Here is a 72,089-nt window from a genome sequence, read left to right as displayed (position 1 = left end):
CCTTTTTGAGGTTGCAAATGGCGATTTTCTCCTTTTGAGACCGCAAAAAGGCATTGTGCATCGGGCTCTAACTCTTGGAAAGATGAGTCATGTCCTTTATAGGCTTGTGGTCCAGGATTCTTGCTAATTTAAAAATCGAGCCACAAACTATCCCCATTTTCTGAGTTCTTTGATTTATTAATCTACCCTAGGTCAAATCAGCATCAAATAAATTACTTAGGTATTTAAAATAGGAGATCTTGGCAATTGGAGTTTCCCCAATTAAAGATCTTTTTGAATCTGTATTTTTAGGACCACTAGTTAAAAGGAAAGATTTTTGATGATTCACTTCAAGATTCAAAGTAGTCATAAGTATAAAAAACATTTAAAAGCTTTTGCAAACCATTAACTTTTTTTGCAATTAAAACCACGTCATCCACACAAAGCATAACTGGGACTGGATTAGAGCCGAATCTAGGGGGTTAATTTCCACAAGAGCCCAGGGCTGTAACCAAAAAATTAATATAAAATAAAAACAAAAATGGGGCTAAAATACAGCACTGCCTTACCCCTCTTGCCACCATTGTCGGACATGTATGCCGTCCATGCTGTGTGTAGCGAACACTGGCAGTTATACCCAAGTACAGGCTCCTAATAAGGTTCAACAAGGGTACCTAATAAGGTTCAACTCCTGTAAGTTCCATCAATTCATATAGTTTTCTCCTATCTGCCAAGTGAAAGGCACAGGAGATTTCCATAAAAGCCACGTGGAGGGCACCTCTCCTGACCTTTCATACTTTACAATGATGAGGGATACGTTTAATGCTTGCTAGGTATTGTGTGATGGCATGCCAGGTGGTTCCTGTCCCCTTTTTAGTGCATCAGTATTGTATTGTATTGTAATAGTATTTATATAGCGCTGACGAGGCGTCAAAGCGCTTTTCGGCGAGTAGCGCGCTACTCCGGAGCCCAACAAGAATTAGTGATGGATTAGTATAGGGAAATATGAGTACAGTTTTAATATTATTATGAGTTAATTCGAGCCGCGGATATGAGAGTTTGTTAGTTAGATTGACTGGAGTAATGGAGGGGTGGAGGAGGAAAGAATCCAGAAGTGTTAATTGGGAGTATATGGTAATAGGATTTAGGCTTGGGATGAGCAAAGGAGGATGGAGGGGGGAAGAGTCTGTGGAAGGGGTTAGGGAGATCATAGTAGCAGGGTGAGATAAATGAGGGTGAATTTAGTAGGGTTGTTTGGGAGGTCATGGTAGTAAAGTGAGGTTTGGTGAGTTAGATGTGGAAGTGGAGGGAAGAGCTTAGGCAGAGTTATTTAGGAGATGAAAGTAGTAGAATGGATTTGGGATGAGTCAGAGTGGGAATGGAGGATAGATTGATAGAGACAACACATATGTTGATGGGTAGAAAAGGGTGATATAAGATGAGAGCAGGGATTCATAGATATCTAGTATAACAACCCACCCAGGAGTCATGCAATGATCCACGAACATGCCAAGCACAACATATACACATACATACATATACATATACACCACACACACACACACATGAATACACACAGATATGCACACATATATGTACATACATATACATATTTAAAACCATGAGTAAATATACTTAGTTAAACAGCTGTAAAGAGTGTGTATGTAGTTTATTGTTATGACATAGTAGCAATACATATTTTCTAAAGAACTATGCATAACCAGAATATACACATAATCAGAAAACATATTTATCAACATAGGAATATGCAGTCCATAGTTGTTTGAATATGGTCAGTACTATAAAGGATCCTCGCCACAAATCAATCAGAGCTTCCCTGATGATTGCTCTAAGTACATTTGTGTCTAGTGGCATCCAGAGTTCTAAATTACACTTAAATATGTCTATTGCTACTCTATCATGGCCAGGAGCCTCTCCTGGTGTCGCACTCGGAATAGTCTTTGCAACTGCTAGTTTATTAATAAAATCATTAAGCCAGTTCTTATTAAAGAAGAGTGAGTTGATTGCTAGTTCTCCAGAGGGTTCAGCCACCAAATTACAGAGGTTAAAATGTCAGTAAAATGACAGATCCAGTCTTGTTCTTAATGTGGCAATCTATGCCACTGGCTGGGCCATCTGAGAAAAAGGGACAGTTTATAACTTCCAAAAACAACCTGTTATCTTTCAGGTTGGCTGCATTATGAAGATCATCCTAGGCTTCAACTCTGATTTCTCTTTTCATTGTTTCTATTGCCTGTTTATAGATTTTCCTTGCTGACCTAATGTCCTCTACATTTTGTGGGGTGTTATTAGTGGTCTTCTTGAGAGATCTGAGCTCTAATGTATATTCTGCATGAAATCAGGAATGTGATAAGAGTATGTTCAATGGCTTATTGCTTGTTAGCAAATGGGCAGCAATGTCACAGATGGCAATAAAGCTTCCTCAAATTACACTAGACTTACCAATGGGAGAGAACTAGCAGAAAACATCCAGACCAGCTTCAGGAATGAGATCTTTTTGAAAAATGTGTGGATCAATACAATCCCACTTTATTCGGGCAGCCACATTTGCCCAAAAACTTACAGGGAGATTAGCCGAGCTACAAGGGCCAGTGTTCAGTGATATATCAAAACCTATGATTTTTGGATTGTGGTCACTATGTGGGGAGGGGCCTGACCTTATAATGAGCTAGTCTCTGGGCCAAATCCTCAGAGACTAACATGAAGTCTGTCGTGCTGTCCTTACCTCTTCCCATAAAGGTGGGTGGGTTAAAAGAGCTTGGAACTGAAATAGATGAAAAAAACAAGTTATTATAAAGTAGAATTTTGTTTAGGACTTCCCCATATGCAGAGTGTAAAAAGTGGCTAGCATTCTCACACTCCCCAGCTGAGACCCCGGCATATAAGATTACCACTGTATAGAAATTGCTCTATATTAAAATAACCAGCTCACATAATAGATACATAACTCCCCTTACAATTTAAGGAATTCATTAACAAATCCCCCTGTTCTTCCTTTATGCCCACTGGTTGTGCTGAAAAGGAATAAAAAATATAAATTAACCAATATAATGTTAGACAGTTCTGGCAGAGAGAGCGTTAAAATCTAAAGACATGATTTAGATTCTATTACTTTTATCAACACATTCCTAATGTTGACAGATACAAAAACGGCTCAACCACTCTTTCCCCTCTCTGCCGGGGACAGATTTGCAGGTGAACAAAATACTTAAAGCCATCAATGTGAATAGGATCCATGGACCAGGTTTCCTGGCAACATATTACGTCAAAGGTCCGGATAAAAGATAGCCAGTCTTCATTGACCAGTTTCTGGCAAATCCCTGCGATATTCCAGGATAACTGTCTAAGATTTTTTAGTTGTTTACATTTGGAGCCATATTTAAGCTTAAAGTAGGCTGGGCACTGGGGAGTTTGGCATATTGGCATTCAAATGGTTGGTTTCACAATTGTGACCAATTTCATTGGGTTGTCAATAATTTTTTGTGAGATTAGAAAGTGGTAGGAGGACCAAGAACTTCTGACGTAAGGTGTCACTGTGGTTTAAAAAAAGTTGGGCACTGGTGTCTTTTATAATATGTCGGCAGTAGAAAAAGCCTAAAGGACGAGCCCGAATTTGTGCATGTGTGTTAGAAGAGCATGCAAGCAGGACGACAAAAATCGAACACAACCCAGATCTCTGACGTTCATGATAACAGTCAACCCTTGAACATTTTGTCCCTGGACCTACCCAACTGACCCTGTGGGCCATAATGATTTTGCTTACCAGTGAAAAGGGACACCCTGCATACTTCCTGCGCCAGTATGCTACTTATTTATAAAACGTTGGTAATCCTCGTGCGCTTCATCTTCTAAGGGGGTAACTCTTTCTAGAATGACTGTATAAGGTGCACTTTCTGGTGGTTGATTGAGGGTTTCCAATCAACCGCTTTGAAATAGGAACGGTGCTTACTAGGAAGAAACCAGTGTGGGTTTGATAAAGGGGGTACACATAGCACAGTACCCTGGTCGGGAGCTAGATGTCCCATGGTAGCAATCTCCTCCTGAGGGGGCTGCCCGTTATTGATGGATTCTTTGGCAGGCTCGGTAATAGATTAGGATTTTAAGGGATCAACGTTCTGAGCCCCTTTGAGTGAAACTATTGCGCCTCAGCGAGTGAAGAGCATAACTTATTTGACAAATGTTCCACCTGGCCTCGTCATTTCATCTCGAAAAGAGGTTAAGAAGAACTCCATTGTACTAATGGCGGATTGGCAACAGTTTGGCGAGGCTCTGTTCGCAAGATCCGAAGGTTGGGCACTCAAAAGGTTTAATCAGAACAAATGCCAAGCATCACCCCTGCAAGAATGAAGTAATAAGTCCTGTAAAATCTCTCTTAGGCACTTCCTAAAATATGTGGGTCTGGTTTTCCTGGGGGCCGATCGCAGACCCCAGGGAAACCACATATGTATTGACAAAAGTGATATATATATATATATATATATATATATATATATATATATATATATATATAGATCCGTCCCTATATCTATCTATCTATCTATCTATCTATCTATCTATCTATCTATCTATCTATCTATCTATATATATATATATATATAGATCTATCTATACATATATGCATGTAGATATATCTACATAGATATATCTATACATATAGATCTATATATATATATATATATATAGATCTATATTTTTTCTAGTAGTTGTATGGTTTCCTTGGGGGCCAAAATGGCCCCCAGGGAAACCCTACCACTACAACAAAAAAAAAAAATCCCCCCACAGGGGGTCGCCCTGTCCACGGGCGACCCCCCTGTCCGTTTCTTTTTTCTTTTTCTTTTTTTTATAATTTTTCTTTTTTTTAAATGAAATTTAGCCCCTGGGGGGGCGCGATCGAGAGAGATCGTGCCCCCCAGGGGGCACCTACCTTTTTAAAAAAAAATATGCCCCCGGTGGGGGCGGCGGCCCGTTTTCTGAGGGGGCCGACCCCCCCAAGTGAAGTCCCTGGTGTCTAGTGGTGTTTCCTGGCCCCCGATCGCAGCTGTGGCTCTATTGGTGAATGTGGGTGTGGTGTCTGCAGGTGTGTCAGGTGTAGTGTATGTGAAGGTGGGGTGGCAGGGGAGTCTATGCAGGTAGTGGCTGTTGGTGTGTCTGCAGGTGAGTGTTGCTTGTGTGCATGCTGGTGGTGGGTCTTTTGGTGCTTGTGTTTGTCTGCGGAACCCTTGGATGTTGAGGTGGATGCATGCTTGTCTGTCTGTTTGCTCTGGCTGGGACAGGGAAGAAGGGTGTGGGATTGCGAAGAGGAAGGTGAAGGAGGGATGGAAGACAAAGGGGTGACTGGCTGCCTTCAGTGTAGAGGCCAGCGCTTGAAAGGATCTCTGTAGGCCAGCAAGTGCACTGTGAATGCCCTCCAGGAACGCACTGCTCTGTTGTACCTGAGTTGCCAGTCCCTGGATGGCATTCACGATGGTGGACTGACCCACAGAGATCAACCTCAGGAGGTCAACATCCTCCTCACTGAGGGCAGCAGGGCTGACCGGGGCAGGGGCAGAGGCACCTGTAACGAAGGAGACACCCATCCTCCTGGGAGAGTGTGCATGGACAACTGGGTGGGGAGCTACAGGCAGGGCGGTGGTAGTAAGGGGGGTGGCGGACAAAGATGGTGCTGGGGTGGTCCCAGATGGGTCCGCCATCGCCAGAAAGTGTCCACTGGAGGAGGATTCCAAAGATGGTGATGCGGAAGAGCCGGTATTCCCTGTGGCACTCCCCTCACCCCCAGGGCCACTGGGTCCCTCGCTGTGGCTTGTTGAAGCACTCCGGATCCGGTGGCCTGCAGCATCCCTACTCACCTGTGCCCCATCTCCTTAGCCTGTTGATGCTGATGCACACAAATAGAGAGAGAGGGAGGGAGAGACAGAGAGGGAGAGAAAGGGTTATCAAATTCCTTACATACACACATTTATACATGCACAACTGTAGGGAAACAGTTCAAGGCTAGGCAATCTCTGTTGGCATTACACATATCCTACCTCATGTCACAAGTTACAATATTCATCCCTTAATGTCAACCCTCACACCCACATCTGATTCCAAGTAAGTTTGCATGACTGGAGTAATTCTATTAAACACCTGTAAAACCGTGCCAGCATGCTACTAATGCCCTGCCACATGCAGGAACATCACCCAGATTCCAGATCATATCTCTCCATTCTCCTATCACCTATTGGAAGAGCAGGTGACTGGTCATAAGACATCATGCATGTCCTGAGATAACACCTGACCAGTCCTTCTCAATTAGCAATGTCCCCTGATAGTGTTGACTACCCTATTCACAGACCACATAGCATCTGCCATACATATCACTGGGCTGGCTGACCCCTATACATATATGGCAACATGAGAACCTGAGCTGATGAAGCTAGAACAAGTGGGACTCCCATACAGGTGACAAATGATAAGCAGAATACAAGTCTGGAGTACAGGCATGGCATGACATTCACACATTCACATAAAAATGCATGTGCAGCTACAATGGCCTACAAATCACACATGATACATCCATAGGCAATTACTGAGTGCTGTCTCACAACAACTACACTTCAGACAGCCACAATTTACATCATAGGCCAACTACCATTCTACCTGACATGCAGTTACAGTTCCAGGACTTCACAACATGAGTAAACCAACATCAAGCACACCATAACTGACTAGTGAGTCCATGTACCTAACTCCAGACTACACATATTGCACAGTGAAATGACATGTACACATGATGTACACATGGACCTACACAACTGCCAGTGCATATACACATTTCCCATTACAACAAATACCTGCTAAAAAAAAAAGTGGTTCATTAATACCATTACATCATGATCACAAATGTGATACTATACATAATCCTCACTAGACTGGACACATCAGCTAGGTAAAGGGTAGCAAAGATTGTCCCACTTCATATGTTGTTTCCCCAAGTAATCATTGAGACATAATGTCAGCAGCATTCCGCCTATGTTGCTAAGGAATTGGTAGGGCATTGCCATAGATAGCATTGACATGGCATATTATAAAAGGCAAACTCTGTCAAGGAACTCACCTCCTCTAGAACCAGCCCATTGGGACAGAGAATAAATGCCCACATATCATCACTTTGAAGAGCATGATGAGTCTAAATACACAAATCAGACACCCAAATTAGAATGTCCTATTGTTGCAACCTTCACATACACCACTGAATGGAGATGAACTGACAATGGGTGTACAGCAACAAACACAGATATGTACTGTCCTACACAGGGCAAAAAAGTGTTGTAATTGAGATGGCAGCCTCACATGTAGTCCTTACCTGAAACAGTACTAGTTATGTATTGACCCTGTACCAAATAAGTGAGTCAACCAGTTGAAACTACAGGTGATCAGCCCAGCTGGGAGTGGTCAGACACCTTGGAGCCACTAACACTCATATGTAGATGGATGGACCAGATTAGAGTCAATGGGTATGGTGAAACACCAGCTCACATCCATAGGATTGGCAGGATGGGGTAACACATGTGGCATTGACATTTGAGCATCTCCACATGCAGTCAGAATGATGTCTTGATACAGAAGTCCAAAACTTGCACATAGCTAACCATGATGCCAGATCCACATCTCCTACATTGGCAAGGTGGTACCAACTGATTCCCTCTAGTTAACAAGCATTCATCACCTACTACAATGTAACAGAAGTTACTTTGAGACAGCAAACAAGATACAATCAGAGCCAAGCACGAGGAAAGTCAGTACCTACCCCCTTGTGGCTGCCCTGCTGGCCTCAAATGCCCACCAACCTCAGGATAGACCACCACCAAAATGCGGCCATTAGTGGGGGCTCAGGATCCGACAGGCACCCCTCCCTCATTGTGAGGACATCCCCAGCTGGGCCTCCGGGCCCAGCGTCTCAGGTCCTCCCACCGCTTATGACAATGGGTGCTCCGCGGGCTGTGGAACCCCAGGGTCTGCACTTGCTTGGTGATGGCACACCAGATCCTTTTCTCCTGATGGGTGTTCATCTGCATGGATGACACAGACAAAAGGAGAATGTCATGTACACATGTCCCATACCAACAGGAGTTGACACTACACAACTGTAACAGCAAGTGAGCACACATACCTTTCCTCTCAGCACACACACCTGTACGGTATGCCACATGCATGCATCTACTCCAACAACAGTTCACATAGCCAACTCACAGTCACACACATCACCAATCACACATGGCAGGAGCATTGGACTCACCTGTTCCTACAGGGGTAGGACCTCCTTCACCAGCTTCTCCAGCTCTTCCTGTGTGAAGGCAGGGGCCCTATCACCTGCAGGACTTGGCATGATGGCTCCCAGAGGCAGTACACAGCAGCTCACATAGTGGAGGTCTTGCTAGCAACAGTGTCAGGAGTCAAGTGAACAAGACTGCAGAAAATGACGGTTACGGCCGACACGTACAGGACTGTCACTGCCGGCGGTCATCGCCATTGGCCACAGTCTGCCAAAGGCAGCAATTTTAACCTATGACAAGTTGGACGGCAGTTGCGACCTCCTACTGCAATGACAACCACCACCGGAGGACTTAAGTCACTTCCAACTGTCCAGAAAAGTAGATCAGGCACCTGTCATTTTGGGCAAATGATTTTGAAGCATGTGCTTAAATAAGTGCATCAGGCACCTTATTGGCCTAGTTATCTGTGTCACCCAATGTTACAACTTGTGCTACAGAATTGGGCAATCATAAGAATATGACGTGTTGAGCATAAATATATGTGGATAATTCTGTGTAGCTACTCTGAGGTACATAGGCATCAGATAACCATGCATTAATTTAATTACATATACGTGATCAGTACAGGACTGCACAGTCACCCACACTTTTCCTGATTCATATGTGTCATATGTCTAATCTGACTCACATTTCTGCCCATGTGCTGCAATGATGGTGTATGATGTGGATTTCTGTGGTCTGTATTGTTTGTGTCAGCACTGCTACGCATCCCCTACACATGTTAGGTGTCTCTTACTATTCCATGTGCTACCGACGTGTGCCTACTGCATGACTCATTGTACGTTCTCTCCTTTATACATAGGTATCCTGCCATGAGGGAAATGAGACAACCACCAGTGTACCATCCACTGGTAGAACTGTCAATCATGGAGGACAAGCATGTCATCCAGACCTACTATCTGAATCGCCAGACCATCATGGATCAATGTAAACAGTTGGAGCCAGAACTGATGGCAGGCAATCGCAGTCCCTATTGCATACCTCCCATCATTCAAGTATTGTCAGTGCTACACTTCCTGACCACAGGGTCATTCCAGAATACTGTCACCTCAACAGCAGGGATATCTCAACCCATATTTAGTCTGGTGTTGAGGGAGGTACTGTGTTCTCTTTTGAAACACCTGGACAACTACATCAGATTTCCCCAAAGAGCGGATATGGCCTATGTGAAGGCAGACTATTATTAGATGGGACAGATTCCTCATGTGGTAGGAGCCATTGATGGCACCCATGTATCCCTGGTCCCTCCCAATGGCAATGAAGAGGTGTAAAGGAACAGGAAGAACTACCACTCTATCAACATGCAGGTGGTGTGTCTGGCAAACCAGTATATCTCCCAAGTGACAACCAAGTTTCCGGGTTCGGTGCATGACTCCTACATTATGTGGAACAGCAATTTCCCACACATGATGATACGACTAAACACAGAGAGGGCCTGGCTGGTTGAAAACTAAGCATTGTAATTTGTTATTATTTAATGTGACCTGTCATCACTATATGCCCACTCGCTGAACCTTCAATTTGATTAGTTCTACCATTGTGTTCACAGGTGAGTCTGGCTATCCAAACCTTCCTTGGCTGTTGACACCTGTGAGGTACCCAGCCATGCAAGGGGAACTCCATTTCAGTGAGGCCCACTGGAGGACGAGGCATATCATGGAACAAACCTTCGGCCTCCTGAAGGCAAGATTCAGGTGCCTTGACCTACCTGGAGGTGTCCTCCTCTACTCGCCCCACAAGGTTTGCAAAATTATCATAGCCTGCTGCATTAGAGTTCTGTCTCAGTCCAGTCTACAGGGTGTCTCAGTGTCACACAAGGGTGACAAATCAGGAGAAGTTCACTTCCTGGAAGTGGATTTGGTCTTCGCATTTGCTCCCGCCAGATATCTGCACGGGCATCCATGTTTGTGGGGGGTTCTTCAGCTACAGATGGATGGGTGTCTGAGGCTTGGGGTTCCCCTGGCAAGGCATTAATTGCACTGGCTGCTGCTGATGTTGAGGGGGCAGATGTCACGTTGCTAGTGAAAGGGGCCTGAGTGTGGGTTGCTAAACCACACAGGGTGCTGGTCATGTCCCTCAGCACCCCTGCAGCATTGTGTGCCAGTATTAGGGGATCAGGGGGGACTTGCAGGCCATTAACACCACCCTGGTCTCCATAGCAGGGGTGCTGGCAGACATGGCCAACATCATGAGGGAATCAGTGTCACACCAGCAGGCCCCTACCACTAGCCAGTCATCTGAACAGCACCCCACTTCCGCTTCCGCTAGTGGCCAGGAGGCCCCGCCATAGGACCAACAGGCCACCAGCACCCCTCCCCCTGCAGAAGATGAACCACCCTGCATACGTTCCCTGCAATCCAGACAGAAGCCAGAGACACTTGCCAAGACCACCGCCAGGAAATGAGACTCTCCTGATTGTCCCCCTTGTGTCCCACTCAGTCACATTGTCCACCTTGAACTGCCATTGCTCCCCTTCCTATGTCCCCATGGACAATGCCCTTGTGCTACAAACAGAGTGGAACAAGACCCAGAACTTTCCTCCATCATCACCCCATTCCATTGCATTTTGCCCTCTATATTTTAGCACTACAATAAACACCCTTGGACAGAACTCGACTACTAATATTTCATGTATTGTAAATCTGTATTGATTGAAACAGCTACAACCATTGCAAATGAACTGTACATAGAATGCGCATAGAATTAATGACCTGTAGCTGGCTGTTGTGATCACACCAGGACAATGTGTCATATCACCAACATCTGCAAAATGAATATCCAGAGGTAACAGTAAGAAGTGCAAAGATGAGGGTAATGCCAGCATGGCAATGCCACACCGAATACCAAAAATAGTTATAGAAGTGTAAAGTTGCACTGTCTCACCTGTGTGTCATTGGAAGTACTGACGTATCACAGATGTTCTGTTGTCCACAACCTAATCCTCTACTTCCTCATCCTCACTGTCCTCATGGTCCACTGCTGCCACAGGAGCATCTCCAGTTTCCTCCTCCTACAGAAAAGATACAAGGTGTCTGAGGGCCAAGTTCTGCAACATGCAGCATGCCACTACTATCTGGCAGACCTCCTTCGATGAGTAGCACAGGGATCCACCCATTAGATGGAGGCACCTGAACTTGGCCTTCAGGAGGCCAAAGGTCCTTTCAATGATCCTTCTGGTTCGCCCATGTGCCTCATAATAACATTCTTCTGCCCTTGCCTGGCATTCCTCACAGGGGTCAGCAGCTATGATAGGTTTGGGTAACCAGAGTCACCTGCAAATATTGAGGGACAACATTTAGCCACACACTATCCTATATGGCCAACACCATAGGCATACACCAACATATACTGGTTGGGAACCAGTCTCACCTATTAGCCACACCCTGTGCCTCTGTAGTTGGGGCATCACATTTGGGATGCTGCTATTCCTCAGGACAAAGGCATCATGCACCGACCCAGGATACTTAGCACTGACGTGGGAGATGTACTGGTCCGCCAAGCACACCATCTGCATATTCATGGAGTGGAAACTCTTACGATTCCTGAACACCTGTTCATTCTGGCGGGGGGGGCACAAATGAAATATGTGTTCCGTCAATTGCACCTATTACATTGGGGATATATACCATTGCATAGAATCCGGCTTTCACAGTGGCCAAATGTTCCACCTGGGGGAAACCAATGTAGCTGCACATGTATTTTAACAGGACGGACATGACTCTTGCCAGCACTATTGAGAACATTGGCTGTGACATTCCTGCTGCCAAGCCCACTGTCACTTGGAAAGAACCAGTTGCCAGGAAATGAAGCTCTGACAGCACAAGCACAAGAGGGGGGATTCCAGTGGGATGACGGATAGCTGATATCAGGTCAGGCTCCAATTGGGCACACAGCTCTGTGATTGTGGCCCTGTCCAGTCTATAGGTGAGTATTATGTGCCTGTCCTCCAGTGTAGCCAACTCCACCAGGGGTCTGTACACAGGGGTATGTCTCCATCTCCTGTTCATCCGCAGTGTTAGGTATCTAAGGGACACAAGAGTGAGTAGGCTGTCACAAACTGAACAATGGAGCCATAACAGCAGTCCGCAATGTGCAAACATGTTATGGGACAGTGTAATTAGTGAATTATGTGCCTATTTATCCAGTGACGAAGCAATGATCAATAGGCCTGCCCCCCCCCGAAATGGCGATAGCCTGTCCTGGGTGTAGGGACAGGTGGAAGTGAGGTAATGCCGCTGACATTGTACGCTGTGGCGGTAGGCAGTCGTGAAGTGCTGTGAAATTCATCATTGGTTAATATTGGGCCCTATGGGGTACAGTGGCCAATGATGATCTACGCCGGCGGTGACGGTATGCACCGAGGCGGACATCACCGCCATTTTCTAACTAAATCCTCACTTGTTTCCTGACCTTCCATAGGAGAGGACCTACACTGCATATGCTGCTGTGACCTGTGTCTGAAACCTACCATGGCCCATGTTACGATGAATATTATGTGATTCAGTTTTAGCTAGCCAGGTGCTATGCACTACCTAATCATACTCGTCAGTGCTCGCTGAGGGTAATTATTTACGAAGCCATGCTGACTCCTCTGTCCTGTCATTAATATAGTGGTAGTAATAGTAATATCAGTGAGTTAGCATTCTCTGTGACTTTATGTAGCTCACACTGTTCCAATCACAATCTCCCAGTGCTGTACATTATGTATCCACGCATTGAAAAGGGAGACTGAGTTGGCCCATTAAAGATGGTTGAGAAGCAACGATCACTCAGTGCAATGCATTAGTAATTCCAAATGTAGTGTAGGAAATTTGAAATAGGGTTCAGATTTTGGAAATTAATAGGTCAACTCAATACTACTACTATTGGCGATCTGATTTAGAAAAGTACAATTTTACTGCGTTTGCCTTTGCCTGTCAAAATAGTTTTTGGTAGATTAGATTAACTGTACCATTAATCAATTGTTCATCTTCTTTATTTCTTACCTCAGCACCCGAAGGCAAGAAGAAGGCTTTGGAGGGTGGGTAGAGAGACCGAAACGCCACTGACAGTGCTGCAGCTGGCGGATCTGCTGGCCCCAGTAAGTCCTTCTGTTATATTAATGTTAACTTCTGAACTTTTACCTCTCCCCATTTAGAAGATTTTTTTTAACTGTGCATGTCTCCTTTATTGTCCTACTCATCTTTGCTCTAGCTACGGTTTGTTAAATTCTTGTTATCCCTGCTTTATCCTGCTTTTTTCTATAGTTCATGTTTCTGTACCTGACTTCCTTCTGTCTTTACTAGTCTGTAGCTGTCTTCTGCTTTGTTAGTAAGCTTTCCCTCTCAATTATATATCTTGTGGACTGGTGTGGACTGGTAAGACTGTCTAAGAGACCAGATTTTAGGACAGCTACTCTATTGTGAAGATTGCATGCCCAAGTAAGCTTTTCCAAGCATGTTTATTGAGAAGGCTTTCTCTATCTTGCTCATGCTAAACAGTAAAATGAGAGAGTGGCCATGGTCATTGTGGACTCCCCCCCGTTGTGTTGCATGTAGTATTCATTTATACTGTAATATGTTATACCAGCAGTTTCAATGACAGTGCAGCATAGCTGGAAAGTAGTATGAGGCCAGACTCATTGCATTTGCCAACTAAGACCTCACCATATGTCCTTCATTGACCAATTATAGCACCCCTTCATTGCGCTTCAGTGACTTAGCTCTGCCCCTCCATTATGAAATGTTTGCCGTTGGATTGACCTGACTACCTCGCTTTTTTAACATAGTTAACCATCACATTTCCTAAACTGAATGCTAGAAGAAGATAGAACTGTAGTGATCTAGTGTGATTGTATTGTTGTTCAATCTGTTATTAAAAATGAACAAAGGGATATGTATCTAGCATTTAAAATGTGTACTTTTTATGCCAGCCTTATTGACCACCAGGGCCGGAGCCTGTGGCAGCACCATTGCATCAGACATGGCAGCGGTTAGAGGGGGAGAACAGGTGGAAGCTAGGACTGGCATTGGTAAGTCATAATGCTTGCTAACTGACAATAGTATACTTGACTGCAAGGGCATTGTTTGTGAAACCCCCGCTTTAGCAGCTACAGTGGTGATTGGGTTCTTGATGGCCTCTTCTATCTGCAAACAAAAACTCATAATGATGGGTTGATGGCAAAGGGAAAGAAGGAAGTACAACAGTGCTGTCTGTGCAATGTGCATCTGCTTCAGTTAATGCAGCATTTACAAAGTTTTCAATGCTTTGTAAACCAAAAACAAGGTGTGTTTTCCTTGCTTCCTATTGCCCATGAAGTCACAACCTAAAAATTCAGTCCTTTATTCTTTACTAAGTTCTGCCCCAGCTATACTAAAAACATAAAACATCCCTTTCTGCCATGCACCATATTTTGTGGACAAGTAATTTATAATTTATGGCTTTCAGAATGGATTTATGCCTGTTCAACTTTTTCCCATTCAACATTCGTGAACTACAGTGAGGCATGTGTGGGCAACAAAATGGCAATGTGACTTGTAATCAGCCACATCAAATACCAATGGCTCTAGGGGACCGGAATGTACTGTTACTGTGCCACTTTTATTTTAAACAAGTGTTTACACAGAGCACTGTTTACATTTTCTTGATATGGCTATCCCTGATGGACTGCCTACATGCCAGGAGATAGCAGCTCAGCTGTAGCGGCAGAGACTGGAGGCCATCCGTTTGGAGTACCAGCGGCTGGTGGCTTTGCAAGAAGAGAGAGGATGAGGAAGCTGTCTTGCTTGTGGGCCCCAGCTCCTCTAGCCAGCCACCAGCACCTGCAGCCTCCCTGACGCAACAGCTGGCAGCCACCCGACTGCATCAGACCACTGCTCCCCTCCCCCGCACAGACCGCATATTCCATCACCACGTCCTACAACATATAGTGCACCCTGGACCACAGGGAGGCACACACATAGAGAGAACCCTTGATAATCTCCTGACCCTCATGGCAAACATCATCTTTTAGCCCTTTTTTTAAAGTTTGTTTTGGTGGGAGGGACATTTGTTGTGGGTGGAGAGGTTGGGCAAGGGAGTTGGGACTGGGGTTTGACTTTGGACTAGTAGTTTTGACACTTATGTCTTCTTTGGACACTGGTTGGGGATGGAGTGATTTGTTTGAGGAGAAGGGTGGGACTGATGTGGGTGGAAAGGGTGGGTTTTATAATTGTCAAAAAATAAAAAGAGGAATCATTTATTTTAGTTTATTTATGCATCAAATCTTTATTTTGATGTTTTACTTTGCACTGCTGTCTTTTAGCATATCCTGTTTTTTAAATTGACTTTAAAAAGTGTATGCCAGTTAGTTATACCCTTGTCCTACTACACTCTAACTATATTGATCACTACAGGCTGATTGCTTTATATTGACTACAACAACCTAAATAAACACAAACAACATCTTTAGTAGAAGTTGGTCACTACCTAAACTATTTCAATTCAATCTATAGTTCTCTTACGTGAATATATAAAGCGAGGGCTGCTACTTCTTTCAGTCTCTTACTTCAGGGTTTTCCAAGATGCCATCTTATGGTGGTGATAGCAGGCTAGTGCACTGACGAGGAAGACATTACAAGCGAGATTCCACTCCAAACCAAGATGAACTGCATCTGTAGGATAATTTGAAGTATTATCCATCAAAGGCAACTAGATTGAAAAAAACACAGAGTTAGTGGGGTATATTATTTATATCATAACATTAGAAACACTGAGACAAGACTACCACCATGACACAACAAAGAAGACCTGAAATGATAATAAAAACTAGCAATGGCAACTTCTTCTAAGCAATGGGGAGCTAGTATTTAATTAAAATTAAATGTATGAAATCCTCAAGTAATGAGAAGCAGACTCAGGAGTGGAGTGGGCAATGTTAAGTGTTTACTCAAGTCAACACAGGACCTGAATGATTGTTGACAAATCATGTGTGGGTGTATAAATGGGACCAGTGTGGGCTGTTGCTCAGGTAATAGAAGATCCCACAATGAGTTGGTGTTGCTTTCACCACATCCACCTTACCAAGTGTGTGATCCATTTATGATGTAAAATTCAGTCACACATTAATAAACCACATAGCCCAGGGAAGAGGGTTGGGGGTTCTATGAATGGATGGGAAAGTGAATTTGGGGAAAGGTGTGGCAAAGACAAAAACTACACAGCAACAATTCTCATCAGGGTGCTGAGCAGCACACCATCATCAATCTGTTTTGGATGGAACTAAAAGAATGAGTATGATTCAGTTCTGTTAAATATATTGCAAATAGCCCTTCAGCCCCAGAGACCCAAGATAGTATATATCTAAATGTTCTTTCATCTAGGTTTGAAAAAGACAAATTATGGATGAGTGAAGTCAACCCACGCAGTTCTATGAATTATGATTATTAAAAGACAAATTATACTGTATTGCCAGTTGGGGCGGTGCATCTGCATTCTTTTCAGAATGTCCGTAACTCTTGGGTGCCTGGGTGAACCTCTCCTTTAGGTATGCAGGAGTGTTGAGCTTATGGCTTTTTTCATGCAGAAGAGGAGAAGGACTGTGGATTGAAAAACAGAAACTGTATTGTACAGTCAAGGAGACGGACAGAAGGAAGGTGAGCTTCCTGAGGAGTGAAGGGCGAACCAAGAAAACTCAGAGGCAGAGCAAGAACATAAGTGAAGTTTCTCATTTGAGCCAGCAATGCATCACATACACTCAGCAGTATTTCCCAAATCACCCCACCTCTCTCCAGTTCACAGAGATGAGTACTAAGCCTCAGAGTCATCACCATCATCTTCATCATCATCATGGTTTCGCTTTGAAGATTATAACTTGCTTCTTCTGGCTGTTGAGTTAGTCCTGTCCTGAGTCCTTTCATCCTCCTTCTGACTCTGAGTAACCCAACCCGTGTGAGATAGACCTGTAGTGAGTGCACTGGTGTTGAAGAACAAGTAGAGAAACAGAATTGGGGTATTTGTTTGTGTAGTAGATTTGTGTTTTTTAACTAAAGTGAATGGTCTGGTGTCTGAAGAAACAGAAAAAAGGAGTGGACCCTGCAGGAAAGTTTTAGTACCTTTGAAAGGGCCAAACACATTCAGGAAAAATTATCACCCATCGGGCCCCAAACATTGCAAATCATCAAAATCACATTTACTAGTTACTTGAACACCCTCCCTTACTGTCTGCCACCACATAAATCACCAATCATCACTTACAATTACTCAATAATATATCATTACTCATTGGTGCAATAGTTAGTAGTTACCTCTTCCAATCCAAGCACAGTGGAAGGTACACAATAGTATATCCTCTTTGATGCCAGCATCATATTGGAATATGGCATTGGCACTGGCAGTCTTGTAAATCGTTGATCTTCTGGGGCAGCCCTCCTAGTTGATATAAAAATACGATAGGCATGCAAGGGAGGCAGGCACTGTCTCCATTGTCCTGAAGGGAATGTGGAAGCTTTTTCACTGCACACTGGTCCAGCTCCAATCCGCCCATAAATTTGACTATAAAATGGTGGGGAAGTATAGATCGCACACCAACATAATGTTCCACTAGCTATCTCTTTTTTTGGTGGGGGGAGAAAGAAGTGCAACAACAAATTGACCAATCATCCTCCACCTCATGTGCTGTTTAAAGAATGGTGTAATCATGTGGTATGAAATGTTGGTTGATTGATCATGGTCAATCTCTCCATGTTTTGAGACAAGAGACTGGTCCTTCTCACTGTGACAACTGCATCAACAGCACTGAACACATGCTCACCAGACACACTGGCTACAGGACAAGCCAGATACGTTATTGCCAGCCTTCTAAGCACTGACCATTGATGCATCTTTGAATACCAATACACCAATGGGCTTTGATCCACAGAGAGCTATTCTGGGTCATCCACATGCTCCTGGAACATCCTCTCAATGATCATTAGTGCTGCCACTTGCTCAACCTTTTTTGCCTCTGCACTGGACGTAAGATCTGCTAGGAGAAAACAAGCCAATGCAGAGGTGGGGCCACTTCTTCTGTTCCTGTAGTTGTGCTTTTTGCCAGTGTTCCTGTTGCTAGTTTTGGCTGCTTTGAGACAAGAATGTCCCCTCTAGAAGTTGAAGGTGGCACCCCAGAACTTCTGTCCAGCAGTGGGGCTCTAGTAGTTTCCAGGCATACTTGTTCTAGGTCTCTGGCTTGCTCAACAATCCACCCCTTGTATTTTGAAACATTCCATTCAGAAAAAAGACTGAAAGTGGCCAGAATTTGTTAGCACCATAGGGCAAGTAGTGTGGTACAGATGTACTCTTTGGACAACATATCATTTTGCAGCCTTGCATTATAAGCATGTGACGGATTCGGCTCTAAACCAATGAATGCACTTCTGCTGTTTCATTCATACATAGCTGAGGCTGCAAACCATTCAGTTATACCTTCTTTAGCTGGTCCTGCAGCAGATGCTAACTTCCCATCTGAAAACCTCAAAAGGGAGTGGCAACTGTGTCAGGCATTCGGCTAGGCCCATTTGTCCACATCCATGGTTATAGCTGTCCAAATTGCCTCCCCTCCTGTTTGCATAATGTAGTAATTGATCTATCTGTACTGCACAAACAGATGTTACAACATGAAATAGGTTGTGTTCTAAGGTGCTGGCACCTCCAGTGTGAGGGCTTTAACTGGTACTCTCTTAGCAGGCTGAATAATCTGCAACTGCTTCCGGGCTTTAAAAGAATGGCTAAAATGAGTGCAGATTCCTGTGCTGGTGGTCAGTATGTTGCTGACTATGTTTTCTTTTTAAGAAACTCCTTCCCAATAAAGTTGATGCAATATGCCAAACACAGGACCCTGAAATAGTCACCATTTGACATGTCATTGACTATATTGCTGCCATTGACAGTAACCACAAATCTAATTCTGTGACCTCTGGGTCAGAGCCATTCAAACATCTTGTGTTAAATTCATCCAAAATGTTTTCAGCTGTATGGGATTTCTCCATGGCAAACATGACTACTGTTGCATGCAATTGAACACCCTTAAAAGTATTTTTAGCGCTGAGACCTCTAGATATCTGCTGCCTAACCCCTGCAAAAGAGATCCAGTGTGCACTGATATATATATAATCAGTTTCCAGACAGCTGGTACACATCTCTGTCGTCAGGTAGATAGAGTAAACAGCCCTATGCTGCAAAGCTTGTCTATTCTATTGCAGCACATTGTAATGGAGCACTGGAGCAGCAAATCTAGCAAAATAGTTTCGATTTGAAACCTTCCATTTTCTGAAAACCTCCCTCCTTCCACAAAAGAAAAAGGGAGGAGATCCAGTGCTTACATTTTAGCTAGCTTCCAATTGTACAAATGTGCCATTCTGTGGTTGCTATTGTAAGGCCCCTCCTGCCAAAACAATGCCATTATAGTAGCCAGGATGCTCTTCTTTTCTGGGACCACCAATGCAGGCAAGTTCTGAGAAGTGGGAGGTGGTAACCTCAATGTGTATCATGGGGCAGTCACTGTATGCGGTGGTGTCTCCACCTGACTCTGAGTTTGTGCCATTTTGACATCGCTGAGCCGGGTGATACTGGTACAGTGCCGAGGACAGGAATGCTTTGTGTAAAGATGTCATCCTCTTCTTCCTCATGACCTCCCACTGTGATTGGACTTGGAGTTGAAGTTTCCCCGCTCTCCTCACCTTCACCACAACCAGGGTCATCAATTTTTTCAAGGTGCTCCTCCCATCGAATTGCGTGATTTCTTTTTTATGTGGGTCGTTTGGCCTCCAGTACCATATTGTGAACCATGCTTACCTTGGTGAACACTCGCTTGGCAAATGGAGCATATTGCAATGTTCTCCTCCTGCTTGATAGGCATAAAAAAAGCCCCAAACTGGGGGGGGTCACTTTTTTAGTGGGCCAGTGCTAATGCCTGAAGAATTGGAGGTAGGTGGGTTTGTCGTCGATTACCTCTCTACAGTGCATACTTCTGTTGAGATATTGGTTGGTGCAGGTCTCAGCTGGGGCTTTACAAATATGGGAGCTGGCAGAGCTAACTATGCCACATCCCTTTGGAGCAGGTTGAATACGAGGGGTAATGTTGGGCTTGGAGTTGAAGTTTCCCCGCTCTCCTCACCTTCACCACAACCAGGGTCATCAATTTTTTCAAGGTGCTCCTCCCATCGAATTGCGTGATTTCTTTTTTATGTGGGTCGTTTGGCCTCCAGTACCATATTGTGAACCATGCTTACCTTGGTGAACACTCGCTTGGCAAATGGAGCATATTGCAATGTTCTCCTCCTGCTTGATAGGCATAAAAAAAGTCCCAAACTGGGGGGGATCACTTTTTTAGTGGGCCAGTGCTAATGCCTGAAGAAGAATTGGAGGTAGGTGGGTTTGTCGTCGATTACCTCTCTACAGTGCATACTTCTGTTGAGATATTTGTTGGTGCAGGTCTCAGCTTGGGCTTTACAAATATGGGAGCTGGCAGAGCTACCTATGCCACATCCCTTTGGAGCAGGTTAAATACGAGGGGTAATGTTGGGCTCCTCTGTGCCAGCTTCCATAACAATGACTGGCTCGTCATCATCCTTCTCCTCATCTCCTCCCATAATTCTAAGACTTTCAGGAACTTTTCTTTTCCTTTGCCTCTCCTGGCATCTACCGGACTCTGTCAGTGTCCACACCATGTCCAGATCATCATCATCAGAAGGGGTACTAGGAGAAGAGGGTGAAGTATCCTTCCTTTTTCATGCTGGAGATCTTGGAGCCAATGATTCTAAAAGAGGAGGTTCTTGCTCAGCAGAAAGCTCAACCTCCTGTTCTGCTCCAACTTCAGGAATATCTACTATTGCTAGCTGTGGCTACTGCCGAATTTGCTCTGTTTCCTGAAATGATTGGGTACTACTTTGTCAAAGGGACAAATCCATTTCAACACCACTCACTGCTAATCAGCATTGTCATGATTGCAGTGGCTGCCTCACTGACAGACATGGTCTTAGGCTTAGGTTGGGGTGGTGCCATCGATGCAGGAGTGCTGCTCCCATGTTCCTCCCCGGAGGCCAGTGTGGCAGGCACATGTCTCCTGAAAAAGGTTGTGGTCGGCACACCATTGGCAAAAGCTATTTCTTCTCACTGGCCACTTTCCTGGCTCCTGATTCCTTTGGGGCAATCTTAAAGATTCAGTTGGCAGCAGCACTGAGCTGGAGCAGTGGAAGAGATTGGAAGACTGCATTTTTGTTGTGGGTTCAGGTGTTTTTGAAAGGCCTTCTGTTTGACAGTACTGTGAGTGATGTCTCTTCTCTTGTGCATCTAAAAGCAAACAAGCAAGAAAAACATTTAGTGAAACGTGGCATTTTTGCAGTTTTAGTTAGTAAAGACAAAGGCAATATAATTTAGTGTGGTTGATTACTTAGGTAAAAATTAACAACAATTTATTCAACCATTTTAAAGTCAATCACACCACCATAACATAAAATGTCAATTCTAATCAAGCTAACACAACATACAGACATAGCTCTTTGCTTCCTGTGCATCTATTCTAAAGGAGACACCTGTGGCAGTCAGGGAGGTGCATTGGTAAATGGAATAATCCTTAAAAAAAGAATGGTGCTGGTGGATGTGCAGTGGCAGGGAGGGGGTCAGTGGGAAATGGAATTATACCTAAAAAAATTAATGCTGTTATGCGACTGTGCATCAATGGCAGTCAGAGGGTTGATGGATTGAGGTAAAATGCAAAGAAAAAAATGAAATGAAAAAAGTAAAAAAATTAACATTTAATAAATACATTCAAATTAAAATATAATACAAAAAAAATTAGAAAATTAAAATAAAATAAACAATTAAAAAATTAGAAAATTAAAACAAAATACAGTAAATTGTACAAATGAAAATAAACAATTAGAAATAAAATATTAAAATGAAAAAAGAAAATGAATTGCCGATGTTTGTACGGGAGTATGAGAAACCTAGTGGGACTCGGGAGGCAAGGAGGTGCAGATATAAAATGTAAACAAATGCATGTAATATAAAGCACTATTCGCCATAATCATATTCATAATATACATATACTACAATGATCCTCAAGCATAATCGTAAACTGATATCACATGCAAAACTATGGCAAAAGCACATTGGTTGGCTGCACAAAATGACTGCAGGCCACATGGTCTAACAACAGTGGACAAGGAGGTATGGAGAACAAAGAACACATGCAAGCCTAAAGCAAAGCACACTAGCTGGATGCAAAAACTGGACACCAGTCACTTAGTCAAACAACAACAGAGACCAATAAGGCATGGAGATCAAAGAACACATGCAGTCATATGGCAAAAGCACACTGGGTGGCTGCACAGAATGGCACCTGGGCACATGGTCAAACAACAACAGCAAACAAGGAGGCATGGAGAACAAAGAACCCATGCAAGCCTACGGTGAAAGCACACTGGCTTGCTGCACAAAATGACCGCCGGTCACATGGTGAAGCAACAACAGTGAACAAGGAGGCATAGAGAACAAAAAACACATGCAAGCCTATGCAAAGGCATACTAGCTAGCTCGATAAAGTGGCCGCCAGCCACATGGGCAAACAACAACAGTGAGCAAGGAGTCATGGAGAACAAACAACACATGCAAGCCTATGGCAAAAGCACACTTGTTGGCTGCACCAAATTGGCCACCAACCGCATGGTCAAACAACAACAGTGTTTAATGAGGCATGTAGAGCAAAGAAAACATGCAATCCTATGGCAAAATCACAGTGGCTGGCTGCACAAAAAGGCTACCAGCCACATGGTCAAACAACAACAGTGTACAAGGAGTCTGGAGAACAAAGAACACATGCAAGCCTATGGCAAAAGCACACTGGCCGGCTCCATAAAATGGCCTCCAGCCACATGGTCAAACAACAGTAGCGAACAAGGAGGCACGGGGAACAACATGCATGCCTATGGCCAAAGCATAGTGGTTGAGTACACAAAATGGCCTCCTGCCATCTGGTCAAACCAACAACTGCAAGCAAAGAAGCATGAAAGACAACAAACACATGCAAGCCTATGACAAAAAGCACACTGGTTGGCTGCACAAAATGACTGACAGCCACATGGTCAAACAACAACAGTGAACAAGGAGGCATGGAGAACAAAGAACACATGGAAGCCCATTGCAAAAGCACACTGGCTTGCTACACAAAATGACCACCAGCCACATGGTGAACCAACAAGCAAGGGAGGCATGGAAACAAATAACACCTTCAGGCTTATAGACACTGACTACACAAAATGGTCCCTGGCCAAATGGCATGGAGAACAAAGACAAACCGTGGCCTATAGAAAAGGCACTCTCACACACAGTGGCCAGATAAAGGAGGCATGGTAAAACTGAAGAAAACACTACCATTAATTAAGCAATAACAAAAATGAAAATTAACTGAGCTATAAACACCATACATCCTCTGATGGCATCAAATATTACCCCACATATATACTTTTTGCAGAAACAAACATGAAATACAAATATTTTTTAATTCAATTCAATGCATCCTGCCCTGAATTATGTTTTAATTAAAACAACATATGCACCACAGAAACAGTTCTTCGATGTTCTGATGACTAGTACTGAGCTTACTGGCTGGATGGCCCATTGGCAGACTAGGCAACGTAGTAAAATAAATGAATAATGCAAATGTACCAAACATGGAGAAAAGGTACTGAACTGTGTAACATCTTTCCAACACAAAAACTGAAAATGAAATGCAAAAAAATAACTAGTACCCTACTGAAACTCCTAGTAACCACCACAATGAAATTTAAAGATCAAATAAAAGTACAAAGAATCTCCAAGCAAACAAACAACAACCTTACACAATAGTTTTTTAACTTACCAATGTGATATCACAGTAGCAAAGTCCTTAAATCTAAAGATATATATTCAGTAGACAGAGAGTTATCCTTCCACCTCAAAATCCAAGTGAAAAATTGCCAGGAAATGGACAAAGCAATGGGAGGAGTCTGCTGGACAGGAACAGGAAGTTATAATCCCTGGGGCACTTCCTTCCTTTTGAAAAACATTTTTTTAAATAAAGGTTTCTTGCACTAAAAACACCTTGAACTTGGTCCGTTGGATTGGAAAATCCACTCAAAAACATCTTTTTGAGTAGATTTAGCTGCTTCTCAAGGGGAGAATCCTGCTTGAGATACACCCGCAGTAGCTCACACTTATAAAGGTGCTGTCATGGCCAGAAGTCGTGGGAGCAGGTGTGAAATCTTGCACGCATGCTTGCAGACTGAGAATATCTTGCTGCTCCCAAGCGAGCGGCAAAAACAATTCTCGACTGCTAATGGTAAAAATATTTCACCACGCGTGGATGGTGGAATTTAGTAAACTGTGTTACTTTGAATAGTGGGGGGGTACCTGAATTCTGCAAACTCCATAACTTTACCATCCGGGCCCACATAAAATCGACAACTGGTGTCTAATTGCACATCATTTACCCGATAATCTGACTCAATTCTCCTTGTGTCAAGCGACCTCCCAGCTTCTCTCTATGGAGAATTGAAAATTGTGGTAGCCTCAAATCGCAAAGGAAAGCATCCAAACTATCAGAGGTCGAGGGAGGACATGCGCCATACAGGCCAGCCTAGTATTCATGAAAGGTTTTGTTAATATCCTGCTGGGTGGTACCATGTACAGCAAAAGGTGTAATCACAGAAAGGACCAGTTGAAGAGACAGGCCTAATCATATGAGCCAGTAACACGTGCATTATCACCCTCCATATGCTCTGTAAAGGCCTGAAAATCAAGAACTCGTAGCCCTTCCAAGAGTTCTGCATGCTTGATTCTAGTGTCCTATAGTGTGTCTGTGTGCGTGTCATTATGCACCATTGCTCTTACGAGTAGTAAGTGGTGCACATGTTCCATATATCAGACTGGCACGCACGAGTAAGGTTGCAATAGACACCCGCCTGACCTGCTTGTAGTGTTGTAGGGAATAAATTATAATCCAAGTGGGCATGCAAGATGTAGGGGGAGAGTAAAAGGAGTATTCCCGCATTTCTATATTGCGTGCCCATCAGCCTTCAATTAAGGACCATACGGTAGCCCAGTCACTCATGGCTCTGGCTTATATAGCCCAGGAGGATCTTGGCAGTGGAGGGTGCGAATGGTCGAGGTGAACATCTAGGACCGCATTAAACTCCCTACTAAGAATCCACGATAGGCGAGACCAATCATCCAGGACAGAGGAGAGATATGTCAGGAAAACATGTAGGGCCTCATTATGACATTGGTGGTGAGTGATAAAGTGGCAGAAATACCTACAACAAGCTGGCGGTAATTACTGCCAAATTATGACCATGGTGATGATAACTCCCATAGACAGCCAGTGTACCACACCATACATCAGGGCGTTAACACCTCGCATCACGGCAGTAGCCATCAACAGCCAGGCAGAAGACAAGGTACCGCCCACCATATTATGACACAGCACACCACCAGGATTTCTGGGGCGGAACCAACACCATCAAAAGCCTGGTGGAAACAGTGCACAGGGGATCAAAGACTCACCATCAGAGACACAGAGAAGAACAATGACGCCATCGAACTGCAACTGCAAGTCTTCCTGATGCTCTTCTACGCCATGCTCCACCAGGAATACCAAAGCTGACGAAGACGGCAACGGTGAGTACAGCTGCCTAGCACACAAGGGAGTGAGGGAGGAGAAGGAGAGTGACACACAAACACACACACAACACACATCATTTACACACACACCATACACACAACCAGCTACAGAGGAAAATCAATGGCACACGACACACAGCATAATAATACAAGGACTAGAGTACGGAAGTAATGAAAATGTATTTGCAAGGCAAAAGCCACCACATAAACCAATTTGAAAATAAAAAGATATGAACAATTGTCCACAAAGGGACCCTGCTCAGTCCAAAGTACTAAGGGCTCACATGGCCACAGGGCACAGTCCAAGGCCCAACTCGTTTCCTGACAACATCCTTACAGAACTGTGTAGGGGCATCATCATTGAAGTGGAAGGCACCTCAGGGGGAAAGGGGTGGGGAGCACCTCAGCCGAAGTCTGGGACTTGCCCACTGGTTCTGGAGGAGGGTCCATGACCATTTCCCTTTGCTGGGGAGTGCAAGGTCACAGTCTCTGAGGTGGGGAACTTTCTCATTGCTTCTGGAGGGGGCTCCACACCCATTTCCCAATGCTGGGGAGTGCAAGGTCAAAGTCTCTGATGTGGGGAACTTGGCGACTGCTTCTGGAGGTAGCTTGACGCCCATTTCTCTTTGCTGGGGAGTGCAAGGTCACAGTCTCTGAGGTGGGGAACTTGCCCACTGGTTCTGGAGGGGGCTCCATGCCAATTTCTCTTTGCTGGGGAAGTGCAAAGTCACAGTCTCTGAGGTGGGGAACCTGACAACTGCTTCTGGAGGGGGCTCTATGTCCATTTCCCAATGCTGGGGAGTACAAGGTTACAGTCTCTGAGGTGGGGAACTTGGCCACTGCTTCTGGAGGGGGTTCCATGCCCATTTCTCTTTGCTGGGGAGTGCAAGGTCACAGTCTCTGAGGTGGGGGAGTTGCCCACTGGTTCTGGAGGGGGTCCTTGTACAGCAGTCCTTGGAGGGTGGCCTACATGTCCACTGCTGGAGGTGAGGGCTGCACCCTCTCTGCTGGAGGTGAGGGCTCTGTGACCACTGGTGGTGGTGGTACCCTGCCATCCTCTGCTGGAGTTGAGGGCTGCAATGTCTTAGCTGGTGAAGGTGCCTCCTGGGCAGCCTCTGCAGGAGGTGAGGGCTGCTGCATCTCAGCAGGGGCTGAGGGCCCCATGCCCACTGATGGTGGTGGTGGTGTTGGTACCCTGCCAGCCTCTGCAGGAGGTGAGGGCTGCTGTGTCTCAGCAGGGGAAGGGGCCTCCTGGGCAGCCTCTGTTGGAGGTGAGGGCTGCTGTGTCTCAGCTGGAGGTGAGGGTTTCTTCCCTTTCATGGCAGGAGGTGAGGGTTCCTTCCCCTTCCTGGCTGGTGGAGTAGGATCATTTCCCTTCCTGGCAGATGGAGTGGGATCCTTACCCTTCCTGGCTGCTGGAGTGGGTTCCTTTACTGTCTTGCCTCCATGACTAGGAGATGCCTCCACTGTCCCTGTGGACTGTTTGGCTGAGGTGCTGGGCTAAGTCTTTGGGACTCTGCTGTTACGGGCAGGACAGGGCGAGGGAGAGGGAGGGAAAAGGTCAAGTTGGGCAAAGAAAAGCTTCTAAGGGACAGTGGGGCGGGATGAGGGAGGAGGAATGGGAGTGGAGGTTGAGGGAGTGGTTGTTGGAGGAGTACTTCTGCTGGACCTGGGTGAAGGTGCATGCGTAGTGTGCTGATGTAAGTGGATGGCTGTTGGGTGTCTGAGTGCCTGCGTTTGTGTCCTTTAGAAGGCGAGACACAGAAAGGGTGGTAGAGGACACAGGGGAGGCATGCATGGATGTTGTGGAGGTTACTGCCAGTGAGGGGTGTGTGCTGCTTGGTGAGGTGATGCTGGTGGTGGCTGTTGAAGCAGTGCATGCAGGTGTGAGTGTGGATGTGACTGTGACTGTGAGGGAGCCGGAGGAGGAGGGTAAGACAGTGGAGGCAGTGGATGTGGTTGTGTGTGCAACTGTATGTCTTTGTGTGAGTGCTTGTGGATTGAAGTGTGGTGCCTGTGTTTGACTGTGTCCCTCTTGTGTGTTGTCTTGTGTGCATGCTTGTCTGCATGTGTGCATGGGATGGGTTGGGTATGAGGAGACTGGGGCTGGGAAGTGGTAGTTGGATGGGGGGATGGTAGGAAAAGGGACAATGGCTGCCATCAGAGAGGAGGCCAGAGCCTGAATCAATCTCTGTTGGACTGCCAATCCACTGTGGATGCCCTTCCGGAATGCAGTGCATTGCTGCATCTGGGATGCCAGCCCCTGAATGGCATTCGCAATGGCTGACTGCCCTACAGAGATAGATCTCAGGAGGCCAATAGCCTCCTCACTCAGGGCAGCAGGGCTCACTGGGGCTAGGCCTGAGGTGCCGTGGACTCAGGAGATGCCCACCCTCCTGGGTGAGCAGTTACAGGCAAATCACTAAGGGGCTACTGGGAGGGCAGTGCTGGTACGGGGGTAGCGGCTGTACCTGCAGCTGGAGTGGTCACAGAGGTGTCCGCAACCAGCAGGGAGCTTCCATTGGAGGAGGTACCTGAGTCAGTGTTGTCACCTCTTATGTCTGCCGTGGCGCTCCGTTTACCCTCCATCCCACTGGTTCCCTCGGCGTCGGTGGACTCTGACTCCTGGGTCCCGTGCGATGTAGCTTCCTCTGTCGCCAGTGCCCCTGCTCCTCCACCAGATGATGCTAATGTATACATGGACAGGATGACAGAAGAAAAAAGGGAGAGAGAGAGAAAGGGAACATTGGGCCAATTACATCACCAACTCCACAGTTGGCATACACAGAACTGTCACACACAGGAATCACGATTGAGCACTAAGCATTGCACCGGCTTTGATTTGGCAGATGCCACAGCAAGATGAGGGCCAAACACTGCCAACTGCACACCTCCCGGACCCACAAAGCCCTGACTGAATGCAAACGAGCTGAGTTACCTGTATTTGCCATACACCCATTACCCTTGAGTTGGATCACACTGAAATGTCTGGCCAGGCATTAAGGGACACCCACTAACTCAAACGCACCAACCGGATCCCATTCCACCTACCATTTATTGTAGTAATGCCCACTGGACTCATCCTCTTGTGGCTGATGTGATGCCCTCAAGCGCCCATCCAGATCTGGGTAGGCCACCGCCAGTACACAGGCCATCAGGGTGGGTCAGGTTCCGACGTGCACCCCTTCCACGGCCATCCCCAGCTGGGCCTCCGCAGTCTTCCATGCCCAGTGTCTGAGGTCCTCCCACCGTTTCCTGCAGTGGGTGCTCCGCCTGCTGTAGACCCCCAGGGTCCACACGTCCTTGGCGACAGCACGCCGCAATCCCTTCTTTTGATGGGTGCTGACCTGCAGAGGGAATGCAGACAGGAGGACAACATTACACATACATTCCAGCCTGTCACACATATGGCCCACCAATGCCGTTTCCATCACCATTGGCACACACATCGTCTAGCACCCACCATGTACACTACCACAAGACATCCCCCCGATTACACGATGCTTGCACACACATCTCCATGCATCCTTCCACAAGCATCGTACCCAGGGTGTACTCACCTGTTGATCTGGAGGCCCATACAGAAGTCCATACTGGGGTAAGACTCCATCCACCAGTCGCTCCAACTCCTCCGAAGTGAAGGCAGGGGCCCTTTTCCCGGTCTCACGTGCCATGGTAGGTTCCAGACACAGGTCACAGCAGCACACGCAGTGTAGGTGTTGTCCTGTGGAAAGTCAGGAAACAAGGGAGGATTTAGTTAGAAAATGGTGGTCACGTCCGCGGCGGTGTACACCATCACAGCTGGCGCTGATCCCCATTGACCACTGTACTCCACAGAGCCCATATTAGCCAATGATGAATTGCACGGCGGTGCAAGACCGCCTTCCGCCACGATGCCCAACATCGGCGGAGTTATCTCACTTCTGCCTGTCCCAAGATACAGGACAGACGGTCACCATTTCAAGGTGTTGGACAAGGATCAGATAAATCATAACTGCGTCACTGCCTAAAATTGCACATGCATTGCCATTCCCCGTTATTGCTGTATGTACACTGAGGTTGTGGTTCCATTCATCATATTGTGACAGCCTACTCACTCTTGTGTCCCTTAGATACCTACCGCTGCGGAAGAATAGGCGGAGGAGACAAACCCCCATGTACAGACCCCTTGTGGACTTGGCTACAGTGGAGGACAGGCACATAATACTCACCTATAGACTGGACAGAGCCACAGTCACAGAGCTGTGTGCCCAATTGGAGCCTGATCTAATATCAGCCATCCGTCATCCCACTGGGATCCCCCCTCTTGTGCAAGTGCTATCAGTGCTCCATTTCCTGGCAACTGGTTCTTTCCAAGTGACAGTGGGCTTGGCAGCAGGAATGTCACAGCCAATGTTCTCAATTGTGCTGACAAGGGTTTTGTCTGCCCTGGCGAAACACATGTGCAGCTACATTGTTTTCCCCCAGATGGAAGATTTGGCCACTGAGAAGGCAGGATTCTATGCAATGGGGCATATCCCCAATATTATTTGGGCGATTGACTGTACACATATTGCGTTTGTCCCCCCGCCAGAATGAACAGGTGTTCGGGAATGAGAAGAGTTTCCACTCACTGACTGTGCAAATGGTGTGCCTGACGGACCAGTACATCTCCGACGTCACTGCCAAGTATCCTGGGTCGGTGCATGATGCTTTTGTCCTGAGGAATAGCAGCACCCCAAATATGATGGCCCAGCTACAGAGACACAGATTGTGGCTAATAGGTGAGCCAGAGTCCCCATCCACTTTATGTCAGTGTATGCCTTCTGGTGTTATCCCCATAGCATTGTGTTAGGCTAATGTTTGTCCCACAATACTTGCAGGTGACTCTGGCTACCCAAACCTATCGTGACTCCTGACCCCTGTGAGGAATGCCAGAACAGGGGCTGAGAACTGTTATCATGAGGCACATGGGTGAACCAGAAGAATAATTGAAAGGACCTCCGGCCTCCTGAAGGCCAGGTTCAGATGCCTCCATCTGACAGGTTGATCCCTGTGCTATTCACCCAAGAAGGTCTGCAAGACAGTAGTGGCAAGCTGCATGTTGCAAAATCTGGCCCTCAGATGACATGTGCCTTTTCTGCAGGAGGAGGAGACTGGAGATGCCCGTGTGGCAGCAGTGGACCCTGAGGACAATGAAGATGAGGTGGCAGAGGATGAGGATGTGGACAATAGAACATCACCTATACGTCAATGCTTCCAATGACACAGGGAGACAGTGGAACTGATCATTGTTCTAACTATTGATTACATTTATGTGACTGTAGCATGATGGCATTTGCTTCTTTGCATCTCAATTCACTGTCACCTCTTGCTTGTCAATTTACAGATGTTGGTGATACGACAACAGTGTCCTGATGTGATTACTACAGACAGTTACAGGTCATTAATTGTATGCTATCACAGTGTTCTTATCTTTTGCTCCAGATGTGACTGTTCCTCTGAATGCACATTCTCAACACATAAAATACTATCAGTCAAGTTGAGTTCAAGGGTGTTTACTGTAGTGCTATAAAATTGAGGGTAAACTGCAATGGAATGGGGTGATGGTAGAGGAAAGCCCAGATTATTGTTTCAGTCTGTTTAAATCACGGGTGCAGTGTCCAAGGGACCATAGGAAGGGGAGCAAAGGCAGTTCAAAATGGACAAGGTGACAGGGTGGGATACAAGGGGGACAATCAGGAGAGTCTCATTTCCTGGTGGTGGTCTTGGTCTTGGCAAGTGTCTCTGGCTTCTGTCTTGGTCGCAGGGAATGTTTATGGGGTGGTTCACCTTCTGCAAGGGGAGGGGTGCTGGTGGCCTGTGGGTCCTGTGGCGGGGCCTCCTGCCCACTGACTGCAGAGGAAGTGGTGGGCTGGTCAATAGACTGGCTAGTGGTAGGTGCCCGCTGGTGTGCTGTCGATTCCCTCATGATGTTGGCCATGTTTATCAGTACCACTGCTATGGAGATCATGGTGGTGTTGAGAGTCTGCAAGTCCTCCCTGATCTCCTGATGGTGTTCCTCGTGCAGAAGCTTGTTCTCCTACATGTTGTCAAGGATCTGGCCCATCGTGACCTGGGATTGTTGGTAGACACCCAGGATCTTGGTGAGTGCCTCCTGGAGAGTCAGTTCCCTGGGCATGTCCTCCCCCTGGTGCACAGCGGTCCTCCCAGTGTCCCTGTTCCCCTGTGCCTCTGTCCCCTGAACTGTGTGCCCACTGCCACTGACCCGAGGACCCTGATTGTCTTGGCTGTGAGGTGTGAACTGGGGTCCCTGTACAGGTGGGCACACCGCTGATTGACTTGTCCTGGGGACAGAGGTGTGGGCACACTGGGTGGGTTCTGAAGTATTGAAAACTGATGGGGGAGGCTCTGTGGTGGACTGTGAGTTGGCTAGGGTGACTGTGACTGACTGTCCAGCAGTCCCTGATAGGGAAGGTTGTTGATCAAGATCCTGAAGTCCAGAGTTACTGTTATCAATGGGGGCATCTTCTGTTGGGGGACTGCTTTGTCGTGGCATCTCCTCTCCACTGAAATTGGCTGGGGCACCTGTAGTGATGTAAGTGATGTATCATGCTTCATGCCTGTGACATATTGTACATCCCTAGCATCCCCTCTATCGTTGCTGTTGCCCTACCACCTTGGTTAGTGTCTGTTGATGTATTGTGGGATTGCTAGTTCTCCTATGCTGTGCATGCTTTAGTAATGGGTGTGCATGCAGGGCTCGGATGGCTGTCCATGTACTGGTATAGCATGCAGGACTGGGCATTTAGGTTTGTCATATATGTAGGTGCAGTGTGTGGGATGGAGTGGAATTATGGGAATGAGGGTGAGGGGGTGAGATGGCATGCAGGTATGGGGGTTGATAAGTAGTAAATGTTGACCCACCAGTGTCCACTCCTCCGGCTACACCAGTGAGTCCCTCAGGATGCATTATTGCCAGAACTTTCTCCTCCCATGCTGTGAGCTGTGGGGAGGAGAGGGTGGGTGTCCACCGCCAGTCCTCTGTATGGCGAACTGGTACCTTGCTGCTGTACCTTCCCCTGTAGGTCATTCCACCTTTTCCTGATGTCGTCCCTTGTTCTTGGATGCTGTCCCACGGCGTTCACACTGTCCACGATTCTCCGCCATGGCTCCATCTTCTTGGGGATGGATATTTGCTGTACCTGTGCTCCAAACAGCTGTGGCTCTACCCTGACTATTTCCTCCACCATGACCCTCAACTCCTCATCTGTGAAACGGGGGTTTCTTTGTGGGACATGGGTGTTGTGTGGTGTGTGTAAGTGTGTGGGTGTTGGGTACCGTGGTTGGGAGTGCGAGGTGGGGTGCGTGAGGGATGTATGGGTGTATGTGGTGAGTGTGTCTAGTTGTTGCAGTGGTCTTGGTGTCAGTCTGGTGGCAATAATTTGTATTCGTAAAGGGTTGTGTGTGATGTGGGTGTGTGTTTTATAGTGCTGTGGGTGGGTGTGTGTGTATGTGTGTCAGGTGTGTGTTTTTGGTATTGGCCAATGTTGTGCAGTTTAGTATTTGGGTGTCTGTTCTGAGCTCGCCGGTGTGTACCACCAATGGTTTACTGCCATTGAATGTCCGCTGTGGTGATCCATAGGTCATGATATAGTGGGTGTTGTATTGTTGGCGTAAAGGTATGGGTGTTGGTACTGCCAGTTTAACACTGACCTTTGGGCTGGCGGATTTGTGTATGTGGCAGTATTCTGTCAGATTGGTGTGTGTGTGTCATAATATGGGGAACAGCTATTCGCCACCACAACGGTGTGTTGTTGGCCGTCACTGTGGTGGTAAGCGGAATTTACCACCAATGTCATAATGAGGGCCTTAGTCGGTTATCTGCATAAACACTACCCAATACCAGAGTCTCACCATCCAACATACCAAGAACAAAGAGGTATCTACCAAAGGTATCTACTCTAACAACAATGGCCATGAAAGGTACCCCAGCTTATAACCAAATCGTTACCCCCCGCAGGAAAATGCTGAATATGTTGTGGTGAATACTTGGCCTCTCCATTTTGTCTTCACCTCATCTCAAAGCAGAAAGGTGTGTATCTTGGAGATAAGCTATATGAACCCTATCACGATTAAGCTGAGCAAGGATTTTGTGGCATTTGTGAACAAACTTTATCCCCTTGACATTCCAGGTTAGTATTTTATAACGTTGTACAGCATTCAAACTGAAAATAATAATGAATCCAAACATTCCCCATCATATACAAATCATACAAAATTAGACCAGTAGGCATAAACATGGCAGGAAAAATAAGAACATCTAACAATACTAGGTCCAGTGAAGAACAATAGTTCTACCAAAACTTTAAAACAAAAATAACAAGATAACCATGTGCAAATGTTTTGGGGGGTAGGCCAACAAGGCTCCCAAAAGAGACAAAACATATGAGAACCATCAGAGAATCGTGTCCCATCAAGGACAACTCAGAAATCATAGCAGGAAGAGATACGACAGGAAGAAGACATTGGGCAGGCAGAGACGTTTTATGGCATGGGCAAAGTGGACTCTGGCCCAGTGTTGTGGGTACACTAGCACATCCAAGAGCTCGATATCAGTAATATGTTGTTTGTTGCAACATTCAGACTTACTTGGGTATACTCATTACATCCTTGAATATCAAGTTTGTAATAATCAATGCTTGTTAAATGTCCTATTTATTATAACCAATACGTGTTGATCATGCACATTGTTTCCCACCTGCTAAACTTGTGCCAACTGTAATTGATAAAATGTGCTCTTCACAATAGTGATCTGTATTGAACATGTGCCACAATCAGGATGAGAATTGCTCATTTCCTTAACAAGCAACCGTCTTTCTACCTATTCAGACTGTAACTGCCAAAACATGTGCTTTTCACAATGTGATCTCTATTGAACATGTGCCATGTTCAGGAGGATAATTGCGCTTTTCCTTAACAAGTAATCAACTGCCAAAAGGCACATGTGTACATTTGAGTATTTAAGGATGCTTGTGAGTCCTTGCTTGGCTTCGTACCTATTGCTCTGATCACCTGTTTACAGTCAAGTCAAGTTCCTTGTCCTCCAGCCTGCCTCCAGACAAAGTTCCAGTGCATGTCAAGTTCCTTGTACTCCAACCTGCTTCCAGTCAGGTTCCAGTGCTCCTCATTCTCTGACCAGCTTCCAGTCGAGTTCCAGCATTTCTCGTCCTCCTGACAGCCTCCAGTCAAGTCCGACAATCGTAGCCCTCCGATCGGCTTCCTGCGGAGTCCCGGCTCTGATCTCTTGTTTTTGGCTGATGATCCCATATTTCCTGTAAAAGAGAGAAAATAAGAAAGGTGAAAAAAACTGTTTAGGTTCTTCTGAGATTTTCAAGCAAGTAACTTCATTTCAAGGTAAAGAAAGATTAATCGCTTAAATGAAACAAAACAGAGCTATGTATTTTCAATAATTTATGATAATAAGAACTAGCGTGATGTATCGTTTGGGTGGGAATCCAAGCTACCACTAAACAGACATTAAGGAAAGATGTATTTCCTGTAACAAGCGCTCCAATCAAAATTAGGTGATCAGAAATAGAGCAAGTATCAAAACTATTATTGGCAAGAGATTACGCCAGAACACAAAGAAGCCCTTAGTCAAGTTGATTGTTTTTGAGTTTGGACATTGCTTCAGAGACTCTGAAATTATTGTAAAAATAGGAAGAGACTTGTTCAGCTTTATAGATTCCCCAGAATCCTAAAAACCCATTATTTTGAGAAAACAGAAGACCTGATGCCCAACACAACATGCAGTCCAGGGTCCTGCAGTTCGATTCTGCAGTCCACTAAGCAGAAGATGGTATTTCCTCTTTCTCTCTTCCCAAAAACCCCTTCCCCTTGAGGACTTGTGAGAGGGCAATGCACTCTTCATCGCAGTCACGTTAGTCCTCACCAGGATTGGGGAATTGTCATCACCCTATCGAAACGCCTGGAATCAGGTAAGTGGCTTGCACAGAACACCCAGGCCCCCAGACTGACAGGGACCCCCTGGTAGAGTCAGCTCTGTTCTACAGTGTTGTGCCTTGATGAGCTTGAATAATTCTTAAACAGATTGTTTTGAATACCATTTCCTTTAATTTATTTTTGTGGGTGTTGTGTGTGATTCTATTACAGATATTTTGCAGAAAAATGCAATGTTTATTTTTAATACAACACCCATAAAGTATGTCATTTAGATCAAATCAGGACCTCACGTATGAGAAATGGGAAGGTGTCACAGACATTATTTGCAGTAATATTTGTAAGCTGCTGCTGTGTTACAATATTGACAACACACATCCCTGAATATTAGATGTAAACACATTTAAAATGTCGACCTGTGTGCCTGGGCCCGCAATGATCATGCAAAGAATAGCATGAAAGTGCTGAAACTGGATCATAACTTCAAAGCTGTTTCAACAGGGCTCCCCAAATAACTTTGGCCCAGGACCCACAAAATTCTTAACCCTTTCGCTGCCAGGCCTTTTCCCCCTCAGGTGCCAGGCCTTTTTTTGGCTATTTGGGGCAGTTCGCACTTAGACCTTCATAACTTTGTGTCCACATATGCTACCCCCGCCAAATGTGCGTTCTTGTTTTCCAACATCGCAGGGATTCTAGAGGTACCCAGAGTTTGTGGGTTCCCCCGGTGGAGACCAAGAATTTTGCCAAAATACAACAAAAATTCAGTTTGTGCTTTTAGCCTCCTTCCAGTTAGTGACAGAAATGGGTGTAAAACCAAAGCTGGATCCCAAACAACTAAACATTTCTGAAAACTAGAGAAAATTCTGAATTCAGCAAGGGGTCATTTGTGTAGATCCTACAAGGTTTTCCTACGGAAAATAACAGCTGAAATAAATAAATATTGAAATTGAGGTGAAAAAAAACAGCCATTTTTCTCCATGTTTTACTTTGCACCTTTCCCCTGGATGTCAGATTTTCAAAAAGCAATATACCGTTACGTCTGCTGGACTCTTCTGGTTGCGGGATATATAGGACTTGTCGGTTCATCAAGAACCCTAGGTACCCAGAGCCTGTAAAAGAGCTGCACCTTGCAATGGGTTTTCTTTGTATACCGGGTATACAGCAATTCATTTAGTGAAATATAAAGAGTGAAAAATAGGTATCAAGGAAACATTTGTATTTCCAAAATGGGCACAAGATAAGGTGTTAAAAAGGAGTGGTTATTTGCATATCACTGAATTCCAGGGTCCCCATATTAGCATGTGAATTACAGGGCATTTCTCAAATAGATGTCTTTTTTACACACTGTCTCACATTTGGAAGGACAAAATGTACAGAAAGACAAGGAGCAATAACACTTATTCTTCTATTCTGTGTTCCGAAAGTCTCCCAATAAAAATGGTACCTCACTTGTGTGGGCAGGTCTAGTGCCCATGACAGGAAACGTTGCATGGACACATCACATTTTTACATTGAAATCTGATGTGTTTTTTGCAAAGTGCATGACTGTGGATGTTGGCCTCTAGCTCAGCCAGCACATAGGGAAGCCTACCAAACCTGTGCATTTTTTAAACCTACACACCTACACACCTAGGGAAATCTAGGATGGGGTGATTTGTGGGGCTCTCACCAGGTGCTGTTCCCCAGAATCCTTCGCAAACCTTTTTCCTCACAGTTCAGTGACAGAATGTTCTGGCAACTGAGACGGTCCACACATTTCCTTCCACCCAGCATCCCCCCAAGTCTCCCAATAAAAATGGCATCTCACGTGTGTGGGTAGGCCCCGTGTCCGCGACAGGAAACACCTCAAATCACAACATGGACACATCACATGTTTACATTGACAACTGACGTGTTTTTTGGAAAGTGGCTAGCTGTGGATTTTGGCCTCTAGCTCAGCCAGCACCTGGGGAAACCTACCAAAACTGTGCATTTCTTAAAACTAGACACCTAGGAGAATCTAAGTTGGGGTGACTTGTGGGGCTCTCACCAGGTTCTGTTACCCAGAATCCTATGCACACCTCAACATTTGGCAAAAAAACACTTTTTCCTCACTTTTCAGTGATAGAAAGTTCTGGAATCTAAGAGGAGCCACATATTGCCTTCCACCCAGCACTCCCCCAAGCCTCCCGATAAATATGGTACCTCACTTGTGTGGGTAGGCCTAGTGCTTGTGAAAGGAAATGCCCCAAAACACTAAGTGGACACCTCAAAGTTATCAAATACAAAACAACCTGTTTTTGTGGGGGGCACCTGCATTTTTAGTCCTGGGCTCAGCACCTCTATAGGGAAACCTACCAAACCAAATATGTCTGCAAACTAGACACCGAGGGAGTCCAGGGAGGTGTGACTTGTGTGGATCTGCCAGTGTTTTCTTATCCAGAATCCTCAGCAAACCTCAAATTTAGCTAAAAAAAACAATTTTGCCCACATTTCTGTGTGGGAACACCGCACCAGGACAAATTTCCTACCACCCAATGTTCCTCTGAGTCTCCCGGTAAAAATGCTACCTCACTTGTGTAGGTGGACCAAGTGCCTGTGACAGGGAAGAGCCAAAAACATGTTGAAATTTAGGGGGAACCAAAGCGGGTCCAAAAGGACAGTTTGGAAAAAACGAGTTTAGGCTGACAAATGGTGCAGAATTTCTATTGGTATAGATGCAACAATGCTGGGTGGTAGGAATTTTGTGGATTCCTGCAGATTCCATCACAAAAATGCAGGAAAAATGTGTGATTTCCAGCAAAGTTGGAGTTTTGCATGGCATTGTGGGTAAGAAACTGGTGCAGAGTGCATGTGAAGTACACCACCCTGGACTCACCCAGATGTTTAGTTTTCAGATGTGTCTAGGTCTTGTAGATTTTTCCACATGGCAGCTTCCCAAAGACCAAAAAGTGCAGCCCACACTATCCCAAGTGTGACGGCCGCCAACATACCGTCACTGCGGCTACCATCTGTCCACCATATTATGATCACTGCCGGACTTCCACCACAAGAAGGGCGGCAATCCGGCAGTGATCATATTGGTGGACCGTGGTAAGCTGGCGCTGCTACCACAAGCACTGCCACGCCAATTGAATGCCACCAGCTGTATCTTGACCTGTGAAACGGCCTGGCGGTGTTCTGCTGGCGGGGCGCTGCTGGTGGTAGCAGTGCCCCTTCCCACTCCCTGCCGGAAGACCTCCTCGCCCAAGGTAAGTCAGCCTTCTGATGGGGGAGGTGGGTGGTGGAGGTGCTGTGTGTGTGTGTGTCTGAGTGTGTGCATGACTGTCTGAGTGTGTGTGTGGGAATGTGTCTGTGTGTGTTGTTTGGGTGGTTGTATGCGTGTGAGTGTATGCGTGTAAGAATGGTGAAGTGAGTGCGTGTCTGCATGTCAGTGTGATTGTGTGTAAGACTGTGTGAGAGCATGTCTGGAAGCATGCTTGTATGAATGCATGTCTGCTAGTGTGAGTGATTGGGTGTATGCGTGATGTGTGCGTGTATGCGGGGGTAGGGGGCGAGTGTGTGGATCGGAGGGGGTGGGGTAGTATGAGGATCGGAGGAGTGGGGAGTTTGGATGGAGGGGGGTGGGAGGTGGATGTGAGGATCGGAGGGGGTGGGGGAGTTTGGATGAATTGTTAGGTGTGCATTGGGGGAGTGGGAGAGCCACCTACCGGTGACAGAGAAGGAATTCTCTGTCACCGGTAGGGCCTCCTGCCATGGTTTTAACATTGGTGGTGTGCAGGCTCATAATGCCGCTGGCGGTACTACGCCAGACGCCGGGCTAGAGATTGACATGTCCGGCCCGGTGGCTGATACCGCCATGGCAGTATGAGTGGAGAAGTGGCTGGTTGGCTGCAGCCAACCCACCATTCTCATAATGTGGCGGCATGTACGGCCAGCCTGTTGGCTGTTTTGCAGCCATTACCAGTCACCGCCAGGGTCGTAATGACCCCCATAGAGTCTAAAGAAGACAGGGATAGGCATGCACATAGGAGAGGTGGAAAGTAGGGAGATTAGGTTTCAGGAGGAAACACTCAGGGCTAGTGAGGAATCCCCTCTATGGGTCAAGGCCCATCTCACAGGGAGGGGGTGGTAGGAACTGATTTCTAGACTTGTTGTGACTGCGGGGCAATAATAAAGGCAGTAGCAGAGTCAAATTACATTGTCTGTCATTTGTGGTGTCACTTAAGGAGAAAGTGCCATACTAGCATAGAAGTCTGAGTAAGAGGCGGTACTCGCTGAGGAACTGGATCAGAGCAGTAGCTGTTGTTACCTAATGGAGGATATTGTTCCAATCACAGGCCTTCTGCCCTCCAGGGTCTGTTGCAGGGAAGGAGCTGCATTCAATGTTGTCTTGTAAGTAATGCCACGTTGGCACTGTCATGGCTGCTCCCGCAACTCTTGAGAGATGGATCTGATGGAAAAGGGTGACTTGCATTCGGGTAGTGCTGCTCCAACCAGTCCTACACAGCCTCGGGGGTATCAAAAAAGAGAGTATGTTTGTCATGCATAACTTTCAGCAGAGGTGGGAACAGCCACACATATGTGAGGCCTTCATATCAGAGGAGTTTTATGGCAGTCATGAATGATGCACGCTAGCACTGGGTTGCTAAAGTGTAATCCAGGAAAATGGAAGCATTGGTATTATTTGCCACTATCGCCACATTTTCTCTGGCATTCTGCAGAACTACATCAGGATTTTGGAACTTGATAATGCGGGCAACAATAGGCTGTGGAGGTGCTCTCGGGGGCAAATGGCACACTGATACCATATGTGCCCTCTCCACAGTAAATAAGGGTGGGAGGCAGGCTACCTCAGTCTAAAGCAAGTTCTCAATAAACAATGTGGTGTTGGGACCTTTTGTTCTGTTTGGCATGCCAATAATGCATATGTTGTTACTATGCACATGGCCCTCAGCATCCTCTGCCCTGTCTTGTAAGGCAGTGAGCTATCTCTGGAGGTCCTCCACTGCAGTAGATTGTGATACTTGTTGGGGAGACAGGTCAGACAAGCTTGTTTCAGCAATCTTGACCCTGTCTACCAGTTTTCTGTGGTTGTCCCTTTACAGTCCAAGATCGGTTGCCATGGTACCTATGCCGGGTTCGATGGCAGATCTGGAATCTCATTTTTCTTAAAGAATTACACCCAATTTATCAGGTGGGGGTCCCAGTAGTGTTGGAGAGGCACAGTCCTCTGGCATTCAAGTAGGGGAGCCATCAGAGAGGCTTTGATGAGAAGTGACATGGAAATGTGTTGGTCAGGTAGGTTTAGTGCACCCCATGATGATGGTTAATGGATCCAATAGTATGTATAGGGCACTTAACACCAGCGAGTGATAATGACACTAAAGGCAATCAACCAGAGCAGTGAAGGTGATCCCATGTAAAAGCTGCCTCCAACAAACACACAGTCAAGACCAAGTGATATGAGACAGTGTAGCGTGCAACAATCCAGAGCAGATGGCTGAGCCAGGGGTGAGACCACTCAGAGATTTACCAGAGCAAACATGTTATGAGGAGCTGGGGGACCCAGGCTGCAGCGGTGCACAGAATCCAGATGTGAGGAATCTCCAGGAGTACAAAGAGGCAGCATGCTAGAGAAAGGGTGTTATGACCATGTGTTTACGTGGGGGAGCACTCTAATCAACCAATGCGAGGTTCAGGCACAGGGGAGGGAGGCAAAAGTCTTATAAACAGGACATTTAGGCTCACCTACTGCATATGTGGTGTGCATCTTCCCTCAAACCCCAGGCAGCACCTCCGTGCAATTTAGGCAGTGAAAGGGGAAGCAACAAGTAGGTCCAGTCGGCTGCCCTCTTTACTAGACGTACCCCCGGCAGTCACCCAAGCATAAGAAGAACTTCCCTAGGGCTGTCTCTTGAAGATTTTTTCAATGGGTTATGTGGCGGCAATCTCCTGGGCCGCATAATCGTACAGTGAAGCAGGCAACGTGCTAAAAGGCACTCCGATCAGCATGTAGCCGCATGAGCAGAGAATACAGCCAGTAACAAATAAGGAAACAGACACAGGTGCCGCCGGTGTTGATAAAAATGCTGACAGTTAGGTGTTATAACCTCCCTGTGTTGGCCCAGCCAACCGTCTCATTTTCGGCCTCCAATTTGGCTCCACCCAGGCTGTCCAGCTCCCTGAGGGCACTCGCAGGATCCCTAGACAGTCCCAATGAACTTGCAACAATCCAAGGTAACCAGCAGAGGGGGTGGATGATGTTAGCCCTTCCAATAGGACGTCTGTGGCTAACACACGGTCCTCAAACAAGCAGGAGGCAAGGAAGGGAGCAGCCTCCCAAGCTTTATCAAGGATTCATCCGGGTCCACTTCATGCAGCCTTCCTGGGCTGCTCAGCAAACTTGGCTCCCACAGCAGGATGGAGTCAGGGAAGCTCTGGAGGGTGCAGATGGTATGTCCCTTCACACGAGGTACAACATATCCTTTTGCATGGTGCGGATGGTGGCGGATAACAGGAGGAAACCAAGCGCCCAGCAGGGGTCCTAGTAAGTTGCATTCACCATCTTCGGCAGTTAGCCATGCCTCCTGTTCCTGGCTGTACATGTCAGAAGGAAAAGCCTGCTCCAGGACACGTAAGGGAGATGAGGAGGCAGTATGAATGTCAAATGTGCCCTAGAATACATGGAATGAGGAACAAGGTTGAGATGACTCATTTAGCTTACCTTCTTCTTTGCAAGGGGCAGGTCGTCCGTTCAGATCAGATTCTAGTGATTTGTTAGAAGGCATAAATGATTTGTTAGAATCTGTGTTTGGTAATGGCTCAAAATTAATTGAATGTCATTAACAAAAGCACCCGTCTTAATTTTGTGGGGAAGAAAGCCTTTCTGATTCTGCATGTTTATTTTAACCTTGCCTATTATAACCAGTGCTTTCACCATGACTGCAATGATAATTGAATGAGACTTGTTTGACAATTTCACAAAATGGAGATTCAGATTGTTTTGCTAAAAGCCTCTGGAAGCAGTTAACCAGTACCTAACATTCTTACGGAAATTTGGAACCACTTTAAAAATACTGTAGTTAAACCAATATCTTGTTAATTTTAAGCACATTGACCAGTACATTTGCCAAGTACATTAGCCAAAGAGATACAATAGGAAAATCATCTTTGACTAAAAAAATAGCAAACGCTTGGGTCTACGTTGTTCAACCTTTTTGGTCTTATGAATGTTTTTAAGGGTAAAATTTGTTTTAAGTGAAGTGAATCATGATATCTATCATTAAACACAGATAAAGTAGTTAGAAGATACTTTCTGCAAGGCAAAGTACAGCAATAAACTGTTTGCATTATGTAAGGAGCAGAGTTAAAAAGAACAGACTCAGAGCTGATATGAAAGCAATAAAAACTTTAATATGCTAGGAAGTAGAAAGAACAGTTCTTTTTTACTGCTCACAGGCACTTATATGCAGCTTTAATGTCATCAGTAAGGAATACATTTATACAATCTGTTATAAATCAGGGATAGATAGTAGAATGAAATCAAGGTCCCAGATTAGGAGGGCTTTCACCTATGCTCTGGCTCATTCGTACCAAAAGGCGAGGAATGATTTTCCTCTCAAGGATATTGTGCTTGGAGTGATTGGAGGTTTAAGGGGTGGAAATGGCTGTATGTCAAGTACCCAGAAGTTTGCAGTGAAACATTATTGACTGATGCCCATTAACACCTGTTCAATTACAGAACAAGATACATTGTTCAACATAATCCATAAGAGCAAGGTACACTTAAGAGAAGATTTGTTTTATGAGGTAATATTTCACTCTAGTCTGGGTGTGTAATCATGTGAAAATTAATGGAAAATTCAGGTGTCCTACCAGCATGGTGGTGAGTAGAGGGGGACACTCAGGCTCATATTTATACTTTTGTAGCGCCGCATTTGTGTCAGTTTTTGATGCAAAAGCGGCACAAACTTACAAAATACAATTTACAAAAGTAAACTTACAAGAGCACGCGTATAGGCCGATGAACCTTTTGGATCAAATGGAGTATCCTAGCCATGTAGTGACCAATGTTATCAATATTTAATATAACCAATCAATAACCACTAAGAGAATCATTAATTATTAGACAATTATATCAACATTTCATGAATAACCACAACTCAATACGCATTTTAAAAATTGTTATTTCCCTATTAGTTACAATTCTAGTGCATAAGGTTAATTCAAACTTTATTCAACCAGCTCAGAATTAGTTCATTAGCAACCACCAATAACATAATCTGATCAGAACTTGAGAAAACATATTCTCTAATGCTTCATCATAAGCTAACAAAGAAGAATATGTCAACATCAATAGCAGAGTTCAACAATCAGTTTGTCAATCATTTGCCACTGTCAATGTCACCCAAAGGGTCCTTACCTAACCCAAACCAGCATTTAGCATGTGGGACTTCATGCGAAAACAATTTAGAAACGTGAATTTGGAAAACATCTAGCAAGAAGAAAAACTATAAAAACAACGCAGTTGGTACCTAGAAGGAAAGGCACAAAGTTAATCAGTCACATTGGCATAGCTACCTATCCACGGAATGGATCAGCAACAGAGTTAGTCTTCGTCTTCAGGTTATCAGTTGATCAGCAACGCATCAGGCTTTCAGCGCATGAGCCCAATGACAGAATCTCGAATCGCGTCTCCTGACGTCATCAATTCTCCACTCATATCTGCACCACACATCTCTCGCATTTGCATCTGAAGTTTTAGCCCCTTATCATGACTTTTAATTAGAGTTTTTCAGTCCATCCCACTAATTCCTGATTGGTCAATTAATCACCAGTTATGACTCTAGCCAGTAATATTATTTTTGCAAATCTTTGAATTCTAATATTTCTCAGTTCTCAGTTCATTGATTGGTTTACTGTACGATGTCCTCATCATCCGGCTCATAAGGTATCGAAAATGTTGCATCTTCTTCTCCAGTCAGTGTCTCTATTGTTCGAGTCCTGGGAAAGTACATCTAGTCTGCCTTACACCACATTTACTTACATTTTCAGTTCCGTCACCTCCTGTTTGTCGGTACATTGCAGAAAACTCTAGCAAAGCAGATTTTATTAACACAAGTGGTCAAGGTTAGTAACTAGGCCACAACTCCGGCTAAGTTAACTCTACAATATAATGTAAAACATAGGTTATCCATCTTAATATGACACAGTACTAAATTTTTAATACATATTTTCATTATTTCACACATTTTAAATCATTTTAGTACAAGTTTGTATAACTGGCTGTCACTCTCCGTGGGCACATTTTCAAACGTGCACATCATTTTCTCTACAATTAATTTCTCTATGAACTTTTGTTCATCAAAGCATATGAACATTCATTAATAGTTTCTAATTAGCATTTCTGCTTCAACAGTTTCCTTCAACAAAGTTGTCTCAGATACTTTGGATAAAGAGTTCCCCATAAAGCTTTTCAAGGAGATACCATGAATAATAAGCAGTAATGGCTTAAAGAATAGACGTCCGCATGTCAGACAAACTGAATTAAAATGGTGTTCGTCTTACAACAGTAAACTTGGATCTAGTTAAAAACAACAATATCAATATATATCCTTCACCCCCCCAAACAATGCAACTCTATCTCACTGCATCTCTCACAAAGGTTTGTGATGAGCCAGTCACATTTCTCCTGTCTCAAATTCAAATGATTTACACTAGACTCAAGAACTCTGCACCCACATTAGCCAGCAGTCCCAGTTTGTGTATTTTCCCTTCTCCTCTTGCGTGAACTGGTCATTTTTCACTCCAACCAATTTTTCTGAGATTACATCCACATTATTTAGCTCAAGTCTGAATCTCCTCATGACCTTTGACGAGCCTCTGACTTACCGGACTGCTTTTATTGGCTGTGCTAGTTTTAACAATGTTATTACTTTCTCTCTCATGTCTGGAAGTCTCTCTAGAGAGTGAAGAATGGAGAAGTTCAACCATTGATTAAAAAAAGATAGCTCAATGGTCAACAATTACAGACTTAGGGCCTCATTCCGACCCGGAGGTAGCACCGCCAACAGGCTGGCGGTGCTACATGGGCAATTCTGACCGTGGCGGTAAAGCCACGGTCAGAAAAGGGCAACCCGCGGTTTCCCGCCGGTTTACCCCTGCCCAAGGGAATCCTCCATGGCGGCGCTGCTTGCAGCACCGCCATGGGGATTCCGACCCCCTTCCCGCCATCCTGTTCCTGGCGGTTGTTACCGCCAGGAACAGGATGGCGGGAACGGGTGTCGTGGGGCCCCTGGGGGCCCCTGCACTGCCCATGCCATTGGCATGGGCAGTGCAGGGGCCCCCTAACAGGGCCCCATTAAGATTTTCAGTGTCTGCCTTGCAGACACTGAAAATCGCGACGGGTGCCACTGCACCCGTCGCACCCCTTCAACTCTGCCGGCTCCATTCGGAGCCGGCTTCATTGCTGAAGGGGCTTTCCCGCTGGGCCGGCGGGCGGCCTTCTGGCGGTCGCCCGCCGGCCCAGCGGGAAAGTCGGAATGACCGTCGCGGTCTGTTGACCGCAGAGCGGTTTTTCGACGGGGTTACTTTGGCGGGCGGCCTCCGCCGCCCGCCAAAGTCGGAATGACCCCCTTAGACTCTCAATATGTCAATGGTGGTAATGACCGTCTACCGCCACGGTGACGGCAGTCAAAACACCGTCGCCGCAGCTACCTACCGTCCGCCATCTTATGACCATAGCCGGAATTCCGCCAGAAGGCTGGGGGAATTCTGGCTGTGGCCATGGCGGCAGATGGCAGTAAGGTGGTGCTGCTGCTGGCAGCAGCCCACACCAGTAGACCACCTCAGACCGTATCATGACACATGATACGGCCTGGCGGTGTTCTGCTGGTGGACGCTGCTCCATCCCTTTTCCTGCTGGAAGACCCCCTGCAAGGAGGTAAGTCTGGTGCTCTGACAGGGGAGGAGGGTGGGGGGTGCTGTGTGTGTGTGGGTGTATGTTTCTGTGTGCGTGCATGCGGGAGTGTGGCATGTGGAATGCTAGTGTGCATGAATGGGTGTGAGTGTACATGTATGTTGTGTTGTGTGAATGCATGTGTGCATGTATGTATGTAACTGTGTGTGAATGTATGTGTGAATGGATGTATGCATGCGTGGGTGAATGTGGGTATGAATGTGTGTATGCGTGTGGATGTTGGTGCAAGAATGTGCATGTATGTCGTGGGGGGTCTGGAGGGGGAAGGGAAGGGATGGCGAGGACTCTAGGGAGTGGGAGGGGGGCAGGGGAGACCCCTATCAGTGTCAGGGAAGGAATTCCCTGGCACTGATAGTGCTTCCGCCATGGTTTTCGTGGCAGTCAGGAAGCCACGAAAACCATGGCGTTAGGCGGGGTCATAATCCAATGGTGGGACAGTGACGGCCGCCTGGCTGGAGACTGAAGTCTCCAGCCCGGCGGCTGTTACCACCCTTGCAGACGGAGTGGTACATTGGCAGTTTGGCTTGAGCCAAACCACCAATGTCATATTTTGGGGAAGAGTACTGACAGCCTGTTGGCAGTACTTTTCTCCAAAATACCGCCATCTGCCAGGGTCATAATGAGGGCCTTAATTCTCTCCTTCCAGCTCTTATCAAGATCAGAGATCAGGTTGTGGTCAAACTGGTGTCTCACCTGGAAAAATGAACTTTCTGGATTAATGGCAAATGCACTGTCTGCCCTTGGAGGTTTCTTTAATCCTTTCTGGATGTGTGAGACTCTAATACTCTTCTTTTGCTCAACCTATCTGCAGAGTTTGACACCGTGGACCATAACATTCGTCTAAGATGCCTTCAAAGAGTCAGGTCCCAAGAGTCATGTGTTGGCCTGCCTTGATTCCTCCTAAAACTGTTGTTCTTAATTGGTCGACTCTCTTCATTTTTGTCTCCTACACAGCAATTGCAGGCCCCTCAGGCCTCTGCCCACTCTCTCATACTTTTTATTATGTTACATATGTCCTCTAATGGACATTTGGTCATGTCACCCAAACCCAGATTGGACTACTTACTCAATTGGTTTCTGGTGAAACAAAGAGCAGCGTTGAAGGTCGTGTACCTTATGCATAAGGTGTTTTCAGTCACCAAAACAAATCAGACCTGATTTCTCACTTTAAGTTGCATAACTCAGAGATAAATATTCCAGTTCCCAGTTACTCTTTTCTCTTCCTGGAGCTAAGAGTGTCATGCTGGACGGAAATGCTCTTTCTTTCTTTGGAACCCAAATGTGGAACTGTGGAATGTTCGCCCTTTAGAGATTAAGGGGCTCATTACAAGTTTGGCAGTCAGACAAGCCTGCAAAGCAGACAGTGTGCATTCTGAGGGTGCTGGGCAGGAGCTCTCCTGTGGCCCCCTTCACTGTGTTTCCACTAGCCTTTTCATGGTGGGGCCCCTGCCAGGAAAAGGCTGGTGGAAACTGGACTTGTGATCAGCACAGTGAAACTGAACTCAGCACCACCATTGCTGACCACCACTCTGACCTCCGTCAGCCCATCAGGAACAATATTCTTGGCGGGACGGTGGTGCCCTAGCAGTCCGACTGCAAAGGTTGTAATGTGGCAGTCAGACCGCCGCCACGGCATTGCCAATCCTAGGACCACCAATGTCGTAATGAGGCTCTAAGTCCATATTTTCTCATTATTTTTTATGAAATCTTTAAAGACTTTCTTGTTCCAGTAGACATTCAGTGCACTGTTTTTTGTCATGCTCTTTCCATTTCCAAGCACCAAGATGCCCTTTCAGAGGAATGCCACCCTCTAAAATTCCTTTCCATTTCAATCCACTTATAGAGAATGCTACTCTCCCTGCTGACACCCCTCCCTGTAACAAGGCTGGCAAAGATTGGTTATCAGTTATATCTTTTTATAAAATGTTATTAATAATAACTATTTCCTGTAGCGTTACATCTCAGTCTTACTCATCTATGGTTTCTTCATCAATTCACAGGTGTATGCACTTGGCAAGTTGTTAATCTATTGTATATAATCTATTGTATAGTCCTCATACATTTTTTAATCAAATGGAACAAAGATTTCCATAATTGTATTTGCAACATGTTCAATTTATTTATTTACAGTGTCAGGGTTTCTTCTAGTGTACATAGCAGTGCCACAGAAGCAGGTTGAGTGTAAACAAACAAAGGTAAGGCTGCGGTCACTGGTTTCTGTGATTGTTCTGTATGTACAGACTGGAAAATGTATTGAGTCCCTGCAAATAAATTGCACATCAATGTGGAATTGAAAAATTATTCAGTTTTTTTATATTGCTCACTCAGCAACCAAAGAACAGAGTACACCATTGTAACATTGTTACATTGCTTTAGGGTACTGAAAACAATGCTAATAGGATTGTACCCACATCAATCAAAAGGATTATGTACTAATACTGAAGTAAATATTCATTATGCGCTTACCACTCAACATCAGTGGCAATGGTATGATATTAAATTAGTGTACAAAAATACAATATGTATAAGCAAAGCACTCTAACAATGAAAACAAACTGACAAAACACCAGTCCAGGCCATTTAGGTCATACATGTGGTAACAAATTTTTGTACGCTGGAGATCCCCTCTGAATGTACAGTGGCGAGGCATGAAGAAAGAGGCGTGGGATGGCTCAGTTAGCCAGTTCTTTTGTTGTTCCATAACATTTTTAGGTCTCGGTTAGACAGCGTATGTGCTGTCTTGAAGGAACAAGCTGTATATGTGGGCTTCAGCCCACTCATAGGCTTCTTACTTGCTGGCTCCATCGTCATTCTCATATCCTTTCTCCCGATTTGTCCATGGAATGCATGCATCATGCCTTTTCCTGTGTTTAGACCTCCCCGAGAGCATGGACCAATTACTGATATCCATCCACCGGTCCTATTCTAGTAACTGTTTTAGGAGCCACTTTTTCTTTGCTTAAGGACAGTGCAGGGCCCCCAGGGGGTCCCCAGGCACCCATTCAGCCAGCCTTTCCCTGGTGGCCTAAACCGCCAGGGAAAGGCTGGGGGAACACAGGTTCTTTATCCGGAGTGCAGCGCTTCTTGCAGCGCTGCCCTGTCGGATAAGGAACTCCGCCATCGTCAGGCTGGCTGGCGGCAGAATCCGTTGCGGTGGCGCAGTTCTGCCTGTGGCTGTCTCCCAATGAACATAATATGGCAGTCCAGACCCCCATGCCGGTGGCGGCAATTTCCACCACCGCCGGCATGGCGTCCGGACCGCCATGTTCATAATGAGGGCCTAAGTGATTTGCCCACAATCACAGGATGTTAAGCCGGCACTGAGACTCGAACTGTGTTCCCCAGCTCCAAAGTCAGCAGCTCTGGCCCTTACACCACATCATCTCCCCTTTTGTTCTTTGTCTGGTGTATGTTGGGGCAGTCTGGGAATAACTTGTTTTTTAATGTAGTGCTTGGTAATATAGGTGCTGCCATTTCAGGCCCCGTTCTTAACAAACTCACCATAATTAATTTGCATCAACTTTGCAGAGATGAAGAGGTGAAAAACCTGTGTCAGGTTTGAATTCTGTGACATTCTCGTTCTGTCAAGACCTCTGCCGTGGGTGCATTAACCAACTGGCTTGAGTGAAGCTTAACACTAGGAGATAGCACATGCTTTTGGTATCCTCCGGAGGTTAGTTCTACGCAAGAAGATGGCAAAAGCTGTTGTCTACAAAGTGGTGGAAAAGGATTCATGACTCCAGACCCCAGCACATCATGGCCTCAAGCTTGATAGCAAAAAACATCTGATGCTCTGTTTAGGTCGAGCATAGCAGCGGGCAACCGACAAAGACGATGACGGTGAGTACAGCCACCTAGCGCACAAGGAAGGGAGGGAGGAAAAGGAGAGTGACACACACCCCCCCAACACACACCATACACACAACCAGCTGCTGAGGAAAACCAGTCTCACAGGACACACGTCATAATAATGCAAGGACAACTATTAGCCAGAGCTGATAGTGTAATCTGATGCCAATAGCCGCCATATTGTCCATGTGACAAGAGAAATATGAGTCACTGTTCAGAAGGGGCCAATGGGCAGTCCAAAGTACAAAAGGCCCACATGGCCACAGGGCAAAGTCCAAGGCCCAACCTGTTCCTTGACAAAATCTGCACTACACTGTGCAGGAACATCATGTTGGGAATGGCCAGGGACCTCAGGGGGAAGGGGGGTGGGGGCACCTCAGCTGAAGTGAGGTATGTGCCTACTGGCTCAGGAGGAGGCTCCATGCCAATTTCTCATTGCTGGGGAGTGCAAGGTCACAGTCTCTGAGGTGGAGGAATTGCCCACTGGTTCTGGATGAGGCTACATGCCCATTTCACACTGCTGGGGTGTGCAAGGTCACAGTCTCTGAGGTGGGGGACTTGCCAATGGTTCTGGGGGGGAATCCTTGTACAACAGTCCCAGGAGGGTGGCCTCATGCCCTCTGCTGGAGGTGAGGGCTGCTGTGTCCCAGCTGGAGATGAGGGCTGCTGTATCCCAGTTGGAGATGAGGGCTGCTGTGTCCCAGTTGGATGGGAGGGCTGCTGTGGAAGAGGTCAATTTGGGCAAGGAAAAGCTTCTTAGGGACAGTGTGGTGGGATGAGGGAGGACGGATGGGAGTGGAGGTTGAGGGAGTGGTTGTTGGAGGTGTATGTCTGCTGGAATTGGGTACAGGTGCATGGGCAGTGTGCTGATGTGAGATGGATGGCTGTTGGGTGTCTGTGTGCATTCCTTTGTGGCTCTTATGAGGGGGGCAGACACGGTGGGAGAGGACACAGGGGACACATCGATGGATGTTGTGGAGGTGTCTGCAAGGGAGGTGTGTGTGCTGCTTGGTGTGGTGATGGTGGTGGTGGCCTTTGATGCAGTGCATGCAGGTGTGAGTGTGGATGAGACAGTGAAGGAGGCATAGGAGGAGGAGGAGGGGAGACAGTGGAGGCAGTGGATGTTCTTGTGTATGCAACTGGCCGTTGTTTGTGTGAGTGCTTGTGGCCTGGCGTGTGCTGCCTGTGTTTGTCTGTGCCACTCTTGTTTGATGTTTTGTGTGCATGCTTGTCTGTATGTGTGCATGGGATGGGATGGGACATTGGAGGGGGGACGGTAAGAACAGGGACAATGGCTGCCATCAGAGAGGAGGCCAGAGCCTGGAGCGATCTCTGTTGGGCCACCAATCCACAGTGAATGCCCTCCAGGAATACATTGCATTGCTGCATCTGGGATGCCAGACCGTGGACGGCATTGACAGTGGTTGACTGCCCTATAGAGACGGATCTCAGGAGGTCAATAAACTCCTCACTGAGTGCAGCAGGGCTCACTGGGGCAGGGCCTGAGGTATCTGTGGTGAAGGAGATGCCCACCCTCCTGGGTGATTGAGCACAGGCAACTCGGTAAGGGGCTACTAGGAGGGCGGGGCTGGTACGGGAGTGGCGGCTGTACTTGTAGCTGGGGTGGTCCCTGAGGTGTCGGCTACCAGTAGGGAGCTTCCATCGGAGGAGCACTCTGAGTCAGTGTTGTCACCTCCTGTCTCCGCCGTGGTGCTCCCTTCGCCCTCCGTCCCACTGGTCCCCTCGGCGTCGGTGGACTCTGCCTCCTGGGTCCTGTGGGATGCAGCTCCCTCTGTCGCTGGTGCCCATGCTCCTTCATCAGATGATGCTAATGCACACATGGACAGTTTGACAGAAGAAAAAAGGGGGAGAGAGAGAAAGGGAGCACACACATCTCCATGCAACCTTGTCACATGCATCGTGTCCAAGGTGTACTCACCTGTTGGTCTGGAGGCCCATACATCTGTCCATACTGGGGTAGGACCCCATCCACCAAGCGCTCCAACTCCTCCGAAGTGAAGGCAGGGACCCTTTCCCTGGTCACACGGGCCATGGCAGGATCCAGACACAGGTCACAGCAGCACACGTACGGTAGGTGAAAGTCAGGAATCAAGTGAGGTTATAGACAGAAAATGGCGGTCACTTCCGCGGCGGTGTACACCGTCACCGCAGCCAGTGATCCCCATTGGCCACTGTAGTCCATGCAGCCCCATATCAGCCAATGAGGAATAGCACGGCGGTGCAAGACCGTTTCCTCCATGATGCCCAACGCCAGCAGAGTTACCTCACTTCCACCTTTCCCTACATACCATTTCGCCATTTTATGGTGCTGGTGGACAACATTCAGATAAACAAGAGCTGCATCATTTCTATAATTTGCACATATATTGCCATTCCCATTGTCCCATCACATTAATGCTCTATGTACACTGAGGTGGTGGTTCCATTGTTAAAATTGTGACACCCTACCCACTCTTGTGTCCCTTAGATACATACCACTGTGGAGGAATCAGAGGAGGAGACAAACCCCCATATACAGACCCCTGCTGCACTTGGCTACACTGGAGGACAGACACATAATACCTATAGACTGGACAGGGCCACTATCACAGAGCTGTGTGCTCAATTGGAGCCTGATCTGATATCACTTATCCGTCATCCCACTGGGATCCCCCCTCTTGTGCAGGTTCTATCAGTGCTCCATTTCCTGGCAACTGGTTCTTTCCAAGTGACAGTGGGCTTAGCAGTGGGAATGTCACAGCCAATGTTCTCACTCGTTCTGGCAAGGGTTTTGTCTGCCCTGGGGAAACAGATGTGCAGCTACAATGCTTTCCCCCCAAGTAGAAGATTTGGCCACTGTGAAGGCAAGATTCTATGCAATGGGACATATACCCAATATTATTGGGGCGATTGACGGTACACATGTTGCGTTTGTCCCCCCCGCCAGAATGAACAGGTGTTCAGGAATCGGAAGAGTTTCCACTCACTCAATGTGCAAATGGTGTGCCTGGCTGACCAGTACATCTCCCACGTCACTGCCAAGTATCCTGGGTTGGTGCATGACGCCTTCATCCTGAGGAATAGCAGTATCCCAAATGTGATGGCACAACTACAGAGGCACATGGTGTGGCTAATTGGTGAGCCAGACTCCCCACCCAATGTATGTCAGTGTATGCCTTCTGGTGTTAACCCCATACCATTGTGTAAGGCTAATGTTTATCCCTCAATACTTGCAGGTGACTCTGGCTACCCAAACCTATTGTGGCTCCTGACCCCTGTGAGGAATGCCAGGACAGGGGCTGAGAATCGTTATAATGATGCACATAGGCGAATCAGGAGAATTAATGAAAGGACCTCCAGCCTCCTGGAGGGCAGGTTCAGATGCCTCCATCTAATTGGTGGATCCCTGTGCTACTCACCCAAGAAGGTCTGCCAGATAGTAGTGGCATGCTGCATGTTGCACAACATGGCCCTCAGACAACATGTGCCTTATCTGCAGGAGGAGGACACTGGAAATGCCCCTGTGGCAGCAGTGGACCCTGAGGACAGTGAGGACGAGGAGGCAGAGGATGAGGATGTGGACAACAGAATATCAGTTATATGTCAATACTTCCAATGGCACACAGGTGAGACAGTGGAACTGACCATTCCGCTGATTTTGTGTGTTTTCTGTGTGGCTGTAGCAGGACGGCATTCACTTCCTTTGCATTTTGCAGATGTTGGTGATGTAACTACTGTGTACTGATGTGATGACTACAGACAGATACAGGTCAATGAATGTATGCCATCACAGTGTTCAGATCATTTGCACATGATGCGACTGTTTCAATAGATTCACATTTTCATCACATAAAACACTTTCACTCAAGTTGTGCTCAAATGTGTTTATTGTAGTGCAAATTCCAATTGATGGACAAGTGCAATGGAATGGGTTGATGGTTGAAGAAAGTCCAGGATATTGTTCCAGTCTGTCTGTAGCACAGGTCCAGTGTCCCAGGGGCCATAGGAAGGGGAGCAAAGGCAGTTCAAAGTGGACAAAGTGACAGGATGGGACACAAGGGGGACTTTCAGGAGGGTCTCATTTCCTGGCAGTGGTCTTGGTCTTGGCAAGTGTCTGCGGCTTCGGTCTGGGTCGCAGGGAACGTTTGCGTTAACCTTCTTTAGGGGGAGGGGTGCTGGTGGCCTGTAGGTCCCGTGGCAGAGCCTCCTGCCCACTAGCTGCAGCGGAAGTGGTGGGCTGGTCTGTAGACTGTTTAGTGGTAGGGGCCAGTTGGTGTACTGTCAATTCCCTCATGTTGTTGGCCATATCTGCCAGCACCCCTGTTCTGAAGACCATAGCGGTGTAGAGGGCCTATAAATCCTACCTGATCTCCTGATGGTGTATCTCATGCAGCCGCATGTTCTCCTGCATGTTGGTAAGGATCTGGCCCATCTTGTCCAGGGATTGTTGGTAAGCCCCCAGGACATTAGTGAGTGTCTCTGGAGACTCGGTTCCCTGGGCCTGTCCTCCCCCCGGCGCACAGCGGTCCTCCTAATGTCCCTGTTCCCCTGTACCTGTGTCCTCTGAACGGTGTGCCCACTGCCACTGACCCCAGGTTCCTAATTGTCTTGGGTATGAGGTGTGGACTGGGGTCCCTGTACAGGTGGGCACACTGCTGATTGCACTGTCCTGGGGTCAGAGGTGTGGGGACATCGGGTGGGTGCTGTGGTGCTGGATACTGATAGGGGAGGCTCTGTGGTGGACTGTGAGTGGGCTGGGGTGGCCGACTGACCAATGGTCCCTGATGGGCCAGGTAGTTCATCCAGATCCTGATGTTCAGAGTTACTGTCATTACTAGGGGCATCTTCTGTTGGGGGACTGGATAGTCATGGCACCTCCTCGCCACTGGGATTGTCTGGGGCACCTGTGGGGATGTAAGTATACTTTATGTCTGTGACATATTGTACATCCCTAGCTTCCACTCTATTGTTGCTGTTGCCCTGCCACCTTTGTTTGTGTATGGTGATGTATTGTGGGATTGTTAGTTCTCTATGCTGTGCATGCTTTCATGATGGGTGTACATGCAGGGCTGGGAGGGCTGTCCTGCATTGGTATGACATGCAGGGCTTGGCATTGGGGTTAGTCAGGTGTGTAGGTGCAGTGTGTGGATGGGGTGGAGTGATGGGAGTGAGGGTGAGGGGGTGTGATGGCATGCAGGCATGGGGGGTGATGAACTGTAAATATTGACTCACAGGTGTCCAGTCCTCCAGCTACTCCAGTGAGTCCCTCAGGATGCAGTATTGCCAAGAATTGCTACTCCCATGCTGTGAGCTGCGGGGGAAGAGGTGGGGGTCCACCGTCAGTCCTCTGGATGGCGAGCTGGTGCCTTGCTGCCATGGAACTTACCCTCCCCCGTAGGTTGTTCTACCTTTTCCTGATGTCATCCCTTGTTCTTGGATGCTGTCCCACAGTGTTCACCCGGTACACTATTCGCCGCCATAGCTCCATCTTCCTGGCAATGGATATTTGCTGTACCTGTGCTCCAAACAGCTGTGGCTCTACCCTGACTATTTCCTCCACCATGACCCGCAACTCCTCATCAGTGAAACGGGGGTGCCTTAGTGGGGGCATGTGTGGTGTGTGTTGTGCAGAGGGTGTTAAGTGATGTGGTGGGGTGTGGGATGTGGGGTGCATGACGGATAGATGGGTGATTGTGGTGTGTGTGTGCAGTTGTCTCAGTGGTCTTGGTTTTAGTCAAGTGGCGATTATTGGTATTCGTAAAGCGTTCTGGGTGATGTGGGTAATGTGGGTGTGTTTTATAGTTCTGTGGGTGGGAAGGTGTCTATCAGTGTCAGGTGTGTGATATTCGATAGGGCCCATGTTGTGTTGTTTTGTATTTGGGTGGCCATTCTGTGCGTACCTGTGTGTACTGCCAATGGTTTGCCGCCGTTGAAGGTCCACTGTGGTGATTCGTGGATCATAATGTGGTGGGCATTGTTTTGTTGGCGTAATGGTATGGATGTTCGTACCAACACTTTAGCACTGACCTTTGGGCTGGTGGATCTGAGCATGTGGCAGTATTTGGTCAGTTTGGTGTGTGTGTGTGTCATAATATGGCGAACGGATGTTTGCCACTGCGGCAGTATGTTGGCAGCCGTCACCGCGGCAGTAACAGGCATTTACCGCCATGTCATAATGAGGGCCCTTGTCATTTACAATGCCAATAGCTCTAACTCTCAAAAATGTGAGACCTACTGCATTGCAAATGCTTGTTTTGTGGTAGTGTGGGCGAGCAGTTAGGCTAATCCAAGAGATGTGCCAAGCATTTGTTGTACGTACAGTATAAATAAATGTGGACACACACTTGGAAGAAAACTTGAGACCAATTTACAAAACTACTTCCGATTTGAATACATTTTTTAATACCAAGATCATCAATGCATGGTAAATTCTTCTTTTCCTATGATTTTTCAAAGTTTAGAAAATGATCTGTTTTTGTGACGAACCATGGGAATCATTGGGAAAATCTGTAAAAATGCATATAACTTTGAGGGTTCCTTGTCTGCTGGGTGCAGACGTTCACTTAAAGGAAGGTTCTTGGCAATTTTTAGAAGGCTGGAGGTGCTCTGGGGTTTTGTGGAGTCCCTCAGTGTTCCAGGTGACACCTCAGTGGTGATTGTTGAGTCCTTGGAGCAGCAGGCAGGATTTGGGACCTTTTTCTTCCTGCAGCAGGGCTTCTGTCCTCGTGCCCTTGGTCTTCTTTGTCCTGCTCTTCTTTGTATCTGACAAATCTGAGGGCTTGGCCTAGGGATGTCCTCTAAATCCTGAATTTAGGGGACGTTAGGTGAAATACCTGGTAGTAGCTAATGCGCCACCTACCTTAGGGTGGCTACACCCACTAAGTAACCAATTCCTATGGAAAGGGGTCACATCTGTAACCCTTATCGGCTGTTTTCCTACCATCCAAGATGGAGGAAAATGAAATGGAGTGGTCACCTTGCCTGCCACACCTGAGAGGTGGTTCAGGATGGGGATGGCAACTACTCCTATCCTTGCTAGGTTTCCTGCTGATTTTCCCACCTGAATTGGGGGTAAAGCAGGCTTTAGGCGGTATTAGAAATGGGGTCTCTAATTGGCAGTCGGTTTGCACCTCGTCCAAGTAGGGACCCTCACTCTAGCCAGGATAAGGGAGATACCTGCTCAGATAACCTCTGATCACCCCCTGGTAGCTTGGCACGAGCAGTCATGCTTATCTTAGAAGCAATGTGTAAATCATTTGCACACAACACACAGTAACACAGTGAAAACACTACAAAAGGACACCAGACCAGTTTTAGAAAAATAGCCAATATTATCTATGTAAAACAAGAGAAAGCAAGAAAAATCCAATATACAGTAATAAAGATATGAATTTTGCAGGAATTAACCTAAAAATACAGTTCTTGAAGTCAACACCTTTACCTGGGGCTATCACGGCATCATGCTCAACAAAGCCAACAGTTCAGGCTGGGCATGGCGTCGCGGGCCAGTTATTGTGTTGGGAAGACTTGCAAACAGTACCTTTAGAATTGCAGGGCGTCATGATCCTCGTGATGAGATCCGGAGAGTGACGCCGCTGGCATCGATTCCGGAGATCGCTGCGGGGATCGTTGGGCCCTTGAAGTCACATGCTTTGCGGATCGAACTCCAGCCTGATGAAGTCAGGAGCGCTGGGGCGGATGGCGTTGGGGCTGCGGTGCAAAGCAGGTCAATGCAACGTGCGGTGTCCACAAGTCACATTGCAGGCAGCGGCTCATTGGCGGCATCCAGCAATGTCGGTGAGACCAGGGGTGGTGCGACGTGGGGTATTACTATGCAGGCAGGGACCTTGTCTTTGCTGAAGCGTTGTTGTCAGTAGGTCCAAGTTGACGGTGCGGAATGGGCTCCGTGCGGCATCCACAGGTCACGTGTAGACAGGGACATCTGCTGATGACACTGGAGTCGATGGTGCTGGCATTAGTGGGTTGCGGCTGCGGTGTGGGAGGGGATGGTGCTTCGTGTTCCTCACAAGCGGTTTCGACAGGCCACAGTGCAGGCAGCGGCGCCGGTGTCAGCAGGAGTGGCGGCGGCGGGGATACCCAGGCTGCGATGTGACCAAGGTGATGTCGGAGTGCTTGGCCCACATGTCATAGAGCAAGCAGAGGCTCGGTGGCGGCGCCACATGTCGGCGTCGGTGCAAAGCGGTCAGTGTGACTCCATGCGGCTTTGGCTGATCAAGGCGCAGGCCAGCGGCGTCGTTGCCTGTGCTGCAGTGGTTTTTCTTCTTGAACAGCACAAAACAGCACAAAACACACAGTTCCCAGTGCTGTAGGCAGATGAAACTGAAGTCTTGAATATACTTGAGACTTCCACCGGAGGCATGCTCTACTCCAAGCCCTTGGAGAACTTTCTCAAGCAGGATACACAGCAAAGTTCACTCTTTGCTCTCTTTTAAGGCAGAAACAGCAACTGCAGGCCGACCCGGCAAAGCAACACAGCAAAGGGGCAGTACTCCTCCTCCAGCTCTTCAGCATCTTCTCCTTGGCAGAGGTTCATCTTGATTCCAGAAAGATTCTAGAAGTCTGGGGTTATGGGTTCACTACCTATACCCCCTTCTGCCTTTGAAGTTGTCCAACTTCAAAGACAATTCAAGTTTCTGCTGTTGACAAGATCCTGCCTTGCCCAGGCCAGGCCCCAGACAAACACCAGGGAGTTGGAGAGTGTTTTATGTGAGGGCAGGCACAGTCCTTTCAGGTGTAAGTGACCACTTCTCCCTCCAGTCTAGCTCAGATGGCTCGTCAGGATATGCAGGCTACACCCCAGCTCCCTTTGTGTTACTGTCTAGAGGAGAGGTGTAAACAGCCCAACTGTGAAACTGGCCCAGACAGAGATTCCACAAACAGGCAGAGTCACAGAATGATTGAAGCAAGAAAATGCCTACTTTCTAAAAGTGGCATTTTCAAGCTAACAATCTAAAAACCAACTTCACTAAAAGATGTATTTTTAAATTGTGAGTTCAGAGACCCCAAATTCTACACCTCTCTCTGCTTTCAAAGGGAAACTGTGCTTTAAGGTTATGTAAAGGCAGCCTCCATGTTAACCTATAAGCGAGATAGGCCTTGCAACAGTGAAAAACAAATTTGGCAGTATTTCACTGTTAGGACATGTGAAACACATCAGTACATGTCCCACTTTTAACATACACTGCACCCTGCCCATGGGGCTACCTACGGCCTACCTTAGGGGTGCCTTATATGTAGTAAAAGGGAAGGCTTTGACCTGGCAAGTGGGGACACATTCCAGATCGATTGGCAGTTTAAAACTGCACACATAGACACTGCAGTGGCAGGTCTGAGACCTGTTCACAGGGCTACTCATGTGGGTGGCACAATCAGCGTTCCAGACCCACTAGTATCTTTTGATTTACAGGCCTTGGGCATTAGGCTAGGGGTGCCAGATATTATTTCACCATATTTTGTAGAACTTGACTGTGGACCAGCCCTTTATCGAAGCACATATAGAAAAGCTCACCCTCAGCTATTTGTGTTAAGTACTTTTAAATATGACTGGTGGGCCTAATGTCCTCTGCCCTAATGTCCTTTAATGCTAGTGGCACAAGACCAACATTTGAACCTGTACCCCGCACCTGAACCACTTGATTTGCATATACTATCTTCAGTATGCATGAAATATAAACATCCTTACACATTACTGTATGTTATGTAGAAACAGGAAGTAGAGCTCATACTGTTCACGGAGCTTAAGACGTCAGTATGTGGCATTTGTGAGTTAGGGGGTCATTTTGACCTTAGTGGGCTTCTGACCAGGGTAAATGTGGCGGTCCCACCGCCAACAGGCTGGTGGTGCAGACTACCACATTGTGAGTGTGGCGAGTTGGCCTTTGCCAACCCACCACATCTCCACTCATACCGCCATTGCGGTCTGAACCGCCATGCAGGAGATGATCACCTCTTACCCAGCGTTCACAGAAGACCACCGGTGGTATTAGGAGCCAGCCTTCCGACATGGTTTCTGCGGTGGTAGCCCTGCCACAAAAACCATGGCGGAAGGGCTACAGGTGACAGGGAATTCTTCCCTGTCACCAGTAGACAGCTTCCCCACACCCCCAGCAAGCACTAGACCCCTCCTTCCCCCCTCCAGCCACAGCACCCCCTCTCCCTCACCCAACCCCCCCTTCTGACACAGCGCCCCTTCCCCGCATACATGCACACAGACACCCACACGCACCACGCATACACACATTCACCTACACTTACATACACACATCCACTCACACGCATCCATGCACGCATTCACAACATCCATACATGCATTCACCACTACATTCATACACCCATTCACAACTACATCCATACACGCATTCACAGCCTTATCCATACACGCATTTACAACAACAGCCATACACGCATTCATGCACACATACTCACACCCTTCCAAACAAGCATTCTCACACGCATACACACTTACATGCAGAAACACACTCACTCCAACATTCAGACACTCATACAACCACGCATACACACTCATTCATGCCCACACGCAAACACCACACACTCATACATGCACACACAACACCCCCCTCCCCTTTGGACACAGCGCCGTCCTCCCCCATCCGCCTTTGGACACAGCCCCTCCACGCATACATGCACACAGACACTCACACGTACCACGCATACACCCATTCACCTATACGCATCCACTCACACACATCCATACACACATTCATGACTACATCCATACACGCATTAACAACAATACTCATACACGCATTCACAACTACTTCCATACATGCATTCCCAACAACATCCATTAATGCATTCATGCATGCATAATCACACCCATCCAAACACGCATACACACTTACATGCAGACATGCACTCAGTCCAACATTCAGACATGCACACAACCACGCATATACACATTCATGCACACACGCAGACACCACACCCTCAATCACGCACACACAACAATACCCACCCTACCACCCCTCCCCTGTTGGATGATTACCTTACCTGTTCCGGGGAGAAGGCCGTCCGGCAGGGAATGGGATGGGGTGCTTCCATCGCCGGCAGCGTCCCCCCCCAAGCAGGACACCGCCAGGCCATATTATGTTGAGCGGTGTCCTACTGGAGGGGCGAGGCCGGTGTTGGAAAGGCCACAGTGCCTCCGCCCGCCAGCACCACGACTGCTGGATTTCCACCCAAAGTGTGGCGGAAATCCGACAGTACCCGTGATATGGCGGGCGGGAGACCGCCAGCACTGGCAGTCTCCTGGCGCCCGTGAATTTGGCGGTTTTCATGGAAGACCACCTAAGTTATGATGAGGGCCTAAGTCATGCTGCCAAGTGGCCCCACATCACATCAAACCTTCAGACATCTTGACCTTTTCGCAAATGTTAGTTTGCATGCTTGGAATTTTTTAATTAAGGTCACGGTGTTGCTTGCCCATCTGCCAAGCACCTCCTGCTTCCACGCTTGACCCGTCCCCCCACCACCTCCTTCATCAAGCATATATCTTCAGGTAAAATGCTTGTGTTGACAACTGAGTGAATAAAGGCATATTTTTGCATACTGAGTTTCATTCCAAAATGGTCAGCGTGGCATTGTAACCTTTGCATTTTCCGATATTCTTTTTGTTTTGGAGGTGGCCCAAATCTTCACACATCACAGAAGACAGGTGCAGGGACCTATTGGGTTTAGTCCTGGCCCCTTGATATATCTCCATAAACAAAATTGTTGAGAGATTTTCATTTTTGGTTCGTGTTTTTGTATCGTCAGAGAAGTAATTTAGCTTGGATAGATATTGCTTATTCAAGACGATTTTTTCTGGACGACGTCTTTAAAATGGTGGATGTGTTGCATTGATGATGTAATATTTCAGGAACCATGAGACCTATATACTTCATTTTGGTGTCAAAACATAGTTTTTGTGGGTCCAGTAGTCTTATAGAGACAGAAAATAACTCCCTGGAGCAAAATGATGTCTTTATTATGATGTGTTTTAGCCATCATATTGGTAATTTATTTTAATATTGTTTTTGTTTCAGGTTTTCTGTTGATTCATATTGGTATACATGAGCATAGCAGGTGGTAGCAGAGGATCTTTACCTCCTGACAGAATGCTACTAATTACAAATTCTGAGGACTCCTTCAACAAAGAAAAATGTGTCACATGCTAATATAATCCAAAAGAAAAGCTAACATCAACTGTGGCTGGACAGAGGAGAGTACGAGATGCTGCAAAAATATGGAAAGACGAAGTTCTCAAAAGATTGAAACTGACAGGTGAAGAGAATCACATATTTTATCATTATTAGTGCCACAAGTCATATACAAATGAAAAAAAGCCTGGGAAAAATTGTCAAATTATAGCAGAAACCAGTGAATCACAACAAGAATCCGAGTCATCTGAGAAAGCGATAACAACCAAACGCAATGCCTAGCCACTTAGAAGATCGATGGCTACCCCTCGTCCACCTCCAACAACTGATCAGAAAGCAGAGGATCTTCAATGTGTTATCTGTGGTATAGTCAGAACAAGGACCAAAGGGATTGCCGAAAGAACGAAGTACAGAGTATATGAGTCTCAAAGGGCAAATATGTTTTATCTGCAGATAGTTTCTTCCAAGCGAGGTGACTGAATTTGCAGCACAATTGTAAGCCCAGCAGAACTGTCTGCATGCATACATTTGAAAATATTAATGTACAATGAGCTCCTAGAGGCATCGTAACCGCCAGCCTTCAGTTAAGTTTGCCATCTTTGAAAAAGAAAATGAAGTTTTAAAGCCACTCTTGAATGCTGACTACGGGTTCACACTCTCTGAAATCAGACAAATAGTGGTCAACATTGATTAAACTGTATAGATCAATAATAATTAAATTAAGACTTTTCTGGTGACAATGTACAATGACAAAATTCATTTTTGTGAGACTAACAAAAAGAATGAGCCACTTATGGTGTTCTTAGCTGATCTGACACCTGAAGTTCTTGCTGCCAAAAAAAGATCACAGGATACAGTAAAATCAGCAGGAACCATTTTAAGAAACGTTCTGAAAGATTTCGATTTTTGACTTAATGACAAATTTGGAGATGCCCCAGATCTTTGCAAATCATGGGAGTCAACAATAAAGCCTGATGTTGTCTTAACATTCTTTACATCATTGTTTAATATCAGCAAAGCAAAACTGTTACAAACTAAAGTTCTTGAGTTCGGAACAGAAGCTGACAGCATTGATGATAGCTTTGAAGATATAAGTGAAGAAGTGGAAGAGAATCCCATGAACCAATAGGCTTATGCTGTGCAAAAGTACTGTCTTTTCCAAATCTTGTTTTATGAATTACATCACTGCGTTAAGAAAACTCTGCTATACGTGATGACTGCCCATGAAATCTATGACAAGTGCAAAAGTAGAGAGTTAATCACTTAAGATGATTACGAATGGTCTATCAACAAGTTATAATGGCATAGTACAGGGAAGGACTATTATTAATTTGTGCTGTAAAATCTTGAGAATCCGACAGTACACCACTTCCAAGTCACTTTACCAGGAAAGGATTCACAATTGCTGCTCTTGATAATTTTGATTTTGAAGACAGCTCTTCTTTGTCTGGAATGTCCAGCACACATGATACTGCCATGGTGCTTTTTCAAGACTGTACCAATGAAGTAGCTGCTGGAAAACAAGCTCTGTCAGCCTTAGGCATAAACAAACAAAGCTGCAAACTTAAATCCCAACTGCCTTGCCAACTTGTGCAAAACCACTACAAGCCATCAACACATTCCAGTCTACCAGAAACTTTCAAAGTGGCTGAGGATATGGATCTTCTTCTACCTGATGCTGCAGTCTGCAAAGCTGATGTATCTGAATTCATCGTATTGCTTATTTGGTGCGGACTGAAGGACGAAGAAAAGCCAGTTCCTCCCCTGTCCAGAATTCATGCTCTGATCTCCCAAAGTACCACCCCACTGAAGAAGGGTGGGTTTTTACCAGTAATACCATCTCCAGTCACAAACTACGCAACAGTATACACAGCTCTAGAAAATTTCCAAAATGTGTGTGCTCAGCTTGACGACCAGCCTATCCTTCCAATTTTCTGCGATGAAGGTGTTTTCTATATTGTAGCTGACATTGTTATGAGCAATCCAGTAGAATTTGATGATCTTTATCCAATGATGGGCATTTTCCACATGGCAAAAGCTGCATTGCAGTGTGCGGTAATTTATCTCAGTGGATGTGGCATAGACAATGCACTTATTGAGGCAACTGGAAGCAAAATTTTCCAGTCAGTATTGACTGGAACCAATTATGTTTGTTTGTTACAAGGTATGCTCATCATAGACTGAGGCTATAGAAACATTGCGTTGGAATGCTTTCTGGAACAAGAATGACAAATTGGGTTTTGCATATCTTGTATAAGAAGTGAACAATGCACAGGGTGCACTTCATTCAAAATACGGAATGCAAAGCCAGGCAATGATCAATACACTGAGTTCAAAATCAGAAAACCTGATAACCAAGTTCGTAGAGTTTATCAAAGAATGTGAATAAAAATCTGAACTTTTCAAGTACTGGGGAAATGTTTTACACATAATAGCTCCATGAAAAACTTGGTACATGCTCATCCGGAAGGTGACTGGGAGCTGCATGTGAAGACTGTGTTGTCACTGATTCCTGTATTTCGCAAATTCGATTCCATAAGCTACCTGAGATATTAGTCCTGGTATTTGAAAAGAATGAAGATGCTAGGTGGAAAAACCATACCTCTACAGAAAATTCACCCAAAGATATTTTGTGGTGAAAGGCAGAGAGGGAATGTTCAATGCTGTAGCTCCAGATATGAAACTGGAAAAGACGATCCAGAGATCTCAGACAATCTCCAAGGGAATTATTGGTCAGACATGTAAAATTCAATATGTTGCTCAATGGCAGATAGTTTACCACGAAGTCCTTTCTATTTGTAAAGTTTTCAGAGAAATGACAAATTCAAAATTAATGGACCATTGTGAAACTGTTCCTCACCACAAACATGTGGGAAGGTGAGGGGAACATTTTAATAAACATGTTGACAGCCTCCTCATTTCATGAAGCAGCAAGGAAACCCCTTTAATATGACTGAGCCTGTGTGGCTACACAACTTTGTGAACAAACAGTATGTGGATAATGTTTTAAAGACACATCTACTAGATGTCCTGTAACACTGATCCAAACTAAACGCAGAACTGAAGCAGGAGAGATTTGTATTGAAAGAGAAAAAGCTGTTTGACACAATCATTAAAGCAAAACTTCAACACTTTAATTGCCATAGTAAGAGTTTCGTCCAACCAACCACTACAAAACAGGTTTCAAAAAAACAACTATTGCAAGCATGTAAAGAGATGGATGTAGCAAAGGAAAGGGGTGAATTTATCAAGGACATTCTGTTGCATGATCTTCTTCCAAAAAATGCATTCTTTAATGGAGATGCTGCAACCAAAGCAGTGAAGCACAACCTCATACAAGAGCTCTAAAAAAACTTTCACCTGAAGAATTTCAATTTGAAAAAGGTGTCTTCATTGAAAACTGCTTTTGTTGTGGATCATATGTCACAATTGTGAATGGTCACGATTTCACCTATGCAAAACTTCGGAGAGGTTGTTCATACTGTTCTACAGATATCAAAGTCAGTGTGCACCTTGCAAGAACTGCACATTGTCTTTGACAGTTATTTTGAACTATTTGTCAAAGAATGTGAGAGAATCAGACAAATATCTACACCTGGAACAATTGACCTTGCCTGTATCAAAAACTCGACACCTATACCTGTGAAACTTGATAAATTTTGGTCATCAAGATTGAACAGAATGAAGTTGGAGATATTAACTTGCCAAAACATTGCTGATGCCTAAGTGAACAGTGAATTTCCAAATATTATGAGTGGAATGATTGTCAATGAGGAGTTGGTTTCTGCAGAGATATATTCTAAAGGTATGGGCCATATTGTTCAAGAACTTAACAGCAAATTTGAGGAAGCTGACCTTCACGTTGCGCCACATTTTGAGTGGGCTGTTCGAAATTGTTCCAATTGAGTCACTGTACTGTTAAATGACACAGATGCTATTATTATGCTGTGTAAATTTGTTACAATTTCATAAGTCAAGGATTGTCAGAGTTAAGAATACGTTATGGAACAGGTGCGAAACAACACTTAATCCTTCTTCATATTCCATATAAGAAACTGGACCCAGAGATGCCCAATGTTTTTATCAAGGCCCATATTCTTACGAGTGATGACACTATGAACAAAATTGGAACACAGCTTGGAGCTTTAACTGATGAACCTGTTATGTTTATAAAAGGATTTGCTGGGACAGAAGAAGAATGTGACTTTAAATATGTAGAAAAATACCTTGTGCGTGTGTGGAAAATGAGCTCTGACTGTCATACATTTGACAGTCTTCGGTACAGTGAGTTCAAGAAATCAGTCCTGCTAAGTACCCTTCCTCTGACATCATATTCTGTGTGTGGACACATGAAAAGAGATTTCTACTTTATCAGAAGTTGTGTAAATATTTTGGATCATCCATATGTAGAGAAAGATCCATGTGAATGTGATTGGGAAGATATTTTTGGGGTGGTAAAACCGGCAAGATTTATAAAGCCTTTACCCACAGAACTTACGCATACATGTACATGCAAAACCAATGCTACAAAAAGATGTCACTGTCGATATGTCCTTTTCAAATGTTCAACATTCTGCAAATGTAGTATGAGAGATTGCCGAAACAAATAAAGTGCAGCAGTGCTAGTCATTATTTTTTTTTCATATTCATATCATGAAATGTTTTTGGTGTATACATAAAATGTTTAAAAAACATTATTATTTGTTTCATATCTATATATGACTCTTCTTCATCTATTATAGCCACCATCACATCTGCCATTTTTAAAAATACAGTCCTGAAAAATTTGACCCAGAGCAGAAATGTCTACCCAAGCTAAATTACTTCTCTAATGATTCAAAAACACAAATCAAAAATGAAACTCTCTGGACAACAATTTTCTTACAGAGGTATAGCCGGAGGTCAGTATTAGTTGCTGCAGGAGGGTCTTGCGTCTTTTTGAGACGAGTGCTTAATGCGGTTTGCTGTCTGCTCCTAGGACATTTGCTTTATTTGCTGCACGCTTCTGTTGCACTAACATCAAGCAATAGAAAATATGCATCATGTATCCATGTGGCTTTCTAAAATCTTGTTTTCGGCAGAGAAATGTAAATATTTGGGCATATTTTATACAGCATGCAAATTATTATCTGTAGTGTTTGGTAGGCAAGCTACTTTTTGGTTTGGTCCATGCAACATTGTTTATTCAGCAACTCATTCTGCATTGCATACAAATAATACTGGGCTGCTTTTATCTTACGTGTGTTTTGAGGTGGCCTGTATTTGGTGGTCTCTTTACAAGAATCTACCAGACTATTCAAATATGTGAAACAAAAAAGATGACATTTTTTTGTATAAAAAAACATGGTCAAAGGAAACGTATTACCAAAAGCTGAAATTGAAACACAGGAAAAGATGATCTTAAATGTACGCATATAAAGGCTTTGTTTGAGATTTCAGTAAACAATTGTGCTTGACGTAGGCCTGAAAGTCAGCAGGGTGCACTTGGTTTCAGAATAGAATTGCAGTGAACTTACTTTGTTGCGTTTCACATTTGTTTGAATTTTCCAAATTGTTTACAGTGGCTTTAAAAATATGGCTATCCGACTGCTCAGCATCAGACACCAAAAACCTTTTGTGTCAAAAATCATATATGTGTGGTATGTGTGTGTGTGATAAATACCTTTTTATTTACCTTCTCACCACCCACCGTCCACCCCCTCACGTGTTGTGTTGCTTGCCCCGTCCACGTGCTGTCTTTCATGTCCCACTTCTGCTGCCAGACTAAATTGCACTATGGCACGGCAAGTGATGGCCTCGTCATATCGCTTTTTAAGGACTTTCAGCCGTGCTGCTAAATAACATGGCTTGAAGATATTCACACTGACCCCAATAACGCTTGCATTGCCGAGACTTATTGGCTTTGCCAATGCTTGTCAAGATTGAGAATCTATTCGTGAATCGAGTACACAGTGTCCACCATGGTATAGAGTTCTCTAGTGACTTTAAAAACCGGAAACCTACAGGCATGATTTACAGTTGGGTGGAAACAGAGAATACTCTGAGTTTTATGATGAAGTGCTTCACCCAGAGAGACTCCACTGACAAAACCACCCACCATACTACCCCATTGGTGTAGAGAATTGCGCTGGTGGAACCTTTATAGGGTTTAATACTTCCTGCAGAAATCAAGTAATGTCTGTTCAGGGAAAGGAAAGCTTGTCTGCCTGATGAATTCTAAACGTGATTAATGCGCTTGTGTTTAGTACGATGCACACATCTTTTTAGAAACTCTCTTAGCATTTACACAAATGTATAATGATTTTCAGTAGGAAAAGTCGACTTTTTAATATACCTGAGTGAAACATTTTTTGGGAAGACAGAAAAGAAAATACTCCAATGCTAAAATTCATAGATCTCAAAACAAGTTTTTGTTTTACATGTAGCACAAAATATAGATACAGTACATGTGGAATTACTATGACTGTTTACTCAGCCCTGGGGAAACAGTGTAAAATCTCAACAGCTGAAGGAGAAAGGTTTTGTTTTCCAGCTTAAAGGCATGTCCCATTCTTTCTGTGACCTCATTACACTTCAAACATCAAATAAACATATTCTGTATGAAAACAATGTGAAAAAATCTCCACTGTATGGTTTTACATTTCAGAATTGGAACCAGATGGATTGTTGGCCTCTGTTCATTGAAAGAGGTGGAAGGCGCTTGTTCTAGGAAACTTTGGAGAGAGCATAAAGTTCCTTTTTAAATTAAGAACCCGTGTTCAGGGTTACAAAGCTTCTCTTACAGTCGGGGAGGGCCGCCTTCTCCATATTCAGCTCTTGAAAAGGCAACTGGGGTTGTTATTGCTGCAATGAGCTGGCCTTCTGATCGTATTTAAACTGTTTTAGTTGGAGCTGAGTCACACCTTACTACAAACCAGATGTTATCAAACAATGATGCTGTGTATTAATTCCACCAACGGTGAAAGGGCGGACTAGATTTTTTGTGATTTGAAATTCAGACAAAGGGTGATTTAATGTGCAAAGAGGACCCCTAGGAACGTCCTGCCTTGCTGGAAAAGCAGAGTTCAGTGGTGGAGTGGTTGCATCCTTAAAAGAGTAATCCTCTTGTTTAACTCTCCATCGTGGTGCACGGGAAGCAAAAAAGATGTAATTAAACACCACCCTTTTAGGTAGTGCCTAGATCATCTCCCTTCAGTGAGTACTGTTAGCTCGTCGGACCTTATTTAGTTAAATGGCATTAATTATGAGGGTCTCGTCCAGTAATTCCTGAGACAAGTGCTATTTGCACGCAGAAGATAGACACAGAAAGGTGATCACCGAAAGCAGATGTAAATAGAGAAAAATTGAACGGGGACGATGGGGGCCATCTGTAAGAAATAGGGACGATGGGGGCCATCTGTACTTCTGCAAAAAAGGTCTTAGAATCATCTATTCCTGAAGAGTTCTTGTTATCCAATCGGAATATGTTGGTGTTTAGAGCTCTGCTAGGATGACCCCCTAACCCATTCAATTTGAAATGTGATTAGGATTGTGAGATTCTGCTCTCCTTTGGGTTAATTGTTAAAAAAACACCAGATTATTTTATGTTGGAATAAACAATTTATTATAAAGAAACAAAGCTTTGCTGAGATAAGTTTCCCTGAGAATTACATCTGCCCTGTTGCTTTCTCAAAGCTATTTATTCCTCTGGTGGTCCTTTTCTTATATTTGGTACTCGTGATATTGAAATTAGGTCGGGTGCCTGGATTTCTATTTGTCAGTGTCATAAAGTTTGTCGGTATCCTAACATCCAGGATTGATGGATGTAGGACGTTGTTTACCAAGGCCAAATGGTTATACATCCAAGTGCTTTCTGACGTGATAGCTGAAAGTCAATACAGTCCTAAAGATCAACAAAGATATCTAATTAACAAAATATTAGTGTCAAAATATCTACTACGAAATATCTAGTCTCTTTACCAATAATTACAATGACAAAATATTTATTACAAAAATATTGATATTTAAAGACATAGGGTCTCATTCCAAGTTTGGTGGCCGGAGGACCGCCTAAATCACGGTGGGGGTCGGACCGCGGCACTCCTTGCAGTCCGACTGCCAGATTGTGATTCTGGAGGTCAGACCCCCAGGACACCGCCACCTCTACCGGTGCTGGTGTGCAAAGGCATTGGCCTCAGCTCTCTTATGGAGCCAAGGCCATGAGGCCAATGCTGCCTTACTGTTTCCACCGGGCTGACCGGCAGAAATGCCATAATACGACATTTCCACCCATCAGCCCGGTGGAAACATTGTAATATGATGGTGGCGAGGCTGCCACCTTGATGGCAGCCTCACCCCACCATATTGGTGGTCTTGGCGGCAATGCCACTGAGATCACAATCAGCCCAATAGCTTCTTTTATTTATATTGATACGTCCTAAGCATTTCCCCAACTCACTATTAGACATGCTCCTGTTTCACCTGTTTGACTACATGTTCTTGTTTCATCTGTCTGGCGACTTTTCTACTTTGGAATACCATTAAACAGAAGGGCATTTACTTCCTTCATTTTTTAGACTCTCATATCTTTTTTTGACACATACTGGCACACATATCGTTTTTTTAAATGTTCTTACTTCTTATGTTTACCTTCTGCTCACTATGGATTTGATTGACCTTTCCATGTTTCTCTTGCAAATGGTGGCACACTTTTTTGCTACATTTATTCTTTTTTGTTTGATCTGTCAGGCGACCGGTGGCCTTCTCCCAGACTTTTTGCCTATTTCCCTCGCCTTTCCAGGTGACAGTTTTTGTTGACCTCAGGACTCTGTGCGCTTTACCACTGTTAACTAGTGTCAAAGTGATTGTGCTCACTCAACTAAACATGGTTAAGTTGTTTTACAACGGATTGGCATATTTAATTTACTTATAAGTTCCTTGTAGAGTGGTATGCCATATACCCAGGGCCTGTAAATGTAATGCTACCAGTGGGCCTGCAGCACATATTGTGCAATCTACATAAGTAGCACCTTAAAACATGTGCCAGGCCTGCCATTGCAGCCTGAATGCAGTTTTAAACTGTCAATTCAACTTGGAAATGTAAATTACTTGCAAGGATTAAACTCCCCTTTTATTGTATTACAGGCACCCCTAACATAGGCCCTAGGTAGTCAGTCAGGGTGCAGTGTAATTAAATGATTGAACATGTACTTT

The sequence above is a fragment of the Pleurodeles waltl genome, chromosome 9 (assembly GCF_031143425.1).
Source record: "Pleurodeles waltl isolate 20211129_DDA chromosome 9, aPleWal1.hap1.20221129, whole genome shotgun sequence".
In the NCBI taxonomy this organism is placed as follows: Eukaryota; Metazoa; Chordata; class Amphibia; order Caudata; family Salamandridae; genus Pleurodeles; species Pleurodeles waltl.
The sequence above is the reverse complement of the archived record's forward strand: the minus strand, read 5'-3'. Positions refer to the sequence as shown.